At 31.4% G+C, this 61,665-nt stretch overlaps 6 protein-coding genes and 2 non-coding genes across 8 annotated transcripts; 4 read left to right on the top strand and 4 right to left on the bottom strand.

The window, feature by feature from the left end:
- Window positions 1–8,035: 8,035 nt before the first annotated feature.
- LOC125846639 (transcription factor bHLH162-like) lies at window positions 8,036–9,935 on the top strand. Its single transcript, XM_049526195.1, has 3 exons — window positions 8,036–8,361; window positions 9,218–9,571; window positions 9,660–9,935. The coding sequence occupies exons 1-3, from the start codon at window positions 8,212–8,214 to the stop codon at window positions 9,753–9,755; spliced, it is 600 nt and encodes a 199-aa protein (XP_049382152.1). The 5' UTR covers window positions 8,036–8,211; the 3' UTR covers window positions 9,756–9,935.
- Window positions 9,936–15,659: 5,724 nt separating this feature from the next.
- Window positions 15,660–18,836, bottom strand: LOC125846627 (serine/threonine/tyrosine-protein kinase HT1-like). The gene is made up of 4 exons (XM_049526181.1): window positions 18,689–18,836; window positions 17,184–18,398; window positions 16,445–16,900; window positions 15,660–16,153 (listed from the first exon to the last, which is right to left on the bottom strand). The coding sequence occupies exons 2-4, from the start codon at window positions 17,943–17,945 to the stop codon at window positions 15,875–15,877; spliced, it is 1,497 nt and encodes a 498-aa protein (XP_049382138.1). The 5' UTR covers window positions 17,946–18,398; window positions 18,689–18,836; the 3' UTR covers window positions 15,660–15,874.
- An 18,029-nt stretch (window positions 18,837–36,865) lies between these two features.
- Window positions 36,866–38,099, top strand: LOC125846633 (uncharacterized). Its single transcript, XM_049526188.1, has 3 exons — window positions 36,866–37,177; window positions 37,299–37,512; window positions 37,621–38,099. Exons 1-3 carry the CDS (start codon window positions 36,914–36,916, stop codon window positions 38,058–38,060), a joined length of 918 nt encoding a protein of 305 aa, XP_049382145.1. The 5' UTR covers window positions 36,866–36,913; the 3' UTR covers window positions 38,061–38,099.
- Window positions 38,100–40,990: 2,891 nt separating this feature from the next.
- Window positions 40,991–43,010, top strand: LOC125846635 (uncharacterized). Its single transcript, XM_049526190.1, has 3 exons — window positions 40,991–41,250; window positions 41,774–41,999; window positions 42,378–43,010. Exons 1-3 carry the CDS (start codon window positions 41,026–41,028, stop codon window positions 42,815–42,817), a joined length of 891 nt encoding a protein of 296 aa, XP_049382147.1. The 5' UTR covers window positions 40,991–41,025; the 3' UTR covers window positions 42,818–43,010.
- On the bottom strand, window positions 42,975–43,047 carry TRNAF-GAA (transfer RNA phenylalanine (anticodon GAA)). Its single transcript has one exon. It is a non-coding gene; the product is annotated as a tRNA-Phe (tRNA).
- Window positions 43,048–44,324: 1,277 nt separating this feature from the next.
- On the bottom strand, window positions 44,325–44,395 carry TRNAG-GCC (transfer RNA glycine (anticodon GCC)). The gene has a single exon. It is a non-coding gene; the product is annotated as a tRNA-Gly (tRNA).
- A 172-nt stretch (window positions 44,396–44,567) lies between these two features.
- Window positions 44,568–47,144, bottom strand: LOC125846623 (L-type lectin-domain containing receptor kinase VII.1). The gene is made up of 2 exons (XM_049526177.1): window positions 44,836–47,144; window positions 44,568–44,721 (listed from the first exon to the last, which is right to left on the bottom strand). Exons 1-2 carry the CDS (start codon window positions 46,877–46,879, stop codon window positions 44,705–44,707), a joined length of 2,061 nt encoding a protein of 686 aa, XP_049382134.1. The 5' UTR covers window positions 46,880–47,144; the 3' UTR covers window positions 44,568–44,704.
- Window positions 47,145–51,776: 4,632 nt separating this feature from the next.
- LOC125846626 (probable hexosyltransferase MUCI70) lies at window positions 51,777–58,461 on the top strand. Its single transcript, XM_049526180.1, has 9 exons — window positions 51,777–52,605; window positions 53,200–53,442; window positions 53,567–53,777; window positions 54,091–54,200; window positions 54,290–54,489; window positions 56,369–56,472; window positions 57,084–57,271; window positions 57,403–57,602; window positions 57,989–58,461. The coding sequence occupies exons 1-9, from the start codon at window positions 52,353–52,355 to the stop codon at window positions 58,193–58,195; spliced, it is 1,716 nt and encodes a 571-aa protein (XP_049382137.1). The 5' UTR covers window positions 51,777–52,352; the 3' UTR covers window positions 58,196–58,461.
- The last annotated feature ends 3,204 nt before the right edge of the window (window positions 58,462–61,665 follow it).

Here is a 61,665-nt window from a genome sequence, read left to right on the forward strand (position 1 = left end):
ACAGTAATATATAGTTGGTTAAAAATCATTCAATTAACCAAAAATACTGTAGTTAATTTTCAGTATATATGACAACTTTTTATATACAAACTAAACATAGATTTTAGTTATGATATTGGTGATTATAAAGTCTATTTTTTTTTCCCTTTATACATCATTTAATAAGCTGGCTTGCAGCAGACAGCAAGAATTTTGTGTATCTAAAGTCACTAAAAATTAAAGGTGTTTTTAAGTACCATTCTGCATAAAAGAAGAAGAAGATTGGATTACACAACATTCATAAAAGCCGAAATGCTCATTTTAGAACCACAAATACTATTTGGACATGTAATTTCACCACCAAAACACAAGAAAAAGGAACTAAGATAAGAGTACACTATTAACTTATCAAGTGAACTAGAGAGTGATAATGGAAAAGACCATGAGCAAAGATGAAGTCAGAATTTTAATTTTATGAGTTCTGAATTTTATAATGACGATTTTAAGTATTACTTAATAACTAAGTAATAAACTTTATATTAGTATATATTTACGTATTAATTACTAAGTAATAAACTAAATATTTATATATATTTAAGTGATTCCAGAGGCAAACTAAGAATTTGAAAATTTTAAGTGCACCAATATTAAGCGGAAAAAAAAGAGATTCTAGCTTGGACAAAACCCAGGTCGCGTAGGTGGATGTGTAAGTGTGGACTAGCCGTCCAAAGCACCCTTTTATGCTTTTAATGGGGGGAGTGTTAATTATATTTCATTTCTATCAATTTTTCAAGATAGACATATATATATATTTTTTTTCGAAATTAATGGATACTTGTGTAACCCCATATACACATATGAATTCGCCTCTATATTTAACAAATTTCTTAATATTATTATATTATTTGAAAAGTTAATGAGTTCGACCGATCTCATATCCTAATTCCTAACATCGCGTTTGACCAAGATTGCAATATTAATTAGCAGCTGCAGCCACAAACTGCTTTAATTTCTGAGAGATAATCCTTGCAGCAGCTCCGTATCCTGACGACGACGTATCACTTTCTCCCACCTAATAATACCAAAACAAACTCATCATGTATCAATACACAAACTAATAAATATTTTTCTTTTCTCTGTTCCAAAATAAGTGTATGAGGTCTAAATTACTCATTCCACAAAAATAAGGATTTGCTTTTTACTTACTCCTAATTAAATGTCCTGAAAAAATTAGAAGTGATTCTTTAATGGTGTAAAACTACATGTATTACAACAAGAGTATACAATTTTGAAAGAATGAGATCAATTCCTTCTTGAAACCCTAAAATGCCACTTATTTTAAAACAAAATGAAAATACTAAAACACCACTTATTTTGGAACAGATAATAGAGCATGCTAATTTAGAATTTGATTAGATCTTATGAAATTTGAGTTAATAAGAGCGGTCAATTAAGTTCTGAATAGTGTATCTAATTAATTTTTAGGGTAAAATTCATAGGTGATCATTCAAATTTCAATTTATTATATCAAAGTTATAATAACTATTTCGTTTGTCATTTTTAGGTAAAGTTCAATGATTTTCTTGTCATAAAAAATAGTTTAGTGATTTTGTTATCGTAATTGTTCGATCAAAGAAAAAAAAAAGGTGGAAAAGAAGATATGGAAATAGGTATTATAAGTAATATGATATATGGAATGGAAATTGGTGTCACCATTGACACTATAACATGCATTAATAACTTGTATGCCTTCTTCGTGAAGCATACGTATGATATGGTTGAACATTAAAATAGTTTATAATCTATAGATATACTAGCTAGTGAAAGTAAATAGTAAATTAAGCCGGCTAATTGCGCAAAAAACACGATCTTTCATTTGATTTCGTTGTGTTTTGATCAATTGTCATTGTATACTATAGGAAGACCATTAATTATTTTTTGGAGCTATGAAACAGTAATCATGAGAAGGCTCAATTAAAGTTGTGGAATAAATTAAAGGAAACCAAAAGGCAATATCTGCAGCAGAAAACGACATGACTATAGTCGCATGTTTGGATAATTTATTTTAAGCATTTGTAAATTAAAAATGACTTTTAAGCATTTTTATAGTGTTCCTGATGGAATAATATTTTCTGCTGATTTATATAAAATTGTTTTTTGAACATATATAAAAATATTTTTAAGATAACATTTCCTATTAAATTATCATTTTTACAAAAAGAAATAAATAAGAGAATATATATGTATATTACACTAGTAACTAGAGACTTGTAAGTCAAGTAGTGATAAATAAATAATGACCGGCATTTTCTCATGAATCACGTTCATTCAATATGAAACTTAGGACCAAACTTTTTCCATTTAATAATATTGAATATTGAACGATCTTTCTTTTTCACCTTTACTTTAATGACTCATATTTAATAATTGTCCCACAATGATTCTGTAAAAATCTCAAATATTGGGTTCGTTTCGCATTCTTGCGCCTCGCAATCTTCTAAATTTGTTGAGACTATCCCTTGGGTAATTTATTGGTGAAATGAGCCACTAATATGCAGAGGCGGAGCTAGGTGGGAATTCGGACGAACCCAATAGTTTTTTCTAAAAAATTAGTTAAATATATATGTATATTAATCTGTGAACCCCTAACAAAATTGATTGACAGTTATAAAGGAAATTTAGAACCCCCAAAATCTTAATCCTGTCTTCGCCTTTTCTTGATAAGTCATACACTTGGAATTTTGGACGTGACGCCACATTGGAAAACAACTTGCTAAATATTCACTAGTCCTTAGTTCTTACGATGTGGGGTGACTTAACACCCCATCATATATATTTGGGACTGAAAGCTTAGTGCATAGATCGAATATGACATTATAAACTTGATTCTAATATTATTATATAGAAATATGTAATTTGAGTCTAACTCAATTTCTAAAACTAATTTGTAAGAGAAGATCAATTGCATAAGTGAGACCAAAGTACCTATCGGCCATGCACCAGTGTGGGAGACAACAACTTTTACTTTTTGGAGTTTATAAGGACAAGTTGTATATTATGTATATATGCACATTATATAGCAATTTCACTATATATATCCATTAAGAAAAGTAAAAGGAGAACCCATTTAATCGAGAATAAGACATCCCCTTAAGTCTCTTAACAGCTTGTTTGTATGGTTGTTGTTGTTGCCTATTGCGTTGTATATTAAAATATAATATTTATTTTGATTATTGTTATATAAATTTTATTGTATCGTATTGTTAAATCTATCGTTAGGTAATTATACATAAGGTTTTCAGTAACAATTGATTTGGTGTGATCGTGTCGTTACCTTATTACTTTTATTAATTTAATTCTTAATAATCTTATTTTTTTTTACCTTGCCTTTTTATAATAGCTTTAAATCTTGCACATACCATACTTTTTCTTGTAGTTTATCCTTAATATTGTTGATGTGTGAGATTATACTATGTAATGACGGAGACAGATACAATCTATCCAAACATTATATTCATTATAACAATATGATTTGATACAATACAACACAATATTTTATATACAATAGTAATACATTATGAAACAATACATAACAATCATCTCAGCAATAGTTGATGTCCATATATTTTAAACATTATGTAAACATAAATATTTCTTCTACTCACATGTTTGGTCTTTTATATTTTAATCTTTCTCGAAACTTATATACAACTACTGGAAAAAATAAAATAAACATACGACATGCTTATTCATTAAACGAACAAATTAAGAAAGGATAAAACAAGTACCAAAAATATCACAAGAGGGTTTCACTTTCACAGAGTTGGAAAACAAATTTCAATTATGTACATGTATATATTTTTCACGTGATGTACACTAAAACATCACTAAGTTAATATTCGATTAATTAATAACAGCTTTAAGATAATATTTTCCTTTGGTCTCGACTTGGGTCAATGAAAAAAATCACACATTTCGATATAATAATAAGATAATATATTTTTAGAAAACCCCTGTATAAATATATGGTCCCATTAATATTATAAATTAATAATTCTTTAAAGTACAAATATATGGAAGACAATTCAGTGAAATATGATTTAATTGGATTTTGTTTTTTGTTAAAATTGAAATCTTGTTGAAGCTCATCTCTAACTTTTCTTATTGCATCCAAAAGTTTCGGTAATATTTTTTTGAATTGCACCATAAAATTGTGATGAGCTCTAAATGTGATAAATGTGTCCTTACGCGTAACTGGTTCGAAAGGTATTGTATCATCTTCAACTTTATCATCAACATTATTTTTTTCAATGGTATCCACAATTTCTTCTAAGCTCTGGACATCTTAACGTGTACCATTTTCACCCATCCAATAGGTTATTAACGTCCATTTTATTGCGATAACCGAGATTATTAATCATGACCTCAAGTGCATGAATGATGTTTTCATCAAGTGGATTCATTTAAATTCTCTGAGATTTAATCACCGAACAAATTTTGCGTTGTCAAAACACTCTTTAAATTAATAATATTAATTTATCAATTAAATAATATCTCTACGAAATAATAATATTTTATAGTTCTATCTATATTAATTCAATTAAATAATATCTCTACGAAATAATAATATTTTATAGTTCTATCTATATTAATTCAGTGAGGTTTTAGGGTATATTGCTATAAACATATATTGCAGTCATGACTACTTGTTTGTTTTCACCAACTCTTAAAGTAACATTATAAAGCTATATTTTAACAGGTCCAACATCCAAGTTAGCCTGAAATTAATTATTCTGGAATAAGTTATCATGATGTAAGATATCTCACCATACATATGGGATAACTTATCATATCACAATAATATAAATGATTGAATGAATAATTTAAAAATTATCTAATATCTCCAACTAAATATAAAATAAAATAATTCTATATTTTATCCTTGAAATTATTATATCTTATATTACACCAAACAACTCTTAGGATTGGCCTTCCCTATTGAGGTGGTGGTGGTGGTGAGGTTAAAAGAGCAAGACTTAAATTTGGAAAACTTTGTGGTTACCATATCTATCTATTGTGGAATCTAGCTTTTATTTATGCGCTTGAGACCTTCATTGTCATTGATGTCTAAACTTTGTGTAGCATCTTGTTGAAAGAAATTAAAAGTAATAAACTTTGTACGGCACCCTTGTGTGAGAGAAAATATTTCGGCTATTTACACGTAAATGAGATATTTGTAATTTTTGTACGTACTAGAAGGATGTGGGATAATTTTGTCCACTAACTTGGACATATATGTTCTACTAATATTTAACTTAAAGACCTCATAATTGTCATCAACTTTATTAAGTCTCATTACTAGATCGTACACTTGATGCCTGATGTCAATGTATAATAAATGTATATACAATATATATTCACTAATAAAGTCCAAAATCATAGAACAAAGGGTGGATGAAGGATTTCTCTTTACTTTTTTTCCTACCCACTAACGTGTTCATATCTTATATTATCCTTTTCCCACACACACTCCAAAAAAATCACAATCATCCAAACTTGAAAGTTATATTATTTCCTCCCTTTCCCTCCATGGAAAGTTTCGTCAAGGATTAATTTAATTTAGTCTGTTAAGTTGATTAATTTCGAATCCAAACAACTAGTAATTATTAACGTTGGCAAAACTTTGTAATTTTGACCATAAAGTGATAACAACTATTACAATGATATAAAGTTTGAGATTAAATTTGATTGTGAATAAACAACAAAAAAAAATGGTTATCAAATCGCCGATAAAACTACTCCTTGAACTCACGTATGGAAAAGAGAGCAATTGTCTCGATGATCACCACCAATTTTAGCTTCATAACATAGGCAAAAACAAATTGTCTTGGCAAAGCTAGATGGGGAATAAAAGAGATATATGAAAAAACGTATGATTCAAAATAAAAAAAATAAATCTTAAAATTCAAAATGTAACACATGAATTAAGGACAGATATTATTATTTATTTGGGACTTTCGACTTTGTCAGCGTCGTTGTAGTGGTGGGATTTTTTTATGATCTTGTTCACATTAATATAATGTTGGTGCAATTTAATTTTCCCCACAAGTCGTGTCTTAAGCTAGCACACTTTCCAAGATCCTTTGTGTAATGGTTGATGATATCATCAGTTGACACGCCATTCCATTACGTAATCCGAGTGAGATCACCAATCATGCTCACTTCGTCCCAATTTATATAATTAATTAATTAATTTAACTTGACCGCGTTTATTTGTGTAGTTATAAATTATTTTAAAATTAAATTATTACTAAATATAAAAATATGTTATTTTTTTCAGAACTCGCTAAAAAAAAGTAAATCATATAAATTAAAACAAAAGAATTATATAGTTCTAGTAACCAATAGTCTGTATAGGATTCTTTTTTAGGGGAGGAGGGCAAAAGGGGGTCGGCCCATGGATTAGAAGAAAAAACAAGAACCGATACGTGATATTTATATTATATTATGATAAAATATAAAGTTGTGTGATATAATTGAAGTGAAAAATATATTTCAATTAGCTATAGCTAGAACATTTTTAATTAATTACTGGCATTGTTTTACCAAATAGAAAAAATAAAAAAAGAAGAGAACTTGCTTCAAAGATTGTAATAATGCTAGAAACGAATTATTCAATAAACACTTATGTTACTCTGTTACTCTTTATTCATATTGGCATACACGAGAACATTCATTGACGGATTTAGGAAGAGTTAAGAGACCTTCGGGGTGGCCCAGTGGTTTGAGCTTGAACTTGCGAGTTATTGCATAGGAGCGGGAGTTTTACCCTGTGCGCACCGAAAGGGTAGCGGCTGCGAATTTCCCTTGTCATAAAAAAAAAAAGGAAAGAGTTAAGAGGTGTCACATGACACTATTTCGTCAAAAATATGATGCTATATTATTTATTTATTGTTTTTCATTTTAAAAGGTGACATGTATTTGGTGTCGCCCCTTAAGCCTTCCTAAATTCGGATTTGGAACATGTATATGTTGATCAAGTAATTTGTGACATGTATTTTTAATAAGATGATAATGTAATATAGGATGGAGAAAGTATATTTAATTTATTTTGTTCACACCGCAGGTTATAAAAACATATGGTTGATAAATGTATTCCATTATCTTATATTAGATGGACATTTTCTATTTTACACGGTAATTAAAAATCATTGGTAAATCGATTAACTGTACTATATATTTTGCATGTTCATATTAATTAGGCGCTTGAAAAAAAATTTGGATGTTCAAAATTTGTTTAACTTCCAAAAGTCATAATAATTGTAAGGACAAGTTGAAGAAAAATAATTAACTCTATGCTGATTTAGAAAATAATCAAGTAATATGAAACAAATATTTTTAATAAAATGTGTATCTAATATCCAACGAATAAAGTACTTATTAGTTGCATGCTTTCACCTAAGCTAGACGACACAAGTAAGTTTTCTGCATTTACTATTTTTTGATGACCTTCCTAACACAATGGATCTGAAATCTTGAAATAATACATTTGTTTTCATTGACGTATGTAAATACTTTTACAATATTAATACATAAAACTTAAATATTGTAAATTTAAAGAATGTCCACGAAAAATGAAAATATCGGACTATACTGAAAATCAAATCAATTATATTCCAAGATAATCAAACCACGACTTGTGTTACTTTATTTTTTTTTTCGTACAATACATACAAGGAAGTCTGATATATTCTGAACCAAAATGACTCATTCCTTTTAAGTTGACTTAGAAGTCTTTATTTAATTACTCGTACAATAAGTTTAAGTAAACATAAAATATTGTTAAAAATGTAGAAAAAAATAATACAATATAAACCAATTTTATATCCAGGCAGATATTGGCACAGTACTGTGTTGGATGCTTTCCCATTATTGCAAACATGGTCAAAAAAATAGCCCCATGTGGGACCAAAAATGATGAATAGTGACAACCCTACCATACAATTCTATCATCTTTTATTTTTATCTTCACACAATCATATCTTGGTGTATTCTTCTGCACTTATTGCCTTTCACTTTCAACTTATTACTCAACTTTAGATTCCTCTTTTCTCTGTTTCAGATCTCCAACAAATTATTATATATAGTATAGTATAGCGCTATTGAATTAATTTCGTTATCAATTTAATAGAGGGACGATCGATCTTGTTATTTTCCAAGTTTGTTGGAGAGATGGAGCAGCAGTACTGTTGTAACAAACCTAGTTCCTCATCATCATGTAAAGCAGCTGATAGAAAGACAATTGAGAAAAACAGAAGAAATCAAATGAAGGATCTATATATGAAGCTCAATTCACTTGTGCATCATGATCAACATTCTAAGGTTCTTCTTTTTTCATTTTTCTACTAATTTAATAGTACTATTCGATCTCCTATATATGTTATTTATCGTCGTTTTATCTAACTCACGAGGCAGAGTCAGAATTTTGGTGAAGGGTGTACAAATTTTCTTATCGGTCATGTTAACGGTGTGCAAATTTAACAACACATTCATAATAGTCAACATTTAATCACTGTACACCACATAATTTTCCAGAGAAGGATATGTTGACCACCCTTCGCCAAAATTTTTACTCCACCACTATCAAATTCGATATCCTCTTCCCGAAAGATCAATTTGACAGGATGGTTACCTTCAAAAAAAGGAAGAGAGGGAAAGGCCCCACACGATTAAGAAGCTGAAAGAGAAGCTACTGGGCATCCTCACTGACGATTTGGTGATTGTTCAAGTTCATATATTGAGATCTACTAGCTAGACATCCAAATCATATTACTTATCGAATAAATAAGACTAATTGTTAGAATGATAAATCTTTATAAGTCATGTTTCCTTTTTTGATACAAATCAAATATATGAAACTGCAGTACTAACATGCTTCTTTAACAAAACTAATATGCATTATTTTCAAACCTTATATATACATTTGGTATTGAATTTGTCCATTCGTTTGCTTGTTATAAAGATTATTTCTCTGTTTATCTATATAATATACTGAAAAAACAAAAACAAATTTGAATCCCAAAGTTGATCATACCAATCAAATGTCATATAAAATAGTACTAACACGTCAACTTTCAAAGTAGTGTGGCACTCGTAATCTTCAAATTAAATCCTGGATCCGCCTCTGAATCCTTAACAAAATGTTAAGGTAGTTAGTTATCTGTGGTTTAATTTGCAGGAATTTTTGTCACTGCCGGATCAACTGGAAGAAGCCGCGGATTACATAAAGAAACTGCAGATAGATTTGGAGAAACTGAGACTCAAAAAAGAAAGCTTAACAGCAGCTGTTGGTACTTTAAATTCAAATTCAAGCAGTAATACTAATGGGAGAATATTGGAAAATACATTGCCATTGCCACATATTGAAATTCACAGTGTGAATGCAGCTCTAGAAGTGCTTCTAATTACTGGATTAGATTATCACTTCATGTTCAACCATATCATACGTATGCTTCATGAAGACGGCGTACAAGTTATTAATGCAAGTTATACTCTTGTGGGTGACACCATCTTCCATTCCATACATTCTAAGGTAATTAAGAGCATACGTTTAAATTCTGAATCTGTCTTAGCGTATTAAGTTTGTGGATTGATGTGTTTGTTTGGTAATGTATGGTTAGGTGGGAGAAAGTGCAACGTTGTTGTCAGGATACGGAGCTGCAGCAAAGATTATCTCAGAGAAATTGAAGCAGTTTGTGGGTGCAGCTGCTACCTAGCAACCAACCAAGTTATAATGTTTTCTATATTTTGGGCACGTGCTAAATTATCTAGCTAGCTGTTTTAGTACTTGTTCAAGGACAAGGTTTATAATTTCCTGCATGATGATTGAAGTTCGACTCTTGGGTTTTCCAGTTAATTATAGTAACTACTTATTAATCGATTGATCACTTGATAAGTTTATATTATAATAACTGGTATAAATTAATATATATATTATCGAGCTTGTAGGAGTATTAGATTACAAGGGTTTAGGAGTTTAGAATGATTTTGTGTTGTTCCACCCATCACTTTAATTTTGGAAGTTTCTCGTCAAAGAAAAACAGACTCGATAAAAATGAGGAAAATAACTTCTCTAATGAAAAGATAGAACGGTAATAGCTCAATTGCTATAAATATATATTTTTAAAGGTAATTATTACTAGTGACGATTGCATTTTAGCACTCTTTGGAAATGTTGTTAAAGCCTATAGCTAGTTACATTGTATCTAATGATAATTAACTACTGACGATAAAGACTTTAGCACTCTTTATTAATATACATATTTATTACAGCTAAAAGTTATTTTTTGTTATAGTGAAGTTCTCCAAGTTCATTGTCTTTGAACCTCACCCGCCCAACATCCTCAATCCCCACCCCTTGACCATCCTGACCCACGCTCCCTATCCCATCTCATCCACGTAGTGTTTTGTTAGATTATAAATAATTTTTTTTACTTAACTTATCCGTATGCTTTAGATAAAGATCGTTCTTATAACACGACTACGAAGGCCAGAATGATCAATTTATGTACTATCTCTTTAGTTAATTAGCCAGCCAATACCCAAAATGTATGTATGTACATTCTAGTGAATAATCTCTATATAAACTTTAATTAGGACAAGCAAACCTCATTTATTTAATTAGGTATAAGTAAAAAAGGTAAATGATAACAATGCTCTATTTATGTTTCACTTCAGCTTAAAGTTTATGTCATTATGTCTTTCTTTTTATTTATATAAAATAAAGGATCATATTTCGATATATGCCTTCCAAATCTTACTGATCCAATATAATAGTACTGTAACTTAAGCATTTGGAAAGGTAATGTTAGTGACACGTCACGTCATCTGAAAATATACATTATTTATATTTTGTAGTATGGTTTCATTGATCTATGAGTTTAAATTTTAAAAATGAAAAAGGTGTAAGGTACTTGTGGTCATAATAGAGGCAACGTGGCTTAGTACAAATTTTCCTTTAGTCTCATCCCTTCCACACATTCCTCTTTTGTACTCCATAATAAAGTGTACATTGTTTTAATCACATCTTCTTTCCAAAGGCTTCTTTAGCATCTTCATTTACTTTAGATAAGACACAATGCTCTGGCGGTTTCCGATACCGTTTGAATAGACTTATTTTTGGGGATGGCAATGGGCGGTGTAGGGCGGGGAAGGGTTGTGCGGATTGAGTTTAATTCGTAAAAATTTTAATCCATTCTGCTTCGCCCCGCATAGCAATTCTTTTTATTTTCAACCTGCTCCGCATAAATCCGCCCTGCATGAACCTGCTCCGCATAATTTTTTTTTCTAGTTATGTTTGATACTAAAAAAAAAATTATTTTTTCATTAAGTTGTATTAATTTAATAAGATAGTGACTTAAAATTTTATTTTTTCGAGGTCAATTAGGAAACATGTAAGAAATTGTATTATTTTTTATTAAACCATTTTTATTTATTATCTTGAATATTTTAGTAGCTTTAATGAAATTATCTTAATAAATAATGCTCTATCACTCTTATAACATGTAAAAAGTTAAAATTAAGTTTGAACCCATATAAAATCACATATACTCGCAACCTGCCCCGCCCTGCCCCACATTAATTAAAAAAAAACCACTTCAACCCACCCCGCATCCGCCCCACCCACATAGCCTTAAACCCACCCGCTCCGCATCCGCCTCGCCCCATTGCTATCCCTACTTATTTTAGGTATTTTTAAGTTTAAATAACTTTCAAAATGTTTAGATAGGATTGAAAAGTGTCTTTACACATTTGTTTTTAAGTTGAAAAATATAAGTTGGAAAACCTAACTTTAATTCTTTAGCTCATAAGTTATAAGTCATACTCAATAAGTTCATCCATCGTGGTGTTTCAAATATCTTGAATTTAAAATATAGTTAATTATTTTAGTACCAACGTAAATTCAATAAAATTCAAATGTATACAATTAAAACATATTCCATGACTGAAGAGGCTCCGAATGAAACTGAATATATAAATGTAAAAATTATATAAATCTCATAGTGTTATGAGCTAATTACATTTTATTCCTATTATTTTCTAAATTACAAAAAATTCATAAATTTCTAGAATCTCGAATACATTAAGAAATATGTAGATACATAGCTCACGGATTACAAAAGATATATCACTTAATGGGCGATGTATCAGAGACAAGATTTTTATCACTATTTTAAATAGTAAATTTTTTTAGAGATTATGGTAAAATAAGAAGCTTCATCGTAGTGACAAAGCATGCATACTCCGACGGCAGGCCAACAAGAAGGAATGTCAATATATCAGATTGGGACATCGGTGAATTTTGAAGAAAGTTAAGTGCACCAAGTGCGTGTGATAATTAGAAATTCACAAATTTAAAGAATCTCGAGTTTTCCATAGAAAAAGCACGCAGCCCTCAATAGTTTCAAGATTTAGACAAAGTTTTGGTTGTAGAGATCAAAGAGTTGCAAAAATTGTAATTGCAAATGAACAAAGCATTATTTGAACAAAATGATACAAGTTTTGTTGGTCTCAATTGAAGTATGACCTAAAATTCAAACTTGAATGAGCCCATAAGTCGCCCGGGTTTTTATCGTTGTGACATTGTATAGTTAGGCCCAATTTCAGGTATATCATTTGCAAGGAAAATACATACACAGTTAGTAAATGATCTTACGTTTGAAGTAGGGGTGTGTACTACTTGGATTAAAACGAAAAACCAAACCAAATTAAACTGAATTCTAATTTGAATTTATTTTTTGGATTAATAATTTACTTTGTTTGATTTTTTGATTTAATTTAGGATTTAGAAAAATAAAAATTGAAAATAATATATATATTATTAGAATTAAATTGGAGTTAACCATTTTGTCCCTTTTTAGTTATTGTCCTTCATTATGATTTGGTTTATTTTTTATGTTTGGACATCTATAATTGATATACCTTTAAGTATTGTGTTTTATGTTTTACTTGTGATATACATATTATATAAATATAATTTTGATTATGTTTCTAATTATTGAAATAACCGAATAACCAAGGATAAAACCAAAGCGAAATGAGAAAACCAAACCAAATTTATTTTGATTCGGATTGAATTACACTTTTTCAAAACCAAAAATAGAAAAGCCAAATCGAAAAATCAAATGCACACCCCTTTAAAATTTGATATTAACTGCAAAATTGCATATTCGATATGCTTTATGGCTTGTACGCTTTTACTCTAATTTTTTGTTTGTTATTATATCATAACACATATATCTATTTATAGGAATATAATATAACATGTGATTTCCACTGAACATAGAGAAAAAAACGCTTATACCCCCCAAAAACATGATATATGAATGAATATATCAACTCTAACAATTTTCAAATAGATTAGGCACTTTGAATGGCTGAAATGTAATTTCTCTATATAATAGGATCGTATTAAATAAAGAATATGTTATTATTTCAAATTCAACCAATTTAATGAATTATTCTTAAAAGCTAACATCAAACTAGTGCTAGTTGATGATAATTACTTTGAAAACAAAAAAGGTAAAGTTAAATTTATCTGAGATAGTATCTCAATTCCAATAAAATGTAATTAAGTAAAGTATGACTCAAAATATGACCTGGTCGTAACATTGTTATATCTTTTAAATGGAAAGTACGTGACTCATTTATTAGCCACTTTAATAGATCAAAGAAATTTCAACAAATAATGTTTATGTAGGATATCGATTGCAGATAGTTTTAAGTTTTATAGAATTATGAATCAACAAAATTAGCCCATAAAATTATGATTCGCATATTCGACTGAATTTATAATTTTTTCCAACAAACAAGACGATGTTGACTCTACAAAACAACAGGTGCACATGCTTGGTTTCAAAACTGAATCCAACATCAGTGGGAATGTGTTTATGCAAACCAATACATTGTTTGGTTTCAAAATGAGACATGTTTTGTCTATGTTTCTCGTGATTTTTCGACGATACGAAAGCTTCTAGATACTCTGTAGCTCTAGAGATTTTTTTTTTAATTAGTGAGTTAGAAGGATTGACCACATCTCCAAAATCCTCCAGGATCTTTCAAAGCTTCAATTCACATGAACCATGATATCAAAAATATCCAGCCTAGGTAACATGTGAACATCAATAGTAACACACAAAACATATATGTATATATTTCACTACTTTTTCCACTTCAAATTGTCAAAAAGGAATCACGTTGCATCTTTACATATTCTAATAACATTATCAATATCACGGAGACCATGCAAATGATGGTTCATTGAACGTTAAAAAACCAGTCTCATGCACAAACAATAATCTACTTGAACGACGATTCATTATCAATTCACATGAACCATGATATTAAAAAAATATCAAGTCACTGGTTTTTGATATATTCTCCAATACAAGATTCATGCACACATACAATTATATTTCCTTTCGTTGATTAATTAGAAAAGAACTGGATTACGATGCTTTCCACGAACAGGTTCAATACATGTATAGCATGCAAGTGCAACATTAGTAAAGTTCAGTACCAACTTTGTGGTCCTTATATACTTTCTGGAGACACAACAACAGGGGTAATAAATGCGAAGATATTTAATTTACATTCAAGATGTAGAGGAGTAGATGGGCTTACATACCTATAAGAAAGGAAAACCAAGTCTCTGCAAGTTGATGAAACAAGTAGCAAGTAATTTAATGTGCAGTATGGCAATCACATTATCTTCTTTCCTTTAAAAATGTACGGAACTATTGGCCCGGGCTATCTTCTCTGACCTGCAACCTGCAAAGCAAAAAGTCTAGCAACACATGAAGGATGCAAGAGGGTGTTGGCATAGTCGGAAACAAATGTTAAATGCAAAGAAACAAGACGAGTGATGCACCTCAGCAGCACCGATTCATCTTCACATATCTACTATTTAATGGTGTAACAAGTGTGTCCTGTGTCATTAGCAACAATCTCAAATATGCAAAATATGTAATATAGTCCCTAAAAGTTTATTCATACAAGCCTTTGGCAGACAGATATAATGAGTCACTAAAATAATCCAATGTTAACAAATCAGCTCCTCTAAATCAACATTGTTAACTCTAAAATGATACCAGTTTACCGTGTGGCAGTGTTTCAGTTAATATTACCAATAACAACATGCAAAAGAAGAGTAGAAAAACACATGTCAGCAATTAACAAACAGCATTAGTTATGTCACTAACAATCAGTAGCAGTGGCTTGTAGGTATCAAGCTTCAACAAAATATAAATCTGAAAATCACAAACCATCATTGACTCGAAAATCACTTGAAGCAGAAAGCAGACAATGCATTTCGAGGATATTAAGCAAGCAATACGCTTGCAATATTGAAGGTAGCAGAAAACTTCAAGAGTAATGTGTAATGCAAGTACAAGCACTATTTTTGTTAATCAGCAACGGTTGTCATGGCTTAAGAAGTATAATAGAGAACCACTCAAAAAGTGTAGAATTTATTCTATTCAGCTTAACCTAGCCTTACCGATGGTGTATTTTGTCTGATGATCATATTTTATTCCACTTAAAAGTACTATAAGTTTATTAGCAATGGTTTTCTGATAATCTTACTTTGTGTATCTATGATGCAAAATTACAAAGGCCTTACCAAGCCTTACAAATGGCACTTGCATTCAAGAACTGATGATCATACTTTGTGTACCAAAATAGGTAAAATTACAGAGACCACCTCAATGCACACCTACAGCCTAATAATTCACATTCACTTACTGATGGAACAGAGATATACAACACTATTTAACCAAAAGAAATTTAATTACACAGAGACCTGGTAAAACTACAAAAGTCGGATCATCCAGAAAACTCAAGCGAACTTAGGTTTTGGCATGGGCATTGATAAAACATTTTGATGTACATGACCAAGTTTTTGGATCCAATGATGAAGCCCTTTCTTGTGATCTAGACACATCGTCTTCTGAACAAGACTCAGAGTTCCGTCATGAGCGACTGATGATTCAAACTGCTCCAGTACCTTCACAATCTGCCAAAACTCAGGTCTCTTATCTGGTTGCAAAGCCCAACACAGTTCAATTAAAGCTCTCATGGCTGGCGGGCAGTCCCCATGAATAGGTGGTCTCATATTCTGAAAGGTCCCAAAAACAAGTTCTTTTAGGATTAAATATATTCCTAATTCACAGTTTACGAAGAAGAGCATCAAAGAGAGGAGTTCTGTTGGGAGGGGCGGTGGAGGTCTGGGGGGACATGGGTTGCTATCACACTAGAGTGTTCAGCCATGCAGAAATAGAAGTTATTCATTCCACTATCCAAATGTACGAGTCACAATATAACTGATTATAAAGTTCAAAATGATAACACAATATCACAATAGTTCCAGAAATATAAGAATAAGAAAGTACCAAATGTTGGATCGTACCTTGTTTACAACAGCAAAAGCAGCCTGTACTGGTGTCATATCTTCATAAGGAATGGTACCAGACACCATTTCCCATAGAATAAGTCCAAAGCCATATACATCAACCTTTCTTCCGTATGATTTTCTCTTAATCATCTCTGGTGCCATCCAACGGTAAGTGCCTGGATCATCCGCCAGGAGATCACAGTATGCCTCCTCACAAGCAATTCCAAAGTCAGCAATTTTCAGGTGAAAATCCTCATCGATAAGTATATTCTCTGGTTTGAGGTCCCGATGAATAATGCCTTGCGAGTGGATATATTCCATTCCAAGAGCAATGTCCATAGCAAGTGCAATCAATTTGTTCAGGGCTAGGGCCTTATGCTCAAGCTTATGCAGGTGCGCTCTCAAAGAACCCTCCGATATATACTCAGTAACAACACAAAAAACTGGAGGTTGTTTGCATGCACCTACGAACTGCATTAAAGGGGTCATGTGAACCAAATCACAAAGAAATTTTATAAGGACAACAAGTTAACACAATTTCTCTATTGTCAAAAAAAATGGAAACTCTAGTTATAGAGATTAGAGGCAAATAATGGAACTAATAGGGCCATGGAAATTTTATAGGTAGGATAACCAGATACAGTTAAAAATAACCTATCAAAACAAATCAGATACAGTTAAATATATGAAACAGCAGAGTTCCATATACTTAAAATAAAATGAACCAAACAAGAAAATGAATTCTATTTACTACCTTAATAATATTTGGATGGTGGAGACGAGACAAGAGAGTAACTTCTCTGATAAACTGATTCTCCAATCGAATTCCTAGAGCTCCAATTTCGTCATCATCTGGAACTCTTATAATTTTCACCGCAACAGCTTCATCCTTGTATTTCCCATGGTAAAGCTGACTGTGTGCACCGTGTGCAAATCTTAGCCCAAGAAACAGCTTAGAAAGATCAATTGTATATTCATCTGCCGTTTCCACAGAACTAACCCTCCCAACACCATGATCAAAGTACCTACTCCATGCTGAATCCTTTCGGCTCTTTGATTTGTCATGGAATTTGAATGATGTGAAATGCCGAAGGGGACTTGTATTTGATGGAGATCTTGAACCAGGAGATCTCAACATAGGTGATTTCGATTCCCGGGAATCTTTATAAAATGACTTACTCACAATCTTCTTCTCATGTTCCTTCCTTTGTGGACGCGGAGTTGAAAATCTCTTCTGACTAGATCGAGCTTCCTTAAAGGTATCTGGAACTGATGTTTCTGGATGAGGTGATACAGTCCTATGTTTGTTTGTAGTTGGATTGCGCTGAAGTGGCGCAACAGTTGGCTCAGGTCTTGAATTAAAAGAACCTGTTCCAGGTCTAGTTTTTGCACCAGCAATTCTTCCTGACTGAATAGTACTAATAGGAATAGAAGTTAATCTAGCAGAATCCAACCTATGACAAACTGTATGAGAAAACTTTGTTCTCCTAATCCAAGAATTAACTTCATCATCCATTTCTTCAATCAGCTTACAACACCTGATAACCAATAAAAAATCTGTTCTTTTCCTCCTCCTTCACCTCAGAAAAAGATTCAAATTCAAGAATTCTCTTTGCCAAGTTTTCTATTGACAATTTCTTCAAGTCCATCAAAGGGATGTTAGTAAATCAAGAAATCAAACTCCAACCTCCATACCCATATGCAGATAAACCATTAATGATCAATCAACTTTATAAACACCAAAACTAAAGCAGGTAAAATCCCAATATCTCTGTAAACTAAACCAAAGATCAAAAATTTCTAACCTCTAACAAACAACAGTTCATCAGCAAACCTATTCAAACTTGTAGACCTACCAAATGCCACTTTCATACCAACCATCAGACATAAAACCAAACTGTTACCTCAAAAAGCAAAACAAACCCTCTTCAGCTCCAAAGTCAAACACCCCACCATCTTCTCTCAAAACCTGTAAGATCCCATACACAGATTAAAAAAATCTGAATACAAGTTTTTATTAAAAAAGAAAAAAACACCCAAATAAAATAACATTAAAACGCATACTTAATTGGCTTAAAGATAAAGAAATACCCATCATGATAAACCCCATTAACCCACCAACTCAGTTAATCATTCCCCCAAATACAATTCACAAATCGATAAAGTTAATCAAAAAAAAAACACCCATTTTCCTTAAAAAAAAAAAAAGAAAAGAAAACCTTCCCATAAAAACAAGATCCGTGTACCAAACACACTTACCCAAAGGATAATTTCTTAAAGAACCAATCTTTGATACGAACTCTTGTATTCTTGCTTTTTCTTATTTATTTATTTCTTTCCACTTTTCTCTCTTCTACCTTAAGTCATTAATAATAAATGTAAGAGGGGGAAGAGAGAAGAAAAATCGAACACCCCATTTAACACTAATTTTATTTTTTTCATACAAAACTACTAGTAGGGGGCTGGGTGGAACTAGAAGTATGATGCAGATTTGGTCAAAGTATTAATTTTTGCTCTATATTAAGAAATTTATTAAATATATATAAATATTAAATTTAGAACTAAGTTATTAATAATTTAAGTTGCCACTTAAAATTTTAGAACTCTTAAAAGTAAATCTTAATTGTATTTAAATATTTATTTTTTTTAAAAAAAAAACTACCTAGTTACTCCAATCTTCATATTATATTTACTATTTTTTTTCTATAATTTAGAAATAATTACATATTATTTCACTAATTAATAATTTAATATTATATTTCAAGTCAGATGCATGCCAAGAAAGATAGGTTAGCGAGATGAACGAGAAGGTTAGATATATTCAAAACTATTTGGATACAATATATCTATATAAATAACACATAATTTTGCTATCATGCAACCAAAGTTCAAATTCTAATAAGATTAATGGATTAATTCACTCATAAACTAGTGAAATTTGTCGTTTAAAAAAAAGTTGCAAAATTATACGTAGGTGTGACCAATTGTTTTACGTAGATGATTCATGTGGACCCGTTTTTATTGCTGACTACAAAAAATTGGGCCTGGGGTAGAGTGGGCCCAGGAGTTCGGGTGGAGAGTGGGGCCCATTAGAAAATAGTCAATAAAAGACAGAGAAATAAGAAAATGGGAATAAAGCAATTTAATTGGGAAGAATACAATTGTCACTATCAGAGAATTGAGGTACGGAATAAAGGAAAAAACTCAGATTTTTTAAATCTTTTTAAAATCTTTTTCTTTTTGTCTTTCTACTGTTTTTTTAAAAATATTTATATACGGTTAAATGGTACGGTGTCACGGATATGGAGATTGTGGTTGGATGAGTTGGCAGTAAAATTTTCATTTAATATATAATTTTCTTTTTCATTTTGTTTTCGGAAAAAATAATTAATTTTGTTCACAATTGATTTTTAAAAAATATTTTAATTTATGAGAGATTTTTATTTTTACCTATAAGAAATTTTCAAAAGTCATTTTCTTCTATTTACTTTGTAAGTAGTTTAGAGATTTGAATTCGTCAAATATGCATGTGATTCTGGATCACTTGTTAAAGAAAAGATGAAAATAGTTTTTTTAGATCTCGTATGTGTTTGAATTTTTTTCATGAAACTTAATTATTTTTTTCTATAAATAACTTTAAAAATCAATTCTCCTTGAAGTTAACGGAAGGTGATTGTGCTGATGTGTATTATTGAAGAAAATAAGAAAAAGGAAAAAAAATTCAAGTCCTTGTTCTTATTTTTTTAAAAAGAAATTCCAGGGATTGATTGGAATAATAGAAAATTATTAGGGTTTGGAAAATAGTTGAAAAAGTCTTTTCCTTCTTGGTTGGTATCCACTTGGAGACATATTCATCGTATATTCTATGATTTCTCTGCTTTTTAAAGCTTTTTATTTTTATGTACAAACTTACTGAGTCAATTTAATAGTAGGTCCACTCACGAATGTTTTTTTTTCTTTAAAAAAAAACTTATTAACAAGAGAATTTTATCAAAACACATATCAACGAGATATCTTTTTCATATTATTAAAGTTTGAATTCAATATTTTGTATTAAGATAAAAGAAATTTCCCCATAATTATCTCATTGTATTTCACTTGTGGCACGTTTAGGGGTTGAAGTATTACACAAGATTCACGAAGAAAATCTAACATCTAAAAATATAATTTGTTCAACTTATTTTAATTTACTAAAAATTGGACTCATTTTAATTTATATATAAAAAAATTAGTTAGTACGTAGGTCAAACTTACCCATGAGAAATCTTATCAAAATAAACTTTAATCTTTTTATTTTATTTAAAATAAAATACAGTCGTAATGAAGAAAATATATAATTTTACGAGGTACTAAAAATTACAAAAGAACAATTAAAACTTATTTAATTTAAAATTGAATGAGTTGGACTATGACCCGTATTTTAACCTTTTTATCCAACTTATTTGAGTCCAAGTAATTTTTTGAGTTAATCAATAAATGCTTAATTGTTAACTCAACATACAATATTTTAACTTATCTAAATCCAATTCAACTCGCTTATTTAACAAGTCCATTAACTCACTGACTTGAAGGAAACTGTAGAAATATAAATTTAGGAAGAAAAAAAAAACACAACCATAAAAAAGGAGAAGAAGACAATTAGAATATGTTAGGAGGCATTAATCATAAATATCCGTTGTTGTCTTAATAATAAATCAAATTATTTGTCTTCTTCTCTTTTAGATGGAACATGTATGTCTCTTAAATTGTTCGATGAGACTTTTTGTAATCAAAACCATACAAAGGAGACAACACACACATATATATAATTTTTTAACCCGAAAAGGATTACCATCCATTCATAATGTCCATTGGGTGTACTGAATGCTGTTAATGGATGGAATCTCCTGTTAATTTTATTTCTTATTTATGTCTCTTTCCTCATGACGTAAGTGCTTATGTTTTATTTTTGTCGATTCTGACTGTCTACATCTCTGCTATCTTGTACATATATATATATATTTCCTCATATTATCTTTCTATATTTGGTGTATTCTCAAAATAATTACATTTATTATTACTACACCTTGATCTATGCATTAAGTTTAGTTAGTTTTAAAAGTAAAAATCAGTTTACCTTCTTAATTACACTATTCAGTTCAAAATAATTCGATGTGTAAAAGCATCAAAAACTTGTTTTTCTAGATTATTATTTATCATATATCATATACAAGATATACTTGTATTTTAAGCTTTTAACTACTAATAAGTCACTATACAAAAAATGATCGTTAGTAACAATTACTCCTTTTGTCCAATAATTATTGTCCACTATTGGCCTAGCACGCTCTTTAAGAAACAATAAATAATAGGGGTAATATTACTATTTTATCCTTTGATTTTATTAAATTTAATGTTTTGAGAAATGTGTTAGATGATAAATAGTAATTTAATAGCAAGGGTAAAGTAGACACAAAAGGTAAATTATCTCTTGATTTTATTAACTGATCAAGTATTGTTGGACAACTATTTTTAGTATAGTGGACAACTATTGTTGGACGAAGGGAGTAACTAACGACAATACCTTAATTATATTCTTCTAGAGGCAATAAACACTCTTTGTAAATGTCCTTAAAGTCTATAACGACATATGATCTAATGATAATTAACTAATGTCGATAAGACTTTAACAATTTTTGTTAATGTGCATATTTATTACCTCTAAAAACTGTTTTTTGGGTAATGAGTATATACTCCCTCTGTCCCTAATTACTTGTCCATATTTCTTTTTTTAATTATCCCTAATTACTTGTCTATCTTGACAAATCAAGAAAGGACAAATTTTTTTACCTACTATACCCTCAATTAATTATTTTGAAAAAGATAGAACTTATTGAAAATCTTAAGTTTTTAATTCGTTCACTTCATAATTAATACGAGTAAAATGGTAAACTCACTATGTCAATTATTGTTTTCTTAATAAGTGTGTCAATTCAAAAATTGACAAGTAATTAGGTACATAAGAAATAATATATAGTATAGTATAGTATATTTATTGATTTATTATATAGCATACACTAGCTAGGTATGTATAATAAGTGATTCTGAAACCCACAGGGGTCGTTAGGTAGAGTATATAAGAACAATGAAAAATAAGATGCATTAGTAATGCTTTGCATTAGTAGTACTTGCATTAGTAATGTCTGCATTAGTTATGCAAGCATTATTTCTTGTACATTGTTTAGTTTGATGTATTAGAAATAACAAATCTTGCATAATTTCTATTAAAAAATATATGTTTACAAAAATACCCTTCACACTTTATTTATTTGTACACTTCCTTTGCAACAAAGTTCTTTGCTAAAATATCAAAAAAAAAAAAAATCTTTCCTAAAACGTCATTAACTCTTCTTCTTTTTTTCAAAAATAATATCAAATAGTTGTACTATTACGTCAAAATATATTTGTGAAATTTGGCTTTTTTTTAAAAATTTTATTTATTGTCACAATAGTATAAATTTTGATTAAATTATATTGAAATTAGATTTTATTTTTTTTAAAGATACTTAAAAGGCCATAAAGCCTATTAAGACATGAGCAAATTAAAAGACACTGAAAAGCAAATCAAAATAAAAACAAAAACTTATGACAACAAAGAAAATGAAAAGACTTCAAGGGTAGTTTTGTAATTATTCAATCTAATGCAAGTGTTAATATGCTATGTATTACTAATACCTAAAATTTCTTGGTATTAGTAATACACAACTTAATACACAATAGAGTGTATAACTAATGCATTAGTTATACATGACATGAAAAAGTGTACCAAACAATGTACTACTAATACACAGACCTAATGCATGCATTATATTTTCTAATATACTCTACCAAATGACCCACAATGTTTCCTTTTTCGTACATTTTAAACCCCACCATGTGGTTAGGGTCTTAGCTAGGGAGGTACAAAACCAAACATTTGAGCAGGACAATTCAAAATTGTTATTTGTGAAAAAAATAATTCAAAATTTATACCCCTCAAATACATTTTATCGAATAAATTGTGATGTGATGATTGAGATTCCTTCGTTTTTACGAGTCTATGTGAATGCAAAAAGAATTGTTGGAAATGTCGTCTACTCGTCCTCATAAATGGGTCCTGCAATAAACAAATTTAAATTAATAGAACCTCAATGAAAATGTCAAACAGTAAAAAACAAATAAAAGAGAAAATTCAAAATTGATAAGTAGTTAGTATGGAATTTATTTATATTCTCTACATATCAAGCTGCTATTTTTTTTAAATGGAAAGTCCTAGTTCCATATTTGGAACGTTAGTTAGGTGAATTAATTATTGACATGTCATGGACGGTCATTATTGATCATTGAGATGGTGATTACTCCTTATATTTTCATTGAATTAACTATAGATATAAATTTGTGTGTTCATGTTAGTCAACAACTCCCTAATACATTAGTAATATCTCAACATTATTGCGTTGAAAAAATTATCCATAACGTAACCCCATCCATTATTTTCGTTTAGTCAACTAAATCGTAAATAATCAAAAAATATAATCATCAACAAAGAATTATGGTACTTGATTTGTCCAATATGTGAACGTTTAAATATATGAAAAAGACTAGCTCATGCATGAAAATGGTCCAAAATCATGTAAAAATTATTTTTTCCTATCCACTATAACTAATGTAGTTCTCAAATACTCTCTTGCACGGACTAGCTAAAAATCCGAGTTTGAAGCTTAGATGATTACATAATTTTAATTAATCGGTCTTTATAGTCATTTAATTTTGTTTTATTTTTCAAAAGTAACTTAACTTTGTACTTGACCTCCACAATCACTCAACTTTGACAACTGACAACTAAATAGTTGAAATTAATAATTAGTTATTGAGTTCTCGTCGTTTTAATCTGACTTATGCCTCAAAAGCTAGTTTGGTGAAAAGAGAATTGCCCGAACATTATAAGAAGCTTAAGAATTTTTTCCCCATCTGATGTGGGACACTTTTCATCAACAACTGCTGCAATATTCAATGAACTACTAATCCCAATACGTGGGCTACTATTGTAAAATTTAATTTTTAAAAACCCATTTTTATAAAATAAAAATAAAAAGGGGCTATCTATTGCCAATTAGTAATATGGCAAATTACAGAAATCACATACTTTTAAGGCAAAATTACAATATATCCCTTAAAAGTTTATAATTACAGAAATTCTTCAAACAGATACAATAATATAAGCGCTGATACATGATGAGCGAGATACAATAATTTAAGCGTTGATACATTAATATGATGTGCGAGATACAATAATATAAGCGATGATACACTAATCTGATGCGCGAAAATGATGAATTTTGGAGATTTGTAAAACTTATAGGAAATAATGGTAATAAATAAACTAAAAGGTGGGATTTCTCTAATTTTTCCTTAGTAAAATGGGATGTTGCCATTTTTTCCAATGTATTTGAACTCAAGAATTTAGGCCCAGTTTTGTTTAGTTGATCCAAATATCAAGTTTGATTTGTGGGCTTTGGAGATACACTGTATCAACGTTTTTAGATTAGAATAATAAAGCCCAAAACATACTAGAAACAATTCTGCCATACTCCACGGGCTCACTATAATTTATGGAAAAATTACCTAAGAGCTTCCGTTACTGAAATACACAACTTATATTAAATTTTCTATCATTTGAAAAAATTACAAAATACCTACTCTCTCCGATTCTTGGATACATCACTTATGCGATGTATCGATCGGATACATCACTTTACGCGATGTATCGGGACGTTGAGGATGTATATATTGAGATATTGAGTAATGTATCCGAAACTGAGATGCGATGTATCGGAATGCTGGGGATGTATTCGGATTCCACCAAATTTAAGGGATTTTTGTAATTTGGAAATGAATAGGGATAGAACATAATTAGCTCTTAGCACTATGCGATTTGTGTAAAGTTCCCATAATTTATTTGAGAAAACCCCTATCTTCTTTTTTCCTCTACGATCTTAACATTTTTAGCCCTACTAAGAAAAATGAAAAAATAAGTGAATTTTTTACTTATTTAAATGATTGGAAAAAATATTTTCTCAAGACAAAACACTATGATGGTGGGATGTAGTGGGGAGTGGGGTATGGGGATGGCGAGGGTTAACATGGTTGAGGGAAGGGGGTGGGGAGAAATACTAAACTCGTAATGTCACTTATGTAACTATTGTCTTCCCTACTTTGATTAAGAAAAGAAGAAGTTATTTTTATCATTCTTAAGGAACTTGTTTTCCTAGAGAAAATATTTTATCAACCAACATGAAAAAATAAGAATTTTTTTTCCTCCTTACCAAACACATCCCACCAACTATATACTAATAAGTTTGTAATAAATACTCACATAATTAGCGAATAATCAGTTTACATATATTGATTATACAATAATTAGGCGACTTCGGATTCAATCTATTTAGTACTTACTTAACTAGTAAAAATTCTTGAGAAATAATTAAGAGAGAGAGTACATATTATTTTTTTGTTTAATCATATTTTAGGAGGCTAGGAGCTTTGAGTATAGTTGAGAGTTACGCATTATTAAAACGAGAATAGTGTATATGTGTGGCTTTTCCCGGATGAAATGAAAATTGGATTTTTTAAGTTGTGTTTAATCAACTTAAGCTCGCAGTTTTATCTAAAACATAATTAATAAATATCTACCAAATCCCTGAATTTTTCTAGGTTACACAACTTAGTGACCGTTTGGATTAACTTATTTTAGGCTCTTTTGACTTTTAAGTATTATTTTTTAGTTTTGGAGGTGTTTGAAAAGGGTATAAGTGTTTTACAATCATAAATAAGCTGTAAATTAAAAAAAATAAAGTTTTTGAGTTTATTAATTAGTTGTTAAAATTGGATGTTGTTAGAAATATTAGGAGGAGTTTAAAATTAAAATTTGAAGTAATATGGACGAAATTTAAGTTAAATTACTTGAGGTGCGAGAAAGAGGATAAATTTAAGTATTAACAAAATATGAGTGCACAAACTCATGACTATCGATGAATTCAAGCTAAAGAGAAAATAGAGAAAGAGAACTTTATTGATCATAATGGTTTATACACTCAATTGTAAAGGAGAACATTAAGCTGAGTCTTATAGCATTTAGGGACGTATAAAATCGAACTGAAAATTGAATCAAATTGTAAATCGAGTCAAATCAAAAAGAAATCCGATTAGTGGTTTGGTATTGCAAAAAAAAAGGGGCTATATTTGGGTTGGTTTAGTTTTAACTAAAAAAACAAATCGAGACCAAACAAACCCGACATTATATATGTAATTTTAAAATTTTATTTTATACATAAAAATATTTACATTGATATAATTTTAAAATATTTCTTATACTATTTCATAGTTTTAATCTTCTAATATATTATGTCAAGTTTAAAACTTAAAATTCGGAATGGTCTAATAAAGATTATAGTGCATAAATGTTGATAATTATAATAAAACTTAAATCAAAATATGTAATGACCCTCATGGTCATTTTTGTGTCTTGCATTCTGTGTGTCATTTAGAGCGTTCCTGTAGTGACCCCGAGTCATTTATGACTTGCTGGGACTGACAGTTCGGTCACCTGGTCGTTCATTTGGTTATGGTGTGAGTTTTAGTGTTTTGGAGCTTATGAACCTTGAACGAACATTTTCGATCAAAAGTTCGAGAAGATGACATTGAAATCCAATTCTGACGATTCCATCAGCTCTGGAAAGGTCATTTTAGGCTTGTAGCATGGTCGGCATGACTCTCGAGGTTTTCAGTGTGAGTCGGTGAGATTAGACGTTTTAGCCTTCGTAATTTGGCTTAAGGTTGACTTTGGTCAACATTCTTGGAAAACGCGTTCAGATGAAAATTCCATTAGCGCAGTTAGCTCCAGAATGTCAAGTTTGGTCTAGATTGACCTTTCTTTTGTGTCTCGAGNAAATTTAAGTTAAATTACTTGAGGTGCGAGAAAGAGGATAAATTTAAGTATTAACAAAATATGAGTGCACAAACTCATGACTATCGATGAATTCAAGCTAAAGAGAAAATAGAGAAAGAGAACTTTATTGATCATAATGGTTTATACACTCAATTGTAAAGGAGAACATTAAGCTGAGTCTTATAGCATTTAGGGACGTATAAAATCGAACTGAAAATTGAATCAAATTGTAAATCGAGTCAAATCAAAAAGAAATCCGATTAGTGGTTTGGTATTGCAAAAAAAAAGGGGCTATATTTGGGTTGGTTTAGTTTTAACTAAAAAAACAAATCGAGACCAAACAAACCCGACATTATATATGTAATTTTAAAATTTTATTTTATACATAAAAATATTTACATTGATATAATTTTAAATATTTCTTATACTATTTCATAGTTTTAATCTTTTAATATATTATGTCGAGTTTAAAACTTAAAATTCGGAATGGTCCAATAAAGATTATAGTGCATAAATGTTGATAATTATAATAAAACTTGAATCAAAATATGTAATGACCCTCATGGTCATATTTGTGTCTTGCATTTTGTGTGTCATTTAGAGCGTTCCTGTAGCGACCCCAAGTCATTTATGACTTGCTGAGACTGACAGTTCGGTCACCTGGTCGTTCATTTGGTTATGGTGTGAATTTTAGTGTTTTGGAGCTTATGAACCTTGAACGAATATTTTCGATCAAAAGTTCGAGAAGATGACATTGGAATCCAATTCTGGCGATTCCATCAGCTCCGAAAGGGTCATTTTAGGCTTGTAGCATGGTCGGCATGACTCTCGAGGTTTTCAGTGTAAGTCGGTGAGATTAGACGTTTTAGCCTTTGAAATTTGGCTTAAGGTTGATTTTGGTCAACATTCTTGGAAAACGCGCTCAGATGAAAATTTCATTAGCGTAGTTAGCTCCGGAATGTCAAGTTTGGTCTAGATTGACCTTTCTTTTGTGTCTCGAGGTTTTTGATATTTTTTTGGAGCTCTTTTGTAGTTTTTTGACTTAAAAGGGCATTTGGAAGTGGGATCCACTTTTTATTGAGATGACCTTTGATGGAAATTTTGACTGCGCCGTTGAGTCCGGAATATTGAATTTGGTATGTTTGCATATCTCGTTCGCGTGCATGGGGTTCCGAAAGAGTTCGGAGCACCCCGTCGAAGTTTTTAGTTTTTGGGAAATTCCAGAATTATCTGCTATAAATGCAGAAAATCAGCAACATTTCCCAAACTTCAAACCCTCATAACTCTCTCATCTCTATACCGATTTGGGCGATTCAAAAGGCAAAGTTGTGAGATTTTTTGAGGACAACGCATTGGTGAGCTCGGATAGTGATTTGGGGTCCCCGTTTGAGGTCATTTTCGTAAAACACCTGCTGCCACGTCCCTTTTGTGAGCTTGATTTTGGAAGATTTTGAGACTTGTTTTCTCAGCCATTCTAGGTCCGATTTCAGTGATTTTTGAGGCTATCTTGAGCGGTTTTTCGAGGAGAACGTCTTGGTGTTGTCGCAGTTCACTGTAGACCACCAGTTTCTGGTAAACACATTGATTCAACTGCTGTCCCATTTCTAGTTTTTGAGAAAATTTGGGTTTTAGTTGCATGTTGATATTGTGTTGTTCCCGAGCCCCGAATTGTGTCCCATTTTGGGACATGAGCTGGGGGAACTGGTTAGGACCCACTTTTGGGGTTAATTCTGGAATTTACTGCGCGGGTCCCACTTTCCCCGTTTTGACCCCGAAATTGGTCCGTCTCCGTTTATTGTAATTTTGGTGTCTAAACGACCGTAATAACATTATGACTCTATTTTTGATAGCGGGGCAGCGTTTCGAGGACGTTCGAAAAGGGAAAGCTTCTGAGAAGTAATTTTGTAGCGCGTGTGATCGGCTTACAGGTAGGTTACGGTTTCCCTCTCTTAGATTGAGCTTGAGAGTGTGAATGCATGTTGATTAGTTGGGATTTTGGTTGGTAGTGATTGAATCACGTATAGGTGTTTGGAGATCATGTTTTCGGCCTATATCAAGAATTATCGGGTAACTGTGAGCATGCTTTGTGTTATTAATTGACCCTCCTCGCTATGTGGAGTGCTTGCATGCTTAATTTACTATTTGTTGAAGCATTTGGGCCTTTGTTTAGGTTTGACTAGGGCTTGCCTTAGAAATACATGATTCGGATCCGATAGGCCTTAGTTTTGTCCCGACGTCACTCGACTGACTTAGATCCCTGTAGACTGGTGTAGCAGACTTGAGCCTGATAGTTTGGGCCTTAGCTAGGCGATATGTTTGCTCCGATGATAGTTATCCTTATTTCCCCAATGTTACAGCCTCAAGAGTTACGTCGGCGACACTAGTTCTGCTTCGCGATTTGAATTTGATTTTCGATTCGATTCTAAGAACTTTCATTGATTGGCTAGGTGTGGACGGCGATCCACGGACATTTATGAGAATAGATCGATTGGGACTTTTTCAGCAGCTACAGTGGCACCTTTATAGAGCATTCCGTTAGAGTTCCGGCCTCTATTGCCCAAATACTTATATAGAGCATCCGGTTAGAGTTCCGGCCTCTATTGCCCAAATACTTATATAGAACATCCGGTTAGAGTTCTGGCCTCTATTGCCCAGATACTTAAATAGAGCATCCGGTTAGAGTTCCGGCCTCATGTACTTGATACTTGTGATTCGTTACTTGGGTACTTCTGGTGAGCATCTGGTTCGAGGTCCGGCCTCCTAACTGTCAGATTCTACTAATTAGGGTTGAAGTTCTGGTTCGATGTTCTTCGTTCTTGGGTTCTTATATGTAATTCTCTTTAGTTATAGTTATTCTGTGTACTCGTCGGGCTTATGGGGGTCCGTTTGGGTTTTTATTTAACTTGCGCACGAGTGTACCTTCTGGGCTTATGGAGGTCCAGTTAGGTGTAGTTAGCTTATAGATTACTTTAGTTATTTCTTTGTACACTCGTGTGCATTTCTTTGTTAGTTAGATTTTGTTCTTGACCTCGATTTGTGTATTCCTTTTTTTCATATTGCCTTTACTTTTCAAGTTCAGTCGGCCTATGATGCCTACTGGGTACCTGTTGTTTTGGTACTCATTCTACGCTCTGCATCTGTTTCGTGATGCAGGTCCGGGCACTAGTAGCCAGCATTGATCGAGCTTGGAGCAGTCTGATCTGGAGACGGGGGTGAGCACACGACGTTTTGTACTATTTCAGTCTCCATCTGTATATATAGACTTGTCTTTTTTCTTTCGAGACAGTCCAGTCTCTGTTGTCCACTTTTGGAACTTGTACTCATTTTGTTAGTAGCTCTGAGGGATCTTTATTTGTATATATGTTTTTGGTTTGCTTCAGCCTGTTTATATTGTTATTTGTCTACTTTTGTTTAGTTTCTACCCTCAGACCCATTACTTGTTGTTCCGGGTTACAGGTTGACTTACCTACTGGTGGGTTATAGTAAGTGCCATCATGACTTGAGAAATCGGGTCGTGACAAAATCAAATTAATACTAATGCAAAAAGAAAATCAACTCAACACTAAGAATAACAATAATATTGAATATTTGTTCTTTAGTTTTACATTAGTTTAGACAATTAAAATACATAATCTAATTTTAATTTTCTTTAAATATTTAGTAATGTAACTAACACTTATTAAACTTATTTTAGCATGATTTAGTACTTTTAAATTATGATAATTTTCATTATGACTTTGCAATATTTATTTTATATGATGATTTCATTATTATTTTTTATTGAATATTTTAGTGTCATTAGTCATCTCATATTTTGTGTTATTTTTTAAAGAAACACCTTAGATAATTATATTTTGGTTGGACTAAAGAAATATTTGAAGTACAAGTTAATTATATGTTTGTATGCAAACTTTGCCCAAAAAATTCAAAAATCTGAAAAAATCCGAGGTTTATTAGTTTGGTTTGATTTATAAATTTAAATTAAAATTCGACACAATGGTTTGGTTTGGTATTTGAAAAACCCAAACCAACCCAAGGTTGAAAAAATCTGAATTTTATTAGTTTGATTTGGTTTATAAATTTAAAAATTTTACACAAATAGTTTGGTTTAATATTTGAAAAACCCGAACCAACCTAGTTATGTACACACATAGCATAAATCTACGAAATATATTCTAATTGACTTTTAGCTAGGGGTGGTAATTTGAGCACATAGAAATGAGTCTATTTTGCCCATATTTAATGACTTGGATCACTCATATTTTAATTGGTTAAATATGGGCTTCAAACTATTTCAAGAGTCTCTACAAATATGATCAAAATGGGTTGAATATGGGCATCCATATTGACCCTTAATAGATCACTTAATTTTTACTTCCACTCAAAATACTTAATTGTGCTAAAAACTAAAAAATTTAATATTAATTTTCAAAAATTCAATAATTTTTCAAACTTAATTGAAAAAACAGTTTTTTTTTTTTTGTTTTTGGAAAACAAAAAAAATTAGGGATAGGTTGATGGAAGTGGGGCGCCCTGGGGTGGGGCGTGCCCGGGAGAGGGGGTAAATTTTATTTTTTTTATGAAAAAATAGATTTTTTTTGTTTTTGAAAAACAAAAAAAATTTAGGGGTCGGTTGGTGGAAGGTTTGGGGGTGGGGGTTCCCGGGGGAGGGGGTAATTTTTTTCTTTTAACAAATAATTTTTTTAATTGGGGTAGGTTGGTGGAGGGTGTGGGGTGGGGGGGCCGGGGAGGGGGTAAATTTTTTTTTAAAAAAATAGTTTTTTTTTTGAAAAATAAAAAAATTTAGGGGTCGGTTGGTGGAAGGTGGGGGGTTGGGGGGTGGCCGGGGGTAGGGAGTAACTTTTTGAAAAACAGATTTTCTTAAATGGGTTAGAACCATTTTATCCAAATCATATTTGATCAAATCCATATTTATCCATATTCTATTTGGGTGCATTGTAATCCAAACCATTTTTTCTCAATCCATCCAAATCTGATTCAATTCAACCATTTGCCACCCCTATTTCTAACAAACTATGACAGCTCATCATCCAGTAACTAACTAATGGAATGAATCGTTACTAACTAATGGACCAAATTCATTATGTAGCGTGAGCGTGACTAATTAATGGATCAGATTCATCATGTGATGCATCTGCACACCTATCATATATTTTCAAAACAAAAAATATTCTATTTATCTCTAGATAGTCCCAACAAAACACAATTTCAGTTTTTTCTATGGGATCAAAAATTCAAATCAATTACTGGAATTTGAACTTCTTAGGCTTAATTTCTAAATTCCTTAAGACAGAGATTACTTTATCAAAATTGGAAGCTAGAAGGATTTATTATTTTACATTCAATGTCTCTACATAAAACTTCGGAGTTTTAATTCAGGACTAAAATTCTTTTTGAGAATTGATTAATCTTGCGATTAATTAATTATGGAGTGGCACAAGAAACAATTCGATGTTATTTTCATCAGAGAGATCAAATTTATATTGACTAATTAATTGTGCACATAAAAACAAAAACTAAAGATTGATATGAAAGAGTAGCGCGTCTTGTTCGATAAAACCCAAAATAACACTGGTAGGAAATAGGAATTAAATATAATTGAAGAAAACCTTAGAAGATATCAGATATTTGCTACGTGGAGCTTTAGAAGTAACATTAGTGTAAAGTATAAAAATAGTGTATATCCTATCAATACTTCTAATTTGAATGGGACATAGTACGTTGCTGTGGTCAGTACTCGTCTAATAAATGTAAAACACTCAATACCACCACAATCTCGTATTGAAGATAAAATGCTCCCTAATAAAGATAATTCTTTATTAAGTATAACTCGATTCGATAACTCTTTATCCAGGACAACTCAATCCTGAGATATATGATTAAAAATAAAGAAATATTTATCACTCCACCACAATTCTTATTTGGTTGTATTATGAAGCTACTTTTACTTGTTATAGCCTGTATCTAATTTTGTTTTTGAGTTTATATTTAAAAATGATAATTTAATAATATAAAAATTAATTACACAATGTATATACGTTAGATTCCGATCCATGTGCGGTAGAAAACTATTAATACCACTCACCAATTTTCTTGTCGCACGTTGATTAATGTCCGGCAGAAGATAAGGATGGTGTATAGTCAATTTCACTTTCTATCATACAATTCTGACAGGTATGTATATCGGGGCGGAGTTAAAAGTCTGGATTCAGATTTTGTCGAACTGAATAATTTTTGTTTAAATATTTGTATTAAGAAATTTAGTAAATATATAACATATTAAGTTTCGAACCTCATTATTAACACTTTAAATTATTTTATAAAATTTAAAATTCATAAAATTAAAATGATGATTTCGCCTCTTTAGGTATATTTCAGGACAAGAAGGTTAAAATTTTTAGAGTAAATGAAGAAAACCATTAAAATTGTGATACATAAGAGTCGTAAATAAAGGATACTTATTTATTTTCGTGTAACATCCCTGATCCCAGACCAGCTATATTTTCTTATCTCATGAATTGTGTGACACGTATATATTATATTATATTATAAGAAAGAAAAGAAGATTATGTTTCTGTCGTAATAAAGAATTATAAAAGATTTAGATGGTATAGATAGATATGCTAAGCTGTAAGGCGCGGCGAACAGCAAGTGCATATGGGCTTCAACATCTGCCAGCTATCAACATATAACGTGACATTGAAATACATGTTTTAGAACGTAACTGAACACATGTTTCAGTTAATTAATGCATGTCAATTTTTTCCAAACTATATTCATATAGAAAATGCGTGGATGGGATAAGCTCTTCATAATGAGGTTCAAAGCTAAGAATGGAAACCATAGTGATCCACAACCAAAAGAATATCCGAATTTTTCCACACCAACGGATCCATAAATTTTGGGTTCAGACTCTGAATATGAAACCTTCTGTAGCATGAATCAAAATATTTGAGCTTCAATGCAGATATTAGACAATGAGTGAAAAATAAAAAAAAATAACCTAGCCATCATCTAAAGATTTATGTTTTGCCATAAATTTTGATATTAAAAAAATTGAGCTTTTAAAATTGTATGTTTTTAAAGTTTGAAGTTGTTTACACCAAAAATGATCTGTGATATTTGAAGAAAGTTTTTAAAATCTAATCTAAAATTTAAGGCTAAGCATACGGAAGTTTTCAATATTTGAAATTTCACGTTTTGCCAGCATTATTCCACGTAGATGAAATGTAGGGTGAAAGTGATTGGCTAGTACCTTCTCGGTTATCACCTTCCCTTTGGAATTGTTTGCTCTTTTTTGGAGTTAATACTTCAAATGACCACTCAACTTTCAATAGTTCACTTAAAAAGTCTCTCAATTTTGAGTTGTTTACTTCACAAGTCACTTAACTTTATTTTATAACTCAAAAGTCAGTCAGCTATTAATAATTCACTTAAAAAGTCACGTAACTATTGATATTTTACTTAAAAAGTCACTCAACTAATTTAAATAATTTTTTCATTAAATTTTGTAAAATACAAAAAAAATTAACTTTTTTTTTAAAAAAAATAATAAGATGCTTATTTTAATTATTTTATTTAATTTCTTTGAAGTATAATTTTTCTTTTTTTAAAAAAAGGTACTGTGTTGCGTCTTTTTATTTTTTATTACTGCTTATCAATTCCAACTTCTTCTTTTTTGGATCATTTTTAACATATTTAATTTCAGTTATATAATTGATAAAACGGAAAAAGTTCTTTTTGGGTCAATTGCTACGGTACGTTTTCCAAAAAAATTAATTAAATAATTTGGATTAACAAAATAATTAAAATAAATATCTTATTATTTCTTTAAAAAGGTAGTTTAACATAAAGATTAAATTTCAATAAAATTTTATGAAAAAAAATATTTAAATTGATTGAGTGACTTTCTAAGTGAAATATCAATAGTTGAGTGATTTTCTAAGTGAAACATCAATAGTTGTGTGACTTTTGAGTTATAAAACAAAGTTGAGTGACTTTCTAAGTGAAACATCAATAGTTGCGTGACTTTTGAGTTATAAAACAAAGTTGGGTGACTTTCTAAGTGAAACATCAATAGTTGCGTGACTTTTGAGTTATAAAACAAAATTGAGTGACTTTCTAAGAGAACAATTCAAAGTTAAGTGACTTTTTAAGTGAACAATTCAAAGTTGAGTGACTATTTGAGATATTAACTCCTCTGCACAACTCCACCTGCAAGTTACTTCAAATCAATTTTTATTTCGTGGGAACTCATAAAAGTAATGAGCCTAATTTTACTTTAAAAAATTAATTCAAAAGATTAAAATTATCAAAATTATATAAGAAGATAAATTATCATTCCAACAGAAACGGAGTTATGATATTGAATTTACAATTTAAATTAAAATTACTAAATTTCATCGAATCAGTACTTGCGTTTGCGTCCCATCCATGTTGGACTACCAAACAATTTGTGTTATTTTTGGTCCTCAAAGTTGACTGGAGTAAAACAAACAAAATGGCACTTGATGTTGTTTGTTATTTTATATTATATTTTTATAGATTAGAATAATGTAAAATGACTCGAGGGTGAGTCAGTACAGATAATTGAAGAGGCAAATAGCCAAAAGTTTCATAATTATTGTGTATCCAGTACATTCGGCGATAACAAAAAAACCTTTGGCGCAACGCCGCGTATATGCGGCGATCAAATCAATTACTATTTGGTTTGTTAGATGGACCTACCTACACCATCCGATAAACATTATTTTTATATCAGCACCACAATTAGTATTCATGTTTTTTCTCGTGTCTACTCGAAAAATAGTAATTGTATATTTCTCTGCTAATTCTCCAAAAAAATATAATTATCTTGTATGCATTAGTAAATATGAATGAGTTTTAAAAGTATATAAAATAGAGTATTGAGTTAATATGTAAAGTTATGTATTTCAGTTAGGAGTGTCAAATAACCCGCAATCACTATAATTTCGCCCCGTTTTATTATTGACCAACATCTCGATACATATCAAAATAACATGGGTCCACATGTTTGCAACCTTTCTGTTCAGTCTCTTTGGTGGGCCACCAACCTACGAGATTAGGATAGGATATCCGAATATAAAGGAATTAAAATATATAGGTAAATAATTTTACCAGAATATTCGAGTATATCAATAACAAATATAGGCAATGAAAATTATAGAAAAAAACAAAAATAGGAAATGAAAAATTGAAAAAGATGAAAATTTGAGAAATAATTGGCCTTAGACTGACGTGTATCCATGCTGGCTTGGTGTACCCTTTTAGACTTGGGATTTACTTTAACGAATCAGCATATGCCATGTTAGACAAATGGGCTCCACGCGTCATGTGCATGTACATTCCACGTCAACAAGCGGGCCCTACGTTTTTGGGCATGGTAAGTGGTATATAAAGCCGGTTCTTAAGATTGGTCAAAAACACACAAATATTTTACAACAAGTTTTTAGTTCTATCTACATCTCATTACAATAATGGTCGGAGTTATGGCTCGGAAACCACTCAATCACCGGATTTTGACGTGGGACCACCGGGAAATTGAGATTTCCGGCGAGCCTGCGATTAATAATTCCGATACGGTTTTCAGCTTTTTGGATGAAGAGGTTCAAAGTTCGTCACCGGAAAGTATTAGCGATGATGTTTATGTTAATAACCGAGACGATGAGGACGATGACAACGAAAACAAAGAAAATGTTGAAGATAACCAATTTTGGGAAAATCAACATCAACTTTTACAAGTAAGTTTCAACTCCGGTTTTTTAGCGCTTTGACAAATTTTTCATAGGGCAACGTATATTTTCTTATTTTCTGAATTTCGTTCTTTAATTAACTTAAATTCTTTTTTTTGTTTGTTTTTAGTCTGTATTATGCCGAACAACGTCGTTGGAATCACAAATCCGAAGCATTACTAAAGAAACAAAGCAATCGGAAAATGGTTGCTCTTGCCAGAAAATGGTCGGAGACGGCTGCCGGAACTGTCTGATGAAAGAGGTGTCCAGTCGTTTACAAAATGCTGGATTTAACTCAGCAATTTGTAAGTCTAAGTGGAAGAGCTCACCAGATATTCCCTCAGGTAATTATATACATTTAATAAATTTGTGTCACATAAATTAGAACAGAACAGAGAAGTAGCATTTATTAGAAAATCCTGAATTAACATTAGTTCTTTACAATGTAACAGGTGAACATACATTCATAGACGTGGTGGACAATTCGAGCCTTAAAAAAGGAGAAGTGAGAATAATTATTGAACTAAATTTTCGATGTGAATTTGAATTAGCGAAAGCAAGCGAAGGATACAATCGACTGGTGAAATGCCTGCCAGAAGTGTTTGTAGGAAAAATAGAGAGATTATTGTCAGTAATAAAGATTTTGTGCAATGGTGCAAAGAAATGCATGAAGGTGAAGAAAATACATGTTGCACCATGGCGGAAACAAAAGTACATGCAAGCTAAGTGGCTTAAAACAGTTGAACGGACGGCAGCAAATGTTAAATTGCCAGTATCAAACGCTGAATATACAAGTGATCCACTGCCACGGCGGCCAAGAGCGTCGATGCTTACAATGGATTTGTTGGAATTTGTACCAAATTTGCATTGCACTGCAGTTAAAGTTGCCTGAAGGGATATGATATGTATGTAGTTTATTTTCTTTTGGTTTTGGGTTTGTTTGGGGGGGGGGGGGGGGNGGGAGGGTTTGGTTCTTTTTTTCTTAGGATTTAATTAGAGCTAATTGTAATATTCTTATTATTAAAAAGTGAGCAAGTTCATCATAGTGTCCAATTTCAATTGAGTTTTCCAATTTTTTTCAGGTTGATAAAAAAATTGAAAAATACATTTTTAGAAAAATAAATTCCTTAAAATGAGGAAAATATTTTTTTTTTCAAGAGAATAGTAGTACTGCTGTTAGCTTACTAAAGAATCGAATATCTAATCTAATGAAGACTGATTAGTAACTATTTTTTAAATTTCATCTTTCCACTTATTTCATGAATGATTGAATTAATTAATCATAGGTTATTTTAGTACTTTACTAATAACTAACAACGCATCAACACAATTAAATAACTTGACCTTATATGTCATATTGTTTGAACTGGTTGTGATCTTCTTTCACTAAAGAAGTTTTTGGAAGGGGATAGGAAGATTCCCTTTGCTTAGCTGACTAATTAAGAAAAGCGACTAATTAACCAAAAAAGATTTGATTAATTGAATAAGTCGGCTGTGTTTTGATATAATCAATAGGTAATAGAGTTAGTTTAACTAGAACACTCCATTAGGAACAAAGACCTGATTTGCTAGTCTACACTTCAATCTCAAAATGTTTTTTTTTTAAAAAAGTATTACAAAAATTAAAATTATATTATCTCTAATAACTTAAATTTTCAGATTAAATAATCATAAATTTTAATGTGATATCAATGTTTGGAATCAAATCTCACGGTCACCAATATTACAAATAATAATTTCAATATATTTAAGCCCAGTAAATTATCACAAGTTGGTTTCCCATCTAAATCTTCCACCTGCCAATTTTTGTCGTCTCATTTTACGATCCAATCTCTAGTCAATGGGTTATTTGCCATCCTAAGATTTGCTTAGGATACCAACTTGAAAATATTGTTTAATCATGTATTAAACGGGAGTAATATGTTGATTATTAATTAATAAAAAAATTGGGCCAGCTAAAACAAGCTGGAAATGGTGGCGACCCGTAACCTACAATTAGGGCGATTACTGGTTTTTCATTTTATTTTTTTGGCCAGAATATTGCAAATTATTCTGGAGTTTACTATCTTTGACTTTACAATTTTGCTCGAATTTATGCAAATTAGAATGAACGAGATGCTGCAATAATAAGTTTTGAAAGTTAAAAAGAAAATTAGCTAAAGTTAGAATAATTACAAAGTTAAAAATTCATGAAACTTCTATCTACTTTGTGGAGTTAATAATATAATAAAAGGTCGCTGAACTACAAAAAAAATAAAAATAGATTTTATAATTTTATTTATTTGTGGATTCATAATTAGATGGCATAATATATAATTTAATTTATCATGTCAAATTTATTTTAATGATAAATGCATTTAAATGATTTTTGAAAACAAAAATACGTCTTATCTTGAAAGAATTTATTGATACAAAATAAAGTTTAATGACTTTGCCAGAGAATTTTTCCACCCATTTTATGGCACAAAAAAGATGTACTAATCCTTATGAAAAAAAGTAACAAATCGTCGTGAATTACAAGATAATTTTTTATCTACTTTAAAATTACAGATAATTAAGTTCGAGCTTAGAATAAACTTACAATTAGAATTTGTACTCATACAAGCAAATTAAAATAATCATCATTACAAATAAGTCAAATATACTTAATAACAAAACCAGACATGCTCTATTCTAGAACTAATAGCACAATTTCAAGTTAAAATAAAATAAATTAATGAAAAGACATAAGATAGGTAAAATATTCATAAAAATATATTATATATACTTTATCGTTCAATTTGATTTGATCTTTTCTTTGGTATTTTTTATAATTAAAAATCAAAACGAAATTAAATATCATCAACTATTCAAAATTTATAACCAAATCAAACAAAATCTAAAAAAGAAAATAATTTATTTAATTTGATTTTGATCGATTACTTAATAGTAGATAAAAATATATAGAGAGTGATAATATGGTTAACTTATTTGTCTGTATCAATTATTTAGAGTAAACCAGGTCCAATTAGTGTGAAGATTAAAAAATCCCACAATAATCTTCTGGATTTCTCTAATATCCATCCTCCACATTCTGGATAATAATAATTAACAAAAACATAGGCAGGACGCTGCGTATTTCCTACATCAATCATCAAATAACATCCTAATAATTATCATCAACAATCTTAATGAAATAATACTATGCTTTAACAGGCTAAAAGGTTCAATTAATTATTAGTATGTTAGTGGTGGTACCCTCCATAAAACATTATCTGTATTTAGTTGAAGAGGCAAGATGGACCCATCCACAACATCGGATAAACATCCACTTAATTCCCAACTGTTCATCACATCGGAAAAATTAGAGCCAACAAAATGAACGGATTGAGTTGAATTTAGACGGATTAAAATTGATCCATGGAATATATTGTTAAAGAATAACAAAAGTCCCACATCACTGGTTAATGAGATGGGTGGACTCCTTATAAGGTTTGGGCAATCCTCCTTCCTTTGAGCTAGCTTTTGGGGTGTGAGTTAGGCCTAAGACCTAATTTAACATGATATCAGAGCAGGACTTGTCTCACCGATGTTGGGGCCCCCAAAATTAAAATTGTCCACGCACCAGATGCTAAGCATTGGACGTAAGGTGGGGTGTTAAAGAATGAGTGTGAGTTAGGCCTAAGAACTAATTTAATATATATATATATATGGGCTCCACTACTCATGTTCATGAACCTTCCTCTGGCCACGTCAGACTTGTGGGTCCTACTCTAGTGGCATATATACTAATACTAATTATGCTATAAATCCAGAAACACAAATATTATAAGAGAGGCTTTTTTTTCTTTATTCCATTTAAGAATTTAGAGGGAATAATGGTCGGAGTAACAGCTCTAAGTCACCGGATTTTGACGTGTCACAACCGGGAAAGTGAATTTTCCGGCGACCATGCTATTAATATTTCTGACACTATTTTTAGTTTTCTTGACGAGGAGGGTTCGTCAGTAGAAAGTGTTATTGATGATGTTTATGTTGAAGATGAAGAGAAAGAAAATGTTGAAGATAATAAATTCTGGGAAACTCAACATCAACTTTTACAAGTAAGTACTCTTTTAAGGTCAAAATTATAATTTTCAACTTCCATTATATAATCTTGACAATATTCACTTCATAAACTAAATTTTAAGATTCGTATTAGAGCGCTAAACTTATCACATCTCAATTATTATTAATTAACTTGATATTACACTCATCATATTATACTGTCCACGCTTCACATGGTCTTGACCATAATTTATTTCTTATATGTTTTTAAGGAAAGATTTTCCAAATATCGATATGGTGAGAATTCTAGAAAAGTTAATTATAAAGATTTCTAATTTCATAATTTTTTTTAAAAAAATCAAGAATAAGGAACTTGTTAGAAATTTAAAAACCTATATTTTCTTAATTAGGATAGTTGAATTTTATAGACTTCAATAAATCGAAAAGGGATAAATGTGTATATAATTAAGCTATAGTCTTAATTAAAAGGGTCTAATATTTTATTTCCCAATTTAGCTCTCATAGCCTTAATTTTCTTCTTTATTCATTACTAATTACTCATATTTTAATTAATTACAGTCAGTATTATGCCGGACGACAACATTAGAATCACAGATCCGAAGTATTACTAAACAAACCTTAAAAGAAGCATCAAAAAATTGCAGCTGTGAAATGGTCAACAATATTATTACTACTAGTTGTCCAAATTGTCTCATGAAGGAGGTGTGCACTAGCCTACAAAATGCTGGTTTCAACTCAGCAATTTGCAAGTCAAAATGGAGGAGCTCACCAGATATTCCCTCAGGTAATTACTTTACAATATTATAATTAGTCACATACAAGTTTTGTAAAGAAAAAGTAAGTAATTAAAAGGACATGAATATCTCTATTTATTTTTTTAAAAAATATACATCATGACAACTTTAGTTTAGGCCTAACTTAATATAACTATATATGACAAGTGAAGACCTTTTTTTTTTTTTTAAAAAAAAAAAATATATATATATATAATAAAATATACATCTACCACGTTATCCATCCTTATCAAACCAAATTAAACAATTTTTACCTACCATTAGTGACTAATTTTCATTTGAATTTTGTATTTTTATACTGAAGTATATATATCTTTTTTTTTAAAAAAAAATGTAACATTAATGTTGTTATACCAATATTGTAACAGGTGAACATACATTTATAGACGTGGTAGACAATTCGAGCCCTAAAAAAGGAGAAGTGAGGATAATTATCGAATTAAATTTTCGAGGGGAGTTTGAATTAGTGAAAGCAAGCGAAGAATACAATCGACTGGTGAAATGCCTGCCAGAAGTGTTTGTTGGGAAAATAGAGAGATTATTATCAGTAATAAAGATTTTATGCAATGCTGCTAAAAAGTGTATGAAGGAGAAGAAAATGCATATTGCGCCATGGAGGAAACAAAAATACATGCAAGCTAAGTGGCTTAAAATATCTGAACGTATGAGTAGTACTTCTAAATCTCCATTGTCAGCTGAAGAATATTGTTATTCGAATCGATTGTCGCGGCCCAAGGCATCGATGCTTACTGTTGATTTACTGGAAAATTTTCCCAGTTTATGTCGTACTGCAGTTGAAGTGGTGTGAACTATGAACGAACAAGAGATCCTAGGCTCCATTCGATTGATGTAAACTGTTCCATTTTTGTAGTTTAATTTTCTTATTTAGGCTTCTCAAGTAGTGTGAGCTTAGAGTAGGATTTATTTTGAAATTCCAGTTAAAATGTGTAACCAAAAAATAATAATGCGGTGAACGTGGATCGAACACGTGACCTTCAGATCTTCAGTCTGACGCTCTCCCAACTGAGCTATCCCCGCAGTATGTCAATAACTTGTACAGTAAAGTATATATATATATATAACATAAGTGAAAAAATTGGTGTTACACCTATCCTGTTTCACGATACCATTGAACATTTCAAAAACAGGTTTATAAGAGATATAAAGTTGAAAAAGTGTTTCAAGAGAAGACAACTTCAACGCGTCCCAAGGGATAAATTCGTGAGCTTTGTTGGATGATGTATAAGCCGACAATATTTGTTACATCCGATTATCGAGCCGCGGAGGTACACTCTTTCCTTTTATTCCACTCGATGATTCAACTGATTTTTTTTCAAGCAAGAGTATTTAATATGGTGCAAAAAGTATATTAAAGTCAAATTCTCTTATCAATACAATTATATGACGATCTAAACGAGAACATTAAGTTCATCGTTAGGAGGTAGGTATAGATTTATGCATATAACTTAATGGTACATGTTGCTTTTTTAATTAAATATTTGACATCCTAGCTAAAGCTAGCATTATTACAACATATATTATTTATGCATTAGGTAGCTCCATCACATTTTGTTTTTCCATTTTGATTTTATAACATTGCATCGAGTTCAATTTAATATCAAATCTCTTGCAAGTCCAACAAAGAGATGGAGCACCATCTTGTATAATCCAATTGTAAATGTAGATGAGAAATCATATGATATGAGCACAGAACTTTCTCCTTAACTCAAGATCATATTGTCTAAGCAGATTACTTAATTATAAATAAACATATTCATATAATATGAGCACAAATGTTTTCTTGTGTTGCTGTTACCAAATACCAAGTTATAATTAAGTTGGAAATTGATTTATGCCCACTCTTAACTTTTATGAACACTCAATTTGACTTGAAAGTTTCAATATTAGAATAAAACTAGGAAACGATGGAGCAAAATAGTAGTTTTGCACTCTATAATCTGCCTATTCTCATAGTCAAGAATGTGAAAGACACCAAAAATGAACAAATTTTTAAATCAACAAATAATATCGGTCAATATTTCCTTCGTGGTTAAATATCTCATTGATTAATCAAATCTTACATACACCATGTCCACATGCAAGACTAAAATTCTAATTTCGTAACATTATAGTTATTATCGCGCATCATACCGAAAAACAATTACATAGATTGTTTTTAATATTATTTTTTTCCTTTTTGAACGGATCAACCTTATTCCATCTATACAAATTACAAGCCCATTTCTTGTCCAATTTTTTGAAAAAAACAAATGAAATAAAACAAAATTGGCTTTGCCAAAAAAAATTAAAAAAATTGCACCAGCCGGGAATCGAACCCGGGTCTGTACCGTGGCAGGGTACTATTCTACCACTAGACCACTGGTGCTTCATGTATACCTCCTCCATCATATTTCTTAATATCAACAATAACATTGTAATGAATTTAATTCTATTTTAAAATATAAACAGTCATACCATGAGTTTCATATACATACATTATCAACTTATCTTGTGTAAAATGAAAAAGATACAGAACAAATTCTATAGTAAAAAAAAAAAAGAGAACAAACTCTTCCACTGTAACTAGTATCAAGGTACAAAAAAAGAAATGAATACATGTATATCTTATAACCAAATCCTTTTTCCTACTCCATCATATAAATTTGTACATGAAGCAGCATTGCCAAATGCAAATTCAATCAAAGCTAGGCCCTGGAAGGTAACATAAGTTAAATCAGAGTGATGGACATAAACCAACCAAATGTTAAACTCATCTACCATCCACCAGAGAATTTGTCCAAGAAATTGACATGGAAGAAGACAAACCTTCTCTAATTTCTTCAAATGTTGGATGTGAACCATGGCTTAAACTCAAGGAAAAATTGGACAACATGGTATTAGATCTCAAACTCTCTAGAAGGTAAGCATCCATATCCTCAGTTTCATATTCATCAATATCACTATTCCTGTCAAAGAATTTCACCACTTGTCTCATGCTTGGCCTAGCTTTGGCGTCTAGGCTCGCGCATATCATGCCTAATTGCAACACCCTTAAAGCTTCCTCTTCATTGAAATCTTGATTAGTCCTTAATCGACTATCAAAGGCGTTAATCAATTCGCCTCGTCTCATTAATTCCCACAGCCAATCCACTAAAGGTGGCTTGCCTTCTTCCTCCTCTATAGGCCTCCTTCCACACATCACCTCCATAATTAGCACTCCATATCCAAATACATCGGTTTGTGTGGAGGCACGGCCAGTCTTGGCAAACTCTGGCGCCAAGTATCCCACCGTGCCAACAACTCGAGTCGTGCTAGCCACTTGACTATGATCATGCATTCTAGCTAGACCAAAATCACCCAGCCTTGCATTCATGTCCCTGTCAAGTAAAACATTGCTAGCCTTAATGTCCCTATGCAACACTTTTGACTCCCATCCCTCATGCAAGTATAGAACCCCTGATGCCACGTCTTTCAAAATCCTAATTCTGTCTTCAAAACTCAGCATGTTTCTCTCATTAGATTCAAACAGCCTTTTATCCAAGCTCCCATTTTCCATATAATCATAAACCACAATCATGCTGCCTCTATCTTTCTTGCACCACCCTCTTAATGACACCAAATTTCTTTGCTTTAGCCTACCAAGACTCGAAATCTCAGCCAAGAATTGCCTTGCCCCTTCACTGTTTTGGTGAGAAATTCGCTTTACTGCAACCTCTGAACCCCCAGCCAAAACCCCTTTATAAACCTTCCCATTACCTCCAATTCCAATCACATTTTCATCAGCAAAACCCTTTGTTGCAGCATCAATTTCTTGATAAGTAATCCTATGTGGCCAATATTCCAATTCCCAATCTTCCATATCCTCTCTTTCCTTTTTCATCCTCCTATTTCTCTTAATCAAAAGCCATGAAGCTACAGCAATGACCACAACAAGAAACAAGAGTGACACTGTCATACCTGCAATGAATCCCTTCGATCGATAAACTGGATCCTCAAGAAGCTCAAATGAAGGCAGCCCTTGTGTGATCAAACCATCACCTATCGAAAAATTCGAGTTACTAAAACTCCAAGCTAAAATCTTGTGACTTTGAGCAAGTTCTCCAGTGGCTGCTGTAAACCCCACATACATCTCTTCCTCAAAAACCTGGGAAAGATTTAGGTGAAAATCCAACAAAGGCTGCCTAGGCCTTTTCATACCAACTGGTGCCATAGTTACACTAATGTTGAAATCAGCATAATCAATCCAAACTTGATAATTTCTTCCATTATTCAACTTTAAAGTCTCTAAAGACTCCTCATTTAGGCTACCATCACTATTATACTTATTTTTCTCATCAGGCCAATATCCTGCTTCATGAGCAAACTCTGATGCAAGAGAATTAACATCAATTCCAACATGGTTTTCATTTATATCATTGAATTCTTGATTCTTGAAAACATCAAACTCAACCCCAAAAACATGATTATCAGGATTCCCATTATTTGTAAAATTCAAGAAACCTAAATTCTGTGCAGAAGTAGTACCATCAATACCTGTGTGTGGCACAAACAAGAAAACTATACCATGTCCTGGTAGCCTGTCTCTGTAAGGAGCCATTGCAAAAATGAAAGATGTTGAAAAGGGAAGAACTTTAGATGAATTGGCTTCTTTTGTGACAATCTTTGAAGGGTACAGAGCTCTACCAATTGAAAAAGTTGAGTCATTTGAAAGAGTAAGAACTCTAGATTCGATTGTAACATTCCCAAAAATTGACACATCTGATTGTTTAAAGCCATTGAAGACAAAATCAGTTTCTGCAACTGATTGAATACAAGAAAATAGGGTTAATAACAGGTAAGAAAGAAGAATTTTTGGATAATATTGGTTCATTCTTAGAAAGAAGCACAGCTAATTCACATGGATAAAGAATTATGGGAAGCAGAGAAAATGGGGAAATATCATTCTATTCAGTAGTCACCAAGTATATTTGACAAAACATACTTGGTCAAAAAAAGAAATTCCCAATTTGGGAAATATTAGCAGAAGGTTAATTAAGTTATTACATTATTGATGACTCGAAATCGCAATCTTCAAAACAAAGAATACTTAGCAATCTCCTTAATCTGACCAACAAAAAAAAAACTTAGGCTGCAAATGTGAAGATGAAGAGGAAAACTGGCGGCTGCTTCCAGCTTGAAGAAAAGTCCTGAGGCATAAAGTTTGACTCTTTATATTCTTTTGGGGGGAGGTAAATAAAGGTATAATAAATCAAAGATATAATGTCTTTTTTCATATTAATTTGATTTTTAAAAGTATTAGTCAAAAGTTATAATAATTTTGATTTTAAAAAATGGAAATTGAATCAAACGTGTATATATTATTTCTGAAATTGGAATTGGAGAAATAAAGGTGCAGATGATATATTTTAGGAAAAAACTATAGAATTACGTATATTTCATTACCATATTTATTATTATCTATATTTTTAAATATTATGTATCTTACTATTTATTAAGAGTTTCATACCATATATATGAGAAATATACATTTAGATATATGTATTTTTGTTACCAGATACACTAAAAAATAGGGAGAGAGGCGGGCGAGGTTGAAGAGGGAGGCGAGTGAGGTTTGTATGTATTCCAGATATATACGAATCACATTAGATACATAAATCTGCATATGATGTGATTAGTGGCCAGCCAGATGAGAGCGAAATTTGTTATGTATCTCAGTTACATGAGAATTCACTTAGATACAATATATCTATACCAAATTTGACCCATGGTATCCACAGATACATGAATTTGAACGTATCTGAATGTATTTAAACGCATAAAAATATAGTAAAATATGTAATTTACAAACTAGAGTATATCTAAATAATTACTCAGTTTCTAAATTAGTGGGATCTACGTAAGTGCCTCATTTTATCCTATAAATTTGTGACATTTAAAATTCAACGCTTAGACTTATTTAATTATCTTTGTCGGCATCATAATTGTATATTTAGGATTATAAAATCTAATGGAAAAATTGCTAACAATTGTTGTTGAGGCTCAATAATTTTAGGGCTAAACATTAAAGTCCAACTGTCTATGAATTATTCCAACTGTCGTACACATCTTTAGAATTTATCAATTCCAATATTTCATAATTCTCAGGTACGTAGATTATTATTTTTTAATTCGATATTATTATTCGTATTAAAGTTTGATTAATTTATATTTACATCACGCATGGCTCATTTGAGACAGATCTTCCAATTAAGATATTTTTATATTCAAGACTTAGAATCGAAATCTTTAATTAAGAGAAAAACAATGTCATCCTTATACCACCTCGATTGATGACAATTTGGGTATGTAGATAGTTAATGACATGTTGAATTTTGTTTAGCCAAAGACAAATGGATTGTCAAACAAGAAATGAATGAAGAAGAAGAAAAAAATGCATGGGACAGTGATTAATGTAATATATTTAGGGCAAATATTTGACATTTTTGCTTATCCGTACGTAATAGTACATCCAAATGTTGTATACTACTCGATATAATAAATGTAAATGGCTAATAGGATAAGCTTTGGGAAATAATCGATATTTTACAATATTATAAGCTTTTCGGTCAAACTAATATTAAGAAAATGAAACAGGAAAAAGGAAGTGATGCTTTTGAAATGTCTGATGAATGCCATTGAAATTTATAGCCTTTGGCATTTGATAGTCAAAGGTCGAGGTAGTAGTACGCATGCGAGTTTGATTAAATTTGAATAAATTTTATTTAAATAATATATTTATATTAATAAATTATTTATATATAAAAAAATAAGAAATTTAGACTCAGTTATTATAATTTAAAGTTATTATTGTAGTCATCAAATTAAAATTTTAACAAATTTCAGATCATTGAAGAGGAATTAAAAATTTCTATCAAGTATGTCCCTCGAGAGAATAAAGAGAGAACCTTTCTCTACCGGAGAAAATGGAAGCGGCTTTTTTCCAAAATTTCAGGAAAAATCAAATAAAATTCTTTTTATAAGGCAAAAAAGTGATTATTTTTTTTACTGAAAAGAGAAAATACGTAAGTAGCTCTCATAAAAAAGAGTGAAGTTCTGCCTGCCTTTGAAGGCTAGCTCCGAAGATAACACACCTATGCAAGTATGAAAAGTAAATGGAACATACATCTATCCTTTATCTTTTAGATGCTCATAATTTGACTTTTGTTGCTCTTTCAACGTCCATTAAATGTGGTATTTTTATACTATAATTTTCTAATAGTTGACATTTGAAATCTGTCATTTAAAGACCCCCTCTAAATTGGCAAATAAAGATATTTTTGCGACTTGCGTAGGAAGAAATTTGCAAAATTAAATTATTAAGTTGGATCTTATGTATCAAAAGAAATTTGTTTTTTTTTATTAATTTGCAGAGAATATAAAAATATTTAAAAATAAGTTATTTATATATAATTTTACTTTTAATTACAGCATAAGTTATTCATGTATTGTAATATTTTATATAACTATCAAATTATCTTTTATTAGTTCAAACAATTAGGGAAAGAGAATTTCGCGTTGGCTGATGTGTGTGTACATATTAATAACTTATTGTGAATATATAGTATACTATGAGAGGTCCAATTAAATGTGATATGGACTATCCACCAACCAATTTTGCTAATTTTATATTTTTCTTGAGACCATATTATTTCTGGGAACTTTTAAATAAAGAAAAAAAATTATGATTTATTTTTGTGTCCTTGCCACTTGGTTGAGTTTTTACAATCAGACATAAAGCCTATTGGTCTTTATATTGAACAATTACATGATTCTTTACAAAAATTGAAACACTTTATCATTAGAACATGAACAATAATTATAGTTAATAATAGAAATCATCACATTCACAAAACATCATGGAACAAAGAAACACTTATAGAATTGAATTGACTCAAAATCTATTTCTTTTATCATATTATCAAAGACATCCTCATTTCAATTGAATAATTTCAATATTAGTTTTTTCATTTTATATTATCCACACTTCAAACAGTCAATTCTAAATATATATATATATACATACAAAGGTGTTGAAGAATCACATCATAGACTTATAAAAAATATTTATTTATCAAATTCACAAACAAGATACACAAATTATCATGTAATGGGTTAGTGGCTAATATAGTGTTGATAGTAGCCATGGATATAATTTAATATATTATAACGAAGATAGTTTATCGACTAACAATAGTGGTTGACAATGGTGATGGTTATGATGATAACTGTGATTGATAGTACTGATCTACGGGGGATTGACAACAATAATAATAATGTTGATAACAGAAGTGGTTAGTGATTGTAGTTGACAATTATAGATAAATTATTGATGAAAATTATCTATATAAAATACGGGCTTTTACTAATTTCATTCAAAATCTTGATAATTAAAGTCTACTTAGATCAAATTAAGTGCTCAAACCTATGAGGCTATGAACAAATAATTTAAGAATTTAAAATCTAACCCATTCAGATATAAACTTTTTTTTTAGTAAGTAGAAACAAATAAGACCTAAGTGATAGTTATCATAAGTTCTCTAGGTAAGGTGCTACCATATTGTAGGAAATATTAGGCTACCACCATTTATAAGGCCAAGGAATAATGGTGTGTTAACATTAATACAACTATTTAGTACGCCTAGTAGAACTTACCAATATATAAATCTCTGTCATTAGATACAGGACTAACTTCTTCTTTTTTTGGCTCATTATTTCTAGAATAATTTTTTTTACTTGGAAAATGAGATAAAATAAGGGTGAAATAGTCCATAATTAAATGTGACTGTATTTAATTAACCATATAAATAAATATAAAATAAGGTAAATTGCAAAAAAATAAAAATAAATTTAAGGACAAATTTAATTGTTTATTTATGATATACTATTTATTTGATAACATAAATCACCACATTCACAAAACATCATGGAATCGAAAAATGCTTTCGAAGTTGAGTCACACTTAAAATTCATTTATTTATCATGTTATCAAAGACATGCTCACATGCATATGCTCATTATTTGTAACAAGTTTAAAATATATGAAAAATAAATCACCATAAATATAATTTTATTTCTAAGCTATAGTGGCGTATTTCTATATTGATCTCCTTGAGATTTATTTGATCTCCAATGATCTTTATGAACATTTAATGAATCTGTAATATTCGAGAGGTTTCTTTAAATGAATATAATATTCTTTATATATGCATAAGCTAGAGTAACCTCCAGAAATTCTAACTGAAGTTTAAGTAGACCACAGTGGGATGAAAACATATAAGTATAATTTTAGAGTGTGTTAATTCTTATTAACAAACTAAAATGTCCCCTAATTACGTTGGTGTAGCCCACATAGACCACGATACCTTCAATAATCTCTTTTGTTTGTAAGAAACATATTTTTTTTTGGTAACAACGGTAAAAAATTACCATTACTATCAAACCCAGTACAATTAAAGAGCATATATACCTGGTAACAGGGATTAGGTCTCCTACAAAGCGAAAAACTTAATTACAAAGTAAAAGTTGAACAAAATTTCTACAATTTTGTGTTTTCTCTGAATTGCTAAGTAATATGTAAGAAACATATTATTATTTTGTTTTATTCCTTAAATAAATTAATTCCTCATTGCATCGTTGCTTATTTTCGTTTAATTCATTTCTTGAATATAGGAAATTTCGCAGGTATATCCTACATTAAATTGGAAAAATAATCTCCTAAATTGTTGATTAGACTCCTGATCCTGAACTGTGTGATCTAAGATTTGATTGTCCCACAAAACCCTAGAAGTTAGTGCTAGTTTTTTTTCCCACCCCCACAAATCTCAAATTTAGCGACATTTATTTCTCCATCTTTTGTTATTATGTTTTTCAATTTTTGTGCCAGTTTTGATTGGTTATGTTAATACTGTGTTCTCTTGGAAGTGTTGCTGGGTTTCTGTGCTTGTTGTTTAGCTTCGAGATAAGTATTATGTGTGAGAAAAGAAGAAGTTAACTAGTTGCTGTGAAAAAAAAACTCAAAAACTCTCTTGTTGCATTCTCACATTGTAGGACACTGCTGCAGTGATTTTGGCAAAGCGGGGTGTCATTATTCGATCGAAATATAGTAAATTGAGGATTGGTTTTGATTATTGAGATCATTTGGTGAATTGGGTCTCGTTTTTCTTGGTGATTTTAGTGTATTTTTTCCATTATTTTGTGCCCAAAAAAGATAAATTTAGTCTAAAGATCCAGACTTTATAAGAAGATTTAACAATTGGATGTGGATCAGAGATGAGAGGTGAAGTTAAAAGGTTGAGAGGACAACAATGACTACAGCGTCATTGGGTCTTCGTTCTTCAGGGAGTTATGGATCATTGCAACAACAACAATTCCAGAACGGTGGCTCTCCTTTCCAGGCGTCACCCCCTGTTCCACCACGAAAGCCCCCAAAAATGTTTAAGGAGAAAGAAGGATTGTTTCTTTGGATCTGTAAATTTGCACCTAGAAAGAAGATTGGGATGATGCTATTATGTGTTGTGTCGGCCGCAGTGTTTTTGTGGGTCTTGTATGTCGGCAAAGGTTTGATCTCTAATCTTGGCCCATTGCCTAGCATATATCTGAATTAGTCCTATTGTTGGATGTTGTCTCTCCAATCAGCATATTGGAGCACTATCACTTTACATAGATGGTACAGAATTCTGTCTTGAGTTTAATGCTGACTGGAATCTGAGCTGCAGGTGTTAATGCACACTTGGAGATATTAATGTGGCACATTTTGGTTATAAGTAATAATATGGCATTGCCAATCCCATTTACTGTTTATTTTACTCGTAATGCCATAATTTCTGTGGGATTTTAAAAAATGATTACTGTCTTTATACAGTTGATGTTATAGTGTTTATTATATCAACAACCGGAAAGCTTTGCACGTGATGACATTTTGATTGTATGCTTTTTCTTAGGTCTTTACTTGATTAGGAGATTTCCTAATTATGTTTAGTTTACACTGGATTCTCTTCCATTGTCCAATCTTGTTCTTCTGCCTCATGGCTAAGGCAATGGTCTTTGATCTGGCAGTTCCATATCCATATCTAGGAACTAGCACATAGAGATGCCCTCTCTTAGTCTTTACTTTTGCCTCTAATGAGCTGAGCAATTTCAACTTGGTATCAGGTGAAGATACACAGGAACTTATCATGTCCATGAATAGTGGGGTGTTTCCTCCAGATACTGGACAGATTAGGCATATTGATTCGATAGAGAAAAATGATGTTGGAAAAATTGCATCAATTGAATCTCCTCTTCCACCTCCACCTCTTGCATATTTTAAAGGATATACTCTTCCTCCTGGGAATCCATGTAAAGGCTTCACACTGCCACCGCCCCCAGCAGATAAGAAGAGAACTGGACCAAGACGTAAGTTTGTTCATGACATGGTACTCTTAAATGTGTTTTCGTTTGATGTATTGTTTGGGGTGGAGAAATGTAAGATTTTAAAAAGTTCTTAAGCCAATTATTTTCATGCTTTCGGTACTTTCAGCATGTCCAATATGCTATCTTCCTGTCGAACAAGCTATTGCATTAATGCCAGATGCACCTTCCTTTTCTCCCGGAGTTAGCAGTTTAACTTACATCCATGAGGAAAATTTGAGTAAATCTGAGTTTGGAGGTTCAGAATTTGCTGGATATCCTTCACTGATGCAGAGGAATGATTCATATGATGTAAGAGAGTCCATGAGTGTGCACTGCGGGTATGCCTTTTTCTTTTTCCACGTTGGCAATTTATTTAGAAAATAGAGTCCAGGAATGTGCACTGGATCATCTCTAAATATTTTTCCTTTTGTTTGTACTTTGGCAATTCTATTAACACAAGAAGCAGCTATGATCTTTTATCTGTTCGAAAATATTATAAATCTTTCAGTCACAGGTTTTTTATTTTTTTAATAATGGTTGCAATTTGTAACTTCGCATTTTAGATATTAATGATGATCGTTTACATTATGGCATAGTTTGCCACATTCCTGAGTTTGTTTTGCTCTATTCTTCTGCACATCCTTGTGACAGATTTGTCAGGGGAGCCAGGCCAGGGCATCAGACAGGTTTTGACATTGATGATTCTAACCTTCTTGCGATGGAATCTTGTCGAGGTGTTATTGTGGCATCGGCAATATTTGGTATTGATCTTTCTATTCTTGTAAAGTCACATTGAGTCGCTGAACCTGCTGACTGTTGTTGTAACAATAACAATTCCATTTGTAACCAGGTGCTTTTGATTTGATTCGGCAACCACAAAATATAAGTGAATATGCTAAAGGGAATGTCTGCTTCTACATGTTTGTGGATGAAAAAACAGAAAACTTTCTGAGAAATTCAAGTGAACTGGATAGTAGCATGAGAATTGGTTTATGGAGAATCGCTGTTGTTCATAATCTGCCTTATGATGTTCCACGACGAAATGGAAAGGTAACCACCGCCCAGTTGTACATTGCCAATATTGAATAATATTGAATTTTGCAGACATAATCAGTAGAAACAATGACTATTTATGAGGGTTCTTACTACTTTTCATGCTTATGTATATGAGAGAGCATTGATGCTTTCGAAAGGATTTTTGTGAAGTTGATGCAAGAGTAAAGAATGAATAACTTAAAGGGATATTTGGTGGTTTCTGCATTTTTTTTTCACTAATTCTACCTTTTAAATATAAGAATTCCCAGATCTATGTAGTTGTTTATGAATCCTTATTCCCCAGAAGTTGCTTTTCAAGCAATATAAGGTAACCGTTATGTTTCATTTCCATTAAATGTTTTGAAGAAAATGAATGCAACGAGAGAGAGATTTTATGGTAATGTCTTTAAATTGATCAAAATCTCAATGAATGGCAGTCTCTGGATAACTGCAGCTAAGGTTTAGCAACCAGAACTGCATATTCATAATTGACAAGAAGCCTATTGATTTTTTCACGAATTATGAAAAAATTTACATGACAAGTGAACTTGTTTTCTATTTATAGTTTGGATCCTTGCTCAAACTTGAGTCTGATTGGGACTTGAATATTTTACTTGTACAGTCAAACCCAACTAGCTTGGAATTGAGGTGTAGTAGTAGTTGTTGTTGTGTAACTTGAAGTCTACAAATGGAACATACTATTATCTCTATTCTAAGAGGGAATTCTTGAAAGGAGCTGCTGGATTTTTTTAAAATTACGATAGTGTCAGGGCCAACTTGCACGCACCTCGAATATTCCACCGGGTATTGCTACCTCCCACCAGTACAGTGAATTCTCTCTCTTTTTTAAAAAATCAGAAGGCTGAGAGCTACCATAAGTGCATTACTTTTGGTTGTTTTCTTAATAAGCTAGTTTGAAAAATGCTCCAAGATTTGGTGGAAATTTTCTTGTTTGATGCACAACCATCTTACATTTTCTTCCTGTGGAGTTAGTTACATCTTTGAGACGCGAGTAGTCTTCTGGCTTTAGTTGTCACTTTACATGAATAGTTTTTATCCACACAAAGAGACTAGACAATAATTTCTGGATGGTTTCCTTTAGTAATTTGACTTCATGGAATGGTCTCCTATCATTATTTGAACTAGCAATAAGTTTTGCCCCATATACAGCCAGATTTGTGGCCATGTTAATGAATGAAATACAGTTGCCTGATTTAAAAAAATAGTAAGTTTTGCTCAGTCTTTGTATTTTCTATTATTTGCTTCCTGGAATTTTCGAACTCAAAGAATAGGGAAAGAAACACCTTTCAGTTAATTAATCAACTATGCCCTAATCCCAAAATTAGCTGGATTGGCTATATGAATTCCTTATATCCACTCCCCCCCTAAAGAGAAGTCTGTATTATTAGCTTTTTTACCTCTGGTGGTGCCATTAGAAACATTAATACTTCTTATGGAAGTCTAGCAGGAACCAGATATTTTCCCAAAAAACAGAGTTGCTGTTGAGATTTATTTACGTTTCATGATTCCCATAAGTTCGTTATAATAAATCATTTTTTGATGGGAAACTTCTCTTCCCTATTGCATATGTTTAGTGACTTCATGTAGGAAGATTTGTGCTTTTCTAATTGGATTAGGATTTAGGGTGACACACATATGCTTTTTTCTTTTATATTTTGCTTTCCTTCTTGTTATATTTCTATTTCTGTTAGCCTTCTGGTCCACTTGGTATTTGTGTGTATGCTGCTGACACTATTAAGTATCAACTGAGTGATTTGAGAAAGCTGCTTACCAGTTGATAGCCGAATTGTTGCATGGTTAGGCGAGTGCTTCTCCTTTATTAAAGAGTATTGTAGATAGATTTTGTGTAAGTGACAATTTGTTGCCGTTGCAGGTCCCAAAGCTTTTGCTGCACAGGCTTTTCCCGAATGCCCGTTATTCTCTATGGGTTGATGCAAAACTTGAGCTTGTTGTGGATCCATATCAAATACTTGAAAGGTATATCTAAAGCTCAACCCACATTTCATATGTACATAAGAAAATCTCAAGCTTAGCTACCATATGGTCTCCTATGGGTTTAATTTCATGTCCTGACGAAAGACACCAGGTTTGCCCTTGAGAACTATAGAATTAGGGGCTAGGTGGCTCTCATTCATAGTATCTTGCACATCTTTAATCAACCTGGCAATATATGAGACAATAGTTGTTTGCTAAGTGTACATCATGGGAGATTGCCCTAAATTTAATCACCTCTTCGAATTGACTTACTGTGACATGCCACTTATGCTTAGTATGAGATATGCTCATGATTTTGGCGTGATAGTCCAAAATATTTTGCAACTTTTCAACAAGGCTCTTTATATGTTTGACACCTTACAGAGATAGAGAAGTCATACTGCTCAATGCTACCTGACTTAAGTGTAAAACTAAGCATGTGAGAGCCCCGATTAGGCTTTGTTATCAGAAGAAAGTATCTTGCTTTGAAGGTCAATGTACTTCTGATAAATGGTTATTGAACTTTGCAATTATCGAATCCTAGCTTTTTGATTCAGATCTCCCTCTGTGTTTAGCACAACTTGCTTAGTTGAATTATCTCATTTCTATGTCAGATTCTTGTGGAGAAAAAATGCAAGCTTTGCAATATCAAGACACTGCAGGCGCTTTGATGTGTTTGTAGAAGCAGAGGCTAATAAGGCTGCTTCTAAGTTTGACAATGCTTCCATCGATTTCCAGGTTGACTTCTATAGAAAGGAAGGTCTAACTCCATATACCAGAGCTAAACTTCCTATCTCAAGTGGTTAGTGTGTGATACCTGTGTATATCGTCTTTCTTTGCTTCTTATGAATAATTCCTCTCCCGCTGATCCCTTCTTAAAATTAGCCATTTTTTGTTTGATAGGCCACTTGGGCATACTTATTATGTTTGCAGATGTTCCTGAGGGGTGTGTAATTATAAAAGAGCATATTCCAATCTCCAATCTCTTTACTTGTCTTTGGTTTAATGAAGTGGACCGCTTTACTCCAAGAGACCAAATTAGCTTTGCCATTGTGAGAGACAAGATCAGGGAAAAGACAAATTGGACTTTGAATATGTTCTTAGACTGTGAATGGCGAAACTTTGTGATTCAGGTGAGCTTTATGTCTTTACCTTTTGGATTGAGTTGATTTGTAGTCTCGTTAATAGGATCTGAAAACAAAAGGCCAGAATTCATAAAAACAGTTGTAAAAGGTTAATGTGGGTGCCTGGTTAGTATTACTGCTATATATCTATGGATTGTGCAGTTGCTATTGCTTGTCCACATATCTGTTAAAGTTTTTCTGTTGTAAAGCTGGCCTTTAGTTCTTCAAATGCCCTGCTTCGCTCTTTCTTTCTGGAATGATGACTTACTTCTTGTGTGCTTTATTAGGAAACCCTGGCAATGCTTCTTTCAAAAATTCCGTTATATGATAGATTGACTAACTGATCAAAATATGATAGTAGATTAAATTCCTGCCATATTTTCTACTATCTGCAGGGTTATCATAGAGACGTTCTTAAGCGCTGGCCTCCCCCACCTCCACCTGGTGCTATTGCGGTTGTTCATCCTCCACCACCTGTAATTGATGAAACTATGCCCAATGTTTCAGCATCAAGTTTTGTTACTAGTCCGGTCAAAAAGATACCCACGAAGCGTGGGAGAGAAAGGAAATCCAGACGTCATAGAAAAGTTATTCCGGGTTAGTTAACTTGTTATAATATTTATTTAGGTAAATTCTTATTCTTTCCTTCCCAGAATTCAAGGATATTGATTATGGGGGGGGGTTAGGGAAGGAACTGTGCAAGATGAGTTTTGTAGCTTTTGTTTACAAGAAAAGACGGTATTAAAATTTTCCGTCGATTCTTTTAGGAGGTGACCAATTTATTATTTTTTGTTGTATATAGTTGAGAGTCAAAAAATGTTATCCAATTACAGCCCATCATATATACTGAACATAAATTGCAAGCTTCCATGTACTTTTTGCCCTTAGAACTGAGAAAAAAGAAATTCACTTTTATGGTGACTTGAGTCTTAATTTTGTTACTGATAAGTAGTGCATTGCAAGTAATACATTTGTTGTGCCTAAAAGCTAGTGATTTATGTTCTCATGGGACTTTCATGGTTAAATCATTTGATTTGGCGTAAATATCAAGTGTTTTCGATATCATATAAAAGGTGACGACGGTAAGGAGCACAACAGGGGATACTTTTGCGATATCTTTTTATTTAGGTTTAAGTCATCAACAACCACTCAAAATTGTCCGCATAATTCATTTAAACACTTTATCTATAAGTTATACCTATTGAACACGTAACTTATTTAAATTAAGCATCTATTGAACACTTTTTGTGAACATGGCATGGAAAGTGTATTACACCCCTATTCAGGCGTGCGAACTTACATTATTAGCTATATATATATTTTTTTAATCTCTTTCTTCTTTGACCATGGCTTCTTCCAACACCATCACCATTTCCACCGCACCCGCCACTGTCATTACCACCATTCATCCATCTCTTTCTCTCTTATCTTCAACCACTTCACCTTCTTCCTTACCATTGTCTTTTTCAAAAATTATTTTTTCTTCTTGAATTGAATTTCCTTCGGCATCCAAAACAAAAACAAGACAAAAAGGAAGAAAATGGAGATACGTTCAGCTGCAAATCAAACAATTTTATTTCTCTTTTTCAAAAATGAATAATTTCTTCTGAAAAAGCTTAATTCCACCATTAATTATGAAAGAGAAAAGGAATAGAAATGAAGAAATTGAAGAATGGTTTGATTTCAAGCAAACAGTTTCAGAATCCCTTATTTAAAACTAAAAAATCTCATTTTCTTCAACTTTCTTCCGAATCTGAGACCAAAAAAATGATAAAAAATGAAGAAATTAAATAAGAACATGTAATTTGCTATTTCATTTTTTTCTTTAAAAACGTATCTGCATTTATCTTTAGTTGAATTAAGAAAAACGATAGATTAAGCAATCAATAATGACGACAATGAGTGGATGATAGCAGTTTGAACAGAGGAGGTTGCAGCTTGCAGGGTGGGCGGACATGCCCTTTGTTTTCTTTCTTTTCTTTATAAATTTTTAATTATTATTTTAAATAAAAAATGCCATATGTATATCATTAATTCATCAATTCGCCACGTCACCGCGAGTGTGTTACACACATTTTTTACTTTTAGCTGATTGTTAATAAAGTGTTCAATTGGTTCAGATTCAGGTTGGTAGAGGTGTTCAATAGATATAAGGTTAAGTTGAGGCGTTCAAGTGAATTATGCGGACAACTTTAAGTGGCTGTGGATGACTTAAAATTTGTTCTGTATTAAAAGTAAATTATATATATGTAACATAAATGTATTGTAAGGTATAAAATATGTTTGATACTTTATAAGTGTATTAAAGTGTGTGATAAATGTATTATTCATGAATAAAATTTGTATCATATATATTGTTATTTGTAACATGTATTAAACTGTATTATAAGTGTCCAGTGAAAAAAAATTGTTATTGCGATCAATGATAAATATTAAGGGTCCGTTTGGCCATGCGATATGGTATCATGATACGGAATCATGATATAGTATCATGATATGGAATCATGAGATGAATTGATTGAAGTTTTGTTTGGACATGCAATATGTAATTTTTCTGTTGTATATTTTCTCATAAACATAAAAATCTCATAAGTTGTAAAACTATTAAAATTGCCCCAATTGTTTATTCAATCTTATCAAATCAAATAAACAAAAAATTATAAAATCGCATAATAAATTATTACAAAGCTATTTGTTCTCCACTTAAGTAATTGTTTCATCTAACTTTAATTTAATTAAAAAAAATTGAACATAAATTGTAGTGTACTAGTCTTTAATATAATCCTTCCACATAATACAGACAATTTTCTCACGTTGAACTTGCATTTCTCGATCATGTGACCGAAAAAATGAACCAACATTGTTACTTTGAGCCATTTGTTGGTCAATATCATCCGCAACTATATTTTCATGCTCATAGACCATAAATATTTCATCACTTTAACAATCGGTTGGTGTGAGTTAAAGTGACTATGTGTTGGTGAGAATAATAAATTTTATGTCGGTGAGAATAATAAATTTTAAAAAGTAATGATGTGATTATAAATTTTATTTACATTATGAAATAAATGGTTAGTATAGATATAAATGTGGGGTTGTTTTAATAAATATAAATTTGTGGATCAATTTTTGTATTAAAAATATCTCAAATCATGATATGGAATTACCATATAATTCCATATCATGTTTTCTGGAGAATATGGAATCACATCTCATGATATGAAATCATGAGATGGAATCAGAGTAAAATCGCATGTCCAAACGCTAATTCCATCTCANTTATAAATCATGATAATTGACAACATAAAATATGTTTTGAAAAAAAATACAAAAAATTCCACTCATTCTTTAAGTGAATCTATCGTAAAAATACTATAAATCATGATAATTGACAACATAAAATATTTCAAAAATGTTGTATGTGGATAGTCTTATTGTGCCTTGAATAACGTCAAATAAAGTACAAATTTGTGATAAAAAAACTTATTCCTTTATCCACGCAAACAATCGCTTCAAAATCTCCGTTATTAGCCCCAAAACATACCATTTATATTATTGGGCCCGTGCCCGTGCATAGCACGGGCAACATTACCTAGTATATATATAAGAGAATCCTAAGTCCGCCTACGTGGCGCCACCACAAATCAAGATTCCCTTTTAATTTATTTATTTTCAAAATTAGCATTCCCTTTCATGAAAATTAAGTTGTGACTTTTATGAAAAGTTGTGACTTTTACGAAGAGTTGCGACTTTTATGAAGAGTTGCAACTTTTATGAAGAATTGCGACTTTTATAAAAAGTTGTGATTTTTATGAAAGACTATGACTTTTCCAAAGAGTTGCGACCTTTTCGATAAGGCACAATAAACATTCATTCACACTACCCTTTGTTGTCTATAAATAGAGGGATTTCCTCTAATTTTAAAACAACGAAAATTCTAAACTTTTTCTTCTTCTTCTTCTTCTGTACAATTAAATATTCGTGTACTTTGCTCCTGTTAAGTGGCTCACTGACACCATTATTTTTGTATCAATACACGGGTGAATAGAATCGTTCTATCGTGAGACGATCT

The sequence above is a fragment of the Solanum stenotomum genome, chromosome 12 (genome assembly GCF_019186545.1).
Source record: "Solanum stenotomum isolate F172 chromosome 12, ASM1918654v1, whole genome shotgun sequence".
NCBI classification, from domain to species: domain Eukaryota; kingdom Viridiplantae; phylum Streptophyta; class Magnoliopsida; order Solanales; family Solanaceae; genus Solanum; species Solanum stenotomum.

What these genes read in the sequence shown, in the direction of transcription:
- LOC125846626 (XM_049526180.1), top strand. Translation starts at nt 52,353, where the DNA reads ATGACTACAGCGTCATTGGGTCTTCGTTCTTCAGGGAGTTATGGATCA. An exon ending in GAAGAGAACTGGACCAAGAC is followed by an intron (nt 53,443 to 53,566) that starts GTAAGTTTGTTC and finishes CGGTACTTTCAG; the next exon opens with CATGTCCAATATGCTATCTT. An exon ending in TCCATGAGTGTGCACTGCGG is followed by an intron (nt 53,778 to 54,090) that starts GTATGCCTTTTT and finishes TCCTTGTGACAG; the next exon opens with ATTTGTCAGGGGAGCCAGGC.
- LOC125846633 (XM_049526188.1), top strand. Translation starts at nt 36,914, where the DNA reads ATGGTCGGAGTTATGGCTCGGAAACCACTCAATCACCGGATTTTGACG. An exon ending in ATCAACATCAACTTTTACAA is followed by an intron (nt 37,178 to 37,298) that starts GTAAGTTTCAAC and finishes GTTTGTTTTTAG; the next exon opens with TCTGTATTATGCCGAACAAC. An exon ending in CTCACCAGATATTCCCTCAG is followed by an intron (nt 37,513 to 37,620) that starts GTAATTATATAC and finishes ACAATGTAACAG; the next exon opens with GTGAACATACATTCATAGAC.
- LOC125846639 (XM_049526195.1), top strand. Translation starts at nt 8,212, where the DNA reads ATGGAGCAGCAGTACTGTTGTAACAAACCTAGTTCCTCATCATCATGT. An exon ending in ATCATGATCAACATTCTAAG is followed by an intron (nt 8,362 to 9,217) that starts GTTCTTCTTTTT and finishes TTTAATTTGCAG; the next exon opens with GAATTTTTGTCACTGCCGGA. An exon ending in TCCATTCCATACATTCTAAG is followed by an intron (nt 9,572 to 9,659) that starts GTAATTAAGAGC and finishes ATGTATGGTTAG; the next exon opens with GTGGGAGAAAGTGCAACGTT.
- LOC125846627 (XM_049526181.1), bottom strand. Translation starts at nt 17,945, where the DNA reads ATGGATGATGAAGTTAATTCTTGGATTAGGAGAACAAAGTTTTCTCAT. An exon ending in ACCATCCAAATATTATTAAG is followed by an intron (nt 16,901 to 17,183) that starts GTAGTAAATAGA and finishes CCTTTAATGCAG; the next exon opens with TTCGTAGGTGCATGCAAACA. An exon ending in CTTTTGCTGTTGTAAACAAG is followed by an intron (nt 16,154 to 16,444) that starts GTACGATCCAAC and finishes GGGACCTTTCAG; the next exon opens with AATATGAGACCACCTATTCA.
- LOC125846635 (XM_049526190.1), top strand. Translation starts at nt 41,026, where the DNA reads ATGGTCGGAGTAACAGCTCTAAGTCACCGGATTTTGACGTGTCACAAC. An exon ending in CTCAACATCAACTTTTACAA is followed by an intron (nt 41,251 to 41,773) that starts GTAAGTACTCTT and finishes AATTAATTACAG; the next exon opens with TCAGTATTATGCCGGACGAC. An exon ending in CTCACCAGATATTCCCTCAG is followed by an intron (nt 42,000 to 42,377) that starts GTAATTACTTTA and finishes ATATTGTAACAG; the next exon opens with GTGAACATACATTTATAGAC.
- LOC125846623 (XM_049526177.1), bottom strand. Translation starts at nt 46,879, where the DNA reads ATGAACCAATATTATCCAAAAATTCTTCTTTCTTACCTGTTATTAACC.